Below are 60,948 nucleotides of genomic sequence, written 5' to 3' on the forward strand. Positions count from 1 at the left end.
TCCGGCGGCAGTTTCTCCCCGTCCCAACTTTTTTCCCTTCTTAAAAATGTTATCACAGAGGCGTTACCACTATCACTGATTGGCTCGGCCTTGGCCGGCGGCAGGTCCGTCTCAGAGCCGGCTAATATGGGCTCGCTCTCTCTCGAACACAGGGGAAGCTTCCAGCAACTTCTTACAGAAGCCACCCCTGTAACCCCCCCCCCCGCTACCAAAACCTTGCCAAACAAAACCAATACAGAAACCTAAAGCAGGATTGTTGAGTCTCAGTGAAAATCAAACAGAAAGTTTTTCCAGCAAATCTGGAAATAGGCCTACTAAGAGTTAAGTGGCGGTGGACAAAAGGAGCTGGGGTTTTCTCAGCTGGAAGATACTGCATATAAAAAGGAAGATAAAAGGAGTACTTTGTGGTGGGAAACCCCGATGTCAGTTGTAAGAAACAGTTCACTCCAAATAGGCCCTTCGGAGAAGACAGGACTTTTGATTTCAGTCTGTACACATGCTGGCAAGGAACAAATAATTATAGCTTTTTCTCCTCTGTTATGAGCAGTACTAGGGAAGGGAAGTCCACAGTTCACCAGTGTTTTATCTGACTTCTGTTTTTCAGAAAAAGGGTAAGTAATTTCCCCCCCAAGCTTTCTCAGAGATCTCTTTGGCTGCCAAGAAGCTGTGATGGCCATACACTTCCAGTTTATATTGAAAACAACTACAGTCAGAGAGACAGCATTTTTGAAAACGTCTCTTAAGCTATTTCAAACTTAGCATATAAAACCAGGCAAAATCAGTAACTACTTCTGAAATTACCTGCCTCCATTTAGGATGTGCATACATTCCAAAGAAAAAATGAAAGAAGAAACTATGCTCTTCATTTCTGCTAAGATAAAGATAAGCCAGCTGGGGTTTTAATAGAGGGAAGAGGATTGGGTTTATCCTCAAGTTTCCCTTTTAAGTATTCTTTTACCACTAACCCAGGTTAAAAACCTCAGTTGCCATGCTCATAGCAGTTTTAGCTCAAATTGTCCAGCCCAAGTTAAGAATACACTCCCCGCCCCGAACTGACATATTTTGAGTTCTCTTATTTGTGAAATGGTTGCTTCTTACCAGTTCTTTCATGGGTATGAGTTAATGCTTGCACAGAGCTTGAAAGAAGTCCTTGTTAATTACATTTGAAGATCAGGAGTTGCACAAAATAGAACAGAGGTAACCGCCTCCATAGATCTAGCTCAGCCTCTTACCTGTCCTGTTCAAAATGTTTGCTTTGAACAGATGGAGGAAGGTAAATAAGCTGGTTAAAAATAAATCCTGCAGAGCTATTGTACCTGCTTTTCCTGCACAGAAGGTGAAACAAAGAAGCAGACAGCTCAGATCCTCCAAGGCATGATGGCAGCTAAGACTGCCTGATAGAGAAGAAACCAGTGCACTGATTTTTCCCATGTGAACTTACAGAAGTGAGTCATGGTGAAGAGAGGTGTGGATGCAAGTATTTCATTTATAAACTAGAGGAACCAAATAACAGCATTACTATGCATCATATGGAAAATGCTGCCAGTACTATTCAACTCAAATGGGTTGGCAGGGAACGGAAATAAATCCAGCTTGTTATTTTTTGTTCATCTGAACTATAAACTTTGTACTAATCTTTCAGGCAGAGTCATTTGCTAGTCTTAATAACTTGGTAGCAGTCAAAAACAGGTGAAAAAACCCTATATAATCTAGCATCTTTTTAACCATTCCAATGAGAGTTTAAGCACTGAATTCACAGATGACATCAAGCGTGGGATTTTTTCCTCCTCAGTTGTAACTGGAAAGATGCAGATGTGCAAATGCTTCTTGAGAAATTTGCAACTTCCTATATTTATTTATTAGTTATTCTTGTGTCTCTGTACTCTTGTTAGAACAATTAAGCTGAGGTTTATCACATGGGTCTTTAGGTACTAACTGAAGTACCTAAGCTGAAATCCAGTCTAAGATGCTTCTGTTCTCAGTGGTGTCTTCATCCCACTCTCAGTTTGAATCCTGGTCTAAGTTGCTTGACAGTTGTTATGCACAAGAGGTACACTTTCAAAACCAACTGATTATCTTTATATACTGCTATGTATAAGCAGTATCTACAAGCCTGAGGCACGACAGGCTGGAGGAAAAGACTTGCTCTGGTCTGCTAACATATAAAATTAATGGCAGTGATGCTCAGAAATTCAAATGCTTGTGGAACATCCTTAACTGTCACCAGCTTTTGCATTGCTGGTTACTTGTGGGTAGTCTTGGGAGACAGGGAACTTCTGGTTACAGGGCTACAATTATTTTCTCATGTCATGTTTGCCAACACCACTACTAGTCAAAAGCAGACCTTTCCGCCTCTGTTTACAGTTTCATGGTCTGCATCCAGGATGTTTGCACACACTTACAAAGACAGGTTCCTTCCAGTAGGACCTTGCATGTCTATGGTGTGTCACAAACAGCTGTCATATCTTTCACATTAAATACATCAATAATGATATAGCAATTCCCCTCTCTTCCCCAGGAAAAGTAATTTTTCCATCCAAGTTTTTTTTACCACCTCACCTCCTGATTTTTCCTATTCTTTATGTGCAGCTAGCGCTGGTATATGTTGCAAGCAGTGGTGGCTAGATTTGATGTTGCAAATCTAATGTGACACACTTCATTTGGCATTGCTAATTCCTTAGCTGTCATCTGGGCCTGTAACTCTTCTGCAGCTGCTAAGTTTTTGGAGCTTTGCTTTTGTTTGATCTGCAAATGCCTAGTTTTGAAACATTCAAAGCAGGTTTTATCAACACATGCAGGATAAACGCTACACAGTACTCACTAGTAAATGTGTGCAGCCTTTTCCCAAGCTGGTACTTTCCTTATTCCTTCCACCCTCGGTGCTATCAGAAGTATTTTTTTTCCGCCTTCTGGAAAAAAGTAGACACTAGTGAGAGCAGAGGATTAAAACTTACAAAGAAAATAGCTGCAGTGGAGGAAGGGAGATAACAATGACTCCTCCTCACCTTTTTGTGTGAAGCCAATCAGTCCTTCAGTTTGAAGTAACTCTGGTTTGCCATCACTTAGTATTGCCTTACTACTGGGTCTTCTTGTTTTTCTTATCCCTGTTAAGAAATAGTCTGTGTTACATTTATGTATCATGCTTGTATTTCTTTACCCAAAAGATCAGCTGTGAAAGCAAAGAACTTAAATTGATAATTGAAAGTTTTATTGTTTCCTAATTAAATTAGGAAACTATTAAATGGTTGGAGTGATATTAAATGATTTAAGTAGCCTGTCTAACTGTAAATAGAAAAGCCTTGCTTCTTTCACTCATATTTTCCTCAACACTGTATACAAAAAATACTGACATTGAAATCTGTTAGCATCATTTCAATGGTTTCATAAAGAGGAATAGGTTTACAGTTGTAGCATATGACACGTGTATTTTTATGTGTCAGCATTTTATACTGTGAGTGGCAGAGTGCAACACTTTTTGAACTCTGCTGTGCACAGGCTCAAGGGATTTGGTAGTGTCATGACCTGGGCTGGATAGACCAGGGAGTCGTGTTTAATTCAGAATTCCCTCAGGCTAAATTAAGGTGAAACAACACCAAATGATCAGTTAAAGATTTTACTCACGACAGAAGTAAACTGAACTGGGGAGGCATGATAGTAGGTGGCGGGGGTTTCTCACAACAGGAATTGGCATGAGACTACTTCTGTAAACTGTGTAATCCAGGGTAACCATATACATCAATTCAGGGAATAAGGAGATGCCTCCTGTTGAGTCACGAGGTTCAAAGCAGACCCCCTTGCTTTCTGGACTCCTTCTCAGAGAAGGGCCTAGGAGTAGCTGGATCCACTCCTAGTCCCAGACTTGGTCAACAGTTTTATGTCTTAAAGGGATGAGGTGTAGGGATTGTGGAAAAGGAAAAGGAAAGAGAGAAGAAGACAGAGAGAGAAAAAGGAAGAGAGAAAGATTTCACCGGTCCTGGGTCCAGTGTTGGTCCAGTCAGCTGAGGGGTCCAGTTGGGGTGCGCTTGCGCCCCTGGGGCTTCAGTTTATGTCCTTTTATCATTCTTGCCCCTCCTTTGGGTGGGCATTCAAACTCATTAGGCTAATTAGGTGTCATGAGCGGTTTGTGAGCCTTTGGGAAACGGGTTGGTGGGCTTGGGGGTCGTTTGGGGAGCAACTTGTCTTTCCTTGCAGCCCTCGCCGTTGTTTGATCTTTGTATCAGAACAGGGAGCTGTGCACCTTCCAGCATGGCCTCCTGGCCCTGTTGCTGAAGTCTGAGCTGATGGGCTTTTCACCTCTGGTTCATTGCTGGGCAGGGTTTGTTGATATGCAGAGTTCGTCTTTAAACAGAACTTGCCCCACTGCAGTGTTCGAGACATTAACTCTTTCAGTCTCTCACAGGTAGTAGTGGAGATCTAGTACAATTGTTAAAGGGCATATCCTGATGCTTTTATGCACTTCAATAAATCCCACTATGAATTCTGTAGTGTTGTTCATGTGCTTAAAGTGATCGCTAACCAATTACCGTCATGGGCAAACCAGACTTGACTTGGGGAAAACTAATTTAGTTTATTGCCAGTTAAAAATAGAGCAGGATGATGAGAAACAGATAAAACTAAAAACACCTTTCTCCCACTCCCCCCTATTTCCCAGGCTCAACTTCACTCCTTCCTTCCCAACTCTTCTACCTCTCCCCTCGCTGTTCAGTGCAGGGGGATGGGGAATCGGGGTTGTGGTCAGTCCATAACACTTCATCTCTGCTGCTCCTGCCTCCTCATGCTCTTCCCCTGCTCTGGTGTGGAGTCCCTCCCACAAGATACAGTCCTTCATGAACTTCTCCAGGGTGGGTCCTTCCCGCAGGCTGTAGTTCTTCAAGAACTGCTCCTGCGTGGGTCCTTTTCACAGGGTATAGTCCTTCAGGAACAGACTGTTCCAACATGGGTCCCCCATGGGCCACATGTCCTGCCAGAAAATCTGCTCCTGAATGGGATCCTTTCTACAGGCCGCAGCTCCTGCCTGGAGCTTGCTCTGGTGTGGACTCTCCACGGGCCACAGCTTCCTTCAGGGCACATCCACCTGCTCTAGCGGCATCCTCCATGGGCTACAGGGGGACAACCTGCATCACCATGATCTTCTCCATGGGCTGCTGGGCAATCTCTGATCTGGCACCTGGACCACCTCCTCCCCCTCCTTCACTGTCTGTGGTGTCTACAGTGTTGCTGCTCACATTTTTCTCACTCCTCTCAGCTGCTGTGCAGCTTTTTTGTCCTTTCTTAACTATGTTTTCCCAGAGGTGCCACTGGTGTAGCTGATTGTCTCAGCTGTGTCCTGCGGTGGGTCCATTCTGGAGGTGGCTGGAGCTGGCTCTGTCTGATGCAGGGGCATCACCCGGCCTGTTCTCACAGAGACCACCCCTGCGGCCCCCCCGCTGTCAACACCTGTACATGGACACCCAATACACCTGCTTTTATAAAATGTAGAATCAAAGACAAATTCAAGTTGGAAGGGATCTCTGGTGGTCTATAACCTAATCCCCTGCTCAAAGCAGGGCTAACACAGAAATTAAATTAGGTTGCCCAGGAATGGGAATTTCACCACCTCTTTGTCAATTAAAAGGAAGAAAAACTGGATGAGTAGATGACTGCAAGAGTGGAGACTAGAGCCTAATTTGCAATTCAGACTTAGCCATTACTGAGGGCAGCTGAATGCCATGAAATTAGTACTGTGTTTGAAGAGAAATCAGTACTGGCATCCACACAGTTTGCAGTGGAAAGTGTTCACATAACAGCAGTCATTGTTAGAGCTACCTACCATTAACTGCTTCCATTCTGCCTTGGGGCAGAATATACAGTAAGGGTGAGGAAAGACAGAGAGTGAATGTTCCCTAGGGCAAAGACTACGAGTTTATACTGCATTTAGCAAAGTCTGGATCCTGATGGCTTTAGGTACCACTGGAGCACAAGTACTAACGACTTCTGTAGGAACCATTTTGAGCTCCATTGCCAAAGGTAAGGGTCATGCAGTCTGTAGAGAAAACTACATGTAACTGAAAAAACTGATGACCTTAGCCTCCTTCCTGACACTTTTCTTTCATAGAAACCTTGCATGGTCCCCTGCTGCAAGTCAGAAAATGTCCTGTAACATAGCAAAAGGAAAAAATGATTCACTGGGTATTTCCATGATGCTTTTGAGTGGCACTATAGCTGCAGGGTGAAAGCAACATTAACAAATGTTAAGCACTGAAACCAGAGGATACCTATAAACCCCTTGTTTTTCAGGTACAGATAGTTCAGGGTTACTGTCATTACAGGCAATCTGAATACTGTCATCCTAAGGAGTGAGGACAGATGCCTGTCTGAGACTAAGCGCTTCCTGCCACAGGAAACAGGATGAATAAGTGAAAGAGAAGATCTGGGCTAGAAAACTCATGGGAAAGCTCTGTAGAGCTGGGCTTGCACTTTCTGCCTTGAACAGAATAGGAAAGTAGAAGTCAGTAGCTGTTGTTTATGCGCTGGCAACCTCTGAATCCATCTCACACTCCTTTTCCCTTTTCCTTGCTGGCAGCTGGAGGGGTAAGCACAGCTTTTCAGAGCTCTGTCATAGACTACAGAGGTAGACGTGGATGTTTTGTTATCATAGAGTTGGCATGTGTCTGGAGCTGGCTTTGCTGTCTGAAATGAGACTGGTAGTGAAAGACAATAAGGGGAAAACATTGCCTGATGATGTAAGTGAGATGCGGTTAGAATTAATATGAAAGCAAGGCTGCAAAATCTGCATATTTATGCAATCACTTGTCTGGAGGATGTAGCTGTTATATTTAAGTTCTGATATTTATTTTAACTTAGCAGAGCTGAACACCATCTGTACTCAGAGAATAAAGACAAAACAAGCCCATGTTGCTTGGCTGTTGGTTCTGTAAGCTCTTTGGAGAAAAGCCTATGCCATGGTTCTGCAGGGCACCAAGCATCAATAGTGTTTCAAGCCCCCATGTGGTATCTAGGTGTTAGGAAAAATAAATCAGAGTACAAAAATATTGTATGGGGGATTCAATAGCTGGCTTAGTGCTGAATTACAGATTCTGCTTAGTGCTAAACCTTTTGTGCTGTTTACATTTAAGGTTTGCTTTTTGGCTGAGCTGAAAAACAGAAGGCTTGGCTCTTGTTATTTCACAAGATTTGGAAGGTCCAGATCACTCAGAAACTCAATTTGAGGGTTGCTTTCTCCCAAACAAAATTTGCTGCTTTTTACAGATGTTAATTTTGAAATAAATGCAGCCTTTATAAACCGTATATACTGTAAATATATACTGCAGCACAGTGCCACTTTTCTCGGCACTGCGTTATTAATAGCCTCTTTGATTCCTTTCTGGTTAACTCAGATCAATCTTGTTGCAGTAACTCTAAAGACATCCATATTGAGATTCAGGTTTTGCTCCACATCAAGAGACTGAAAGTTTCTGGACAGTACGTAAATAAATTACCTTCTTTCCTTTGAAATCTTTATCATAATTACATGATTTGCAGGGGTAATCATGCATGGCATTATGAGGAGGTGATCGTATCTTGTTTAAGTCAGTCAGGTCTCTACTGGTGCTGCAATATACTGGCAGCAAAGTGCTGTAAGAAAGCTTCCGTGAAAAATCTTGTTAAATCTGGTAGAAAACCCGGAGAAATATGATTTAAAGAATAGACTTGGTAGGTAAATCTGTTCATAGATTCATTTATAAACTCCACTAATGTGCTTTCTTAATTAAACAATGCTGCTTTCTTGTAAGTATAGCCAAGGGAAGAGAGGAAAGACACAACAAATTTTGTTGAACCAGCTTTAACTGGAAGCATGTAAGCTGGTCATTAAAGACACATGGATTCTATCAGTGTATGATCAACTTTTTGACCTATAAGCTACTTGCACTGCCTGAAGAAAGGCCTGAAAAGGAATGCCTCACATGGTTGTGGCAAACTACACATTCCTAGCATGCTTTAAAAATTACCTCTTTTTTGTTGCAATACCGGACAGTGCAGAATGATATATTTCGCAATTTATATTAATGTCACTTCCTGCCATGTTTGGTGAAGGGGCCAAAATGCAATCTGCTGAAGACGTAAACCAGTTTTCCTTTAAAACAATGGCAGAACTTTAACAAAGAAATACCAGAAATCAATTAGTTATTGTTGTCATGCTGTTATTCGCATGCCTTGGATCAGTGCCCTGCTCTGTAGGATAACGGTACTACACTGAGAGAAATGCCTCTTACCCCGAGGCATTTACAGTCTAAGGTTACAATGCAATAATGAGTTGTATGGGATTGATCCTGAAGAACAACTTGAGGGCTGAAGGCTTAATTTTAGAAAGATGCAGCAAGTGAACTTGCCAATACATAAAATGTGGATGAGAACAGAACTAGTAAGAAAACATTGTTGTTTAAGCCTTCGGTCTGCATAACATGAGAACGCAAAAGAAGTCTGTCTCTTTTAGCCAGGACTTAAAAATAAATACTGTCCTCTGTGGAAGTACTAATAAATTTGTTTCCAACTCTAGCTTGGACCATATTTATTTTTAGTTTTTCATACAAATGTACTTAATACAAGCTCTGAAAATTCTCTATAGTTTTATATTACATAATTTACCCTCAGTAGGTGAACAGCTTTGGTGACTATTACAGAAGCTATGAGCACTGTTTTCTGAGTCACTGCTTCTCTTAAGAGGAAGCTTTCACAAATCACTGTCAAACTCTTTTTCCACTCTAGAATTTAATAATTGCCTTTGCATTCACAACAACTCTTGATAAAATAAAAAGCTCTCTTTTTTCACAATCACCACAAGCACTCCTGTAACGTATTGTAATAGTACTTGGCAGCTGACCAAATTGGGTTCCTGGTGTTGTGTGTGCACAAACACAGAAAACTAATAGCCACTCTTCAGAAGGATCATCTTACGCTAGGAAGGCCACACTTGTCATAAATGGTTTGCTCCTTCTGACACTTGAAAATTGGACATAAGGTTAATGTTTGTGGAATATGAACCTACTTTTATAATTTTCAGTTATTTCCATTTATGTCAGGTTATGTTACTTCACCAAGTTGAAATGTTATATTTTGGTGGTTTTCTCCTACTAGAAGATTTGAAGATTTGAGGTAAATCAACTCTGAAAAATTCTCCAAACACCAAAGAAAGATACACTGAAATAAGGAAAGACAGCATTAGATTCAGCTGTGCCAGAAAAGAAAGCCTGAATTCCTCTAAAAATGATTTCTTAAAATACCTTTGATCAATAATTCACCTTTGTAGATGAGATATTCTCTCTGCTCTTCAACAAACCAGATCCCCAACAGAAAACTGAAACAGCTACTATGGAGGAATAAACAAGAACCATAGACAACAAGACAGTGGGGATACACTGTCAATTAAGTTTTCCAACTCCAAATTTGGCAATTCTTTTTTTTTAATATTAGAAGAAGTGCAACATGGAAAACAAGCACAGACTATTGGGTGGTGTTTGTACTACTGCAATTTTTCTTTATATAGTCAGCTATGCAGAATCCACTGTGGCCTTCCTTCTGTTGTGGTTTAACACCAACAGGCATCTAAGCACCACACAGCCACTCGCTCACTCCCTGCTGGTGGGATGGGGGAAAGAGAATTGGAAGGGTAAAAGTGAGAAAACTTGTGGGCTGAGATAAGAACAGTTTAATAATTGAAATAAAATATAAAAATAATAGTAATGAAAAGGAAAATAACAAAGAGAGAAATAAACCCCAAGAAAGACAAGTGATGCAAATGAAAACAATTGCTTACCACCACTCCCGAAGCAGTGGCCCCACTGCCAACCTTCCCCCTAGTTTTATTACTGAGTGCCATGTCATATGGTCTGGAATATCCCTTTGGTCAGCTGGAGTCAGCTGTCCCAACTGTGTTCCCTCCCAGCTCCTCATGCATCCCCAGCCTACTTGCTGGTGGGATGATGTGAGGAACAGAAAAGGCCTTGACTCTGTGTAAGCACTGCTCAGCAATAACTAAAGCATCCCTGTATTATCAACACTGTTTCCAGCACAAATCCAAAACATAGCTATATTAACTACTGTGAAGAAAATTAACTCTACCCTGGCCCAAACCAGCACTTTCTGGTAGCACAGCAAGCCTGCTCTCACAGTAGAAGTTGTCCCATGATGTCCTCATGCAAATCAGGGATTTTGAAGCAGTAAACAGGAGTTATTTACAAGAATTTACGTTCTGTCCAGTTTCAGTCATACGTGATACAGCAACGTGTCTAATTGCTATATTTGATGTGTCAGGCAATATTTAAATATACTCCTTCTATAGTGATACAGAAGTACACCTAAAAGTGTATGATATATTTAGCTATGCAAATGGTTGAACTTTGTCTGCTGCACTTTTAAATCTCTAAGGTCCCTTCGATGCAAATAAAACAATATGGGCTTAATTAATTATAGAATCAAAGACAAATGTTGTTTAGAAGGGACCTTTGGAGGTCTGTAGTCCAACTCTTTGCTCAAAGCAGTGATAACTTCAAAGTTAGATCCCGTTGCCCTGCTCCTCATCCAGCCATTTCAAAACCTCTAAAGAAGATTATACTGCCTCCCTGGGGAACCTGCTCAAGTGCTTAGTCACTCTCATGGTGAAAACCTTTTTCCTTATATTCAACTGCTGCAACTTTCAACTGTTGCCCCTTGTACTCCCACTGTGTGTCTCTGAGAAGAGTTTGTGTTGCTCTTCTTTATAACCCCTCTTCAGGTAGATGGCAATTAGATCTCTCCTTAGCCTTCTCTTATGGCAGCTCTGCCCTTCAGCCTTCCCCCATAGTGGCATTCACAGAACTTGCTGAGGATGCCTTTCACCCCATGGTCCACATTCATGATGAAGATGCTAAGTATTATTAGCCCCAGTATCAAACATTGAGGAATGCCAGCTGTTAGATTTCAAACTGTTCACCCCAAACCTTTGAAAAGGATGGTCCAGCCAGTTTTCACCCACCTTGTGCTCCACCTATGTGCTCCGTATCTTCCCAGTTTGGCTACAATGATGGGAGACTACGTCATGTCTTGTGAGAAGGTAAATGACATCCATTTCTCCCCTCTCCTCCAGAGTTAGTCATCAAGGAAAGGCACACAGGTAGGTAAGGCATGATTGCCTTTGGTAAACCCATGCTCACCACTTCTAGGCACCTTCTGTCCTTTCTGTGCTTAGAAATGGTGTTTTCATGAGGTCTTGCTCCACAATGTTGCTCTGCCTGCTAGAGAACGAGGAGCATCAGCACGAAATGCTGTCAAATTACAATGGTCTCATGTTATACATAACCATACTGGCTAATGTTCATGGATTCTCTTCTTTGTGTGTTTACATTAGACTGCTGTAAAGGATACTTGCTGTATGCTGCCTTATCACTGATCTTCCTGATGCATTTTATATCTGAGAATAAACTAAGGGTCACTTGGAATCTAGTTATTTTATATGGAAAATACAACTGTTTGGTATTCTGGTTGGATCCAAACCTGGATTAATCTTCTTCAACAACCTTGTAATGTGAATATTTAAAAATGAGCAACTTATCATATTTAAAGAGTTCCCAAGCTTAGAGAAAATTGGTTTTTACATAACAAAATTCATTTTACTTATGCTGTTTTTTCATAAAGAGTGATGTAGGGGCAGCTACAAAAAGTACAACAGGGAAAGTGTTTGGCTTTTAATATGTGTTTCACTAAGCTAACATTAATTACCAGTGAAGTTTACTATATTGTGCTTTTGTCAAGCTATGAACTGAGGATAAATCTTTTCTGAAAACAGTGAAGCATCCCAAGAGATTCTTCAGATTCCAGGGACAAACTCAAGTTTACTTTATTAAAAAAAAAAAAAAAGCAGTTCATAGTTATGAATTGTAATATCTGTGCTTATGTATATTAAGGTTTCTTACATCGATGTATACAAGAATCTATTACACAAAAGCTGTTCTACCTGAAATTTTATTTTCTGTATCTGCCTGTCTATCTTTGTGCACTAATTGTCCTCTCCTCTCTCTTGTTCCACTACTCCAGTAATTCTGAATCTGGACTTCTTTTACAGCACTGCAGTAAAAGGACAAATGTTATGAAGTCTTAATGCTACTATAAAAGCAACTGCAAAATCTCTTTGGCTGCCCGAGATTGTGCCAGATGGTAAAGAACTTGAAGTATGATAAATGTCATGTTAAGCAAGTCCGATTTGAGGGACACATACATAAATAAAACACTTCTAAACTGACCCTAGAGTGATTAGGTTCAGGAATAAGCTTTTCTGTAGTCTCAGGAATATGTCACAATATCTACAGTGCAAAGTGTTTCTAATAGTCAGAGCACTCACATCAGTCTGGTTCTTTGCCAAGACCTGATGGCTTAGTGTTGCTACACTTCTCAGCTCTCCCCACCACACCCCATGACGCTCAACAGATTATTTTTTTCTCAGAAAAATAAAACTACAGCCAGCCTCTTTATCAGAAATATAGAGACGATGAGGAATAAGCATTGTATTGACACCCAAAGCTATTTCCTTGGGCCTCAGTTATCCCATCACAAAAGAATTACTTGTGTTAATTTGAAAGGTCATTGATGGTGCAACTGGCTGAGGATCTTCCCTACTTGGTTGACTGGAATTCTAACATTTTGTTTCCTTCATATAAAACCTTTTAACCCTCTTGCTGTATTTGTACACAGAGTCCCTGAGAATGACAGAATCATCCAGGTCAGAAGGGACCTCAGGAGATCTCTAGTCCAACCTCCTGTCCAAAGCTGGGTCAGCTGTCAGGTCAGACCAGTTTGCTCATGGCTTTATTCAGTCTCTTCCTGAAACCTCTGAAGATAGAGACGGCACATTTCTAGGCCTTTGCTCCAGTGCTCAACTACTCTCAGAATAAAAACTATTTTCCTTAGATGCAGTCAGTCCTTCCCCTGTTTCATTTTATGACTGCTGTTTCTCCAGCTCTGGCAGTGCACCTTGGTAAAGAGCCTGGCTCTGTCTTCTTGATGATCTCCCTGTAGATACTGGGGCTGCTATTGGTTCCCCTGAAGCCATCTCTTTTCCAGCCCTGTTGCCTCAGACTCTTTTCACAGGGCAAGTGCTTCAGCCCTGACCAACTTGGCAGCTCTCCACTGAATTTGTTGCAGTTTATCAATGTCTTTATCCCAGTTTTGCATATGGTTATCCTACAGTACTTTGTAGAACCTTTTATTAGGTTATGGGATGACAGTGGGGCTAAGGAGACTTTTTTCTCCCCATTAGCACTCTCTCCCGCCCTGGTGGGGCACAAACACCACATCACACAACATAGCTGCACCTGTGTGGTTGGTTATGGCACCCTTCTCTCCCTCCCATATCCTACCCTCATTCACAGTGTGGCTTGATCTATCTTTATGTTGAAAAGATGGCAGACATTAAGGTAATTACTTACAGCCATAATATAAATCAAAGAGTATTCTGCATACAGTCTATCAATCTGATATTTTTGCAGGTTAAAAAGACTGCTATTGACAGTTCTAGGATATGACTATACTGCACACTGTAGTGCAGGGCAGAGGTACTTTAAGAGCATTCCCGGGGTGAAATGGCAGACTCCACTGCTACCTGGTTTTAGTACTTGCAACTCCCTTATTCAGAGGTGCCGGAGAAACACGACAAAGCCCTTCAGCATATGTGGACAAACCACAAGGATCTGAGCTTTAAGGGGTGTGTTTCCCTACAAAAATTTGAATTGGGGGTAACTTTCCATAGCTTGAGAACTGAGGAAATAGCAGACAGTGGCTGACTTCTCCAGCACACAGGCAGGTACAAGCTGTGGAAAATACAAATCCCATCTGGTGATATGTTGTAAAAACTGGTCTCGTGCTGGTGTTTTTCCACAATGTCAGTGAAACATATCTATGTATTATTAAAGAGATGCATGCTAAATGACAGTTAATGTTGCAGAAAATTTGTATTCTGTTATACCATAAATGGTGGCAGCACAAACCAGACAAGCCAAATAAAAAAGAAAGAAGATGCAAATGGAACTATTAATAGATGCAGAGATCCCTGAACGGTCCTCCTTTCCCTCTGATACATTACGCTGAACCTGGTGACCTTTTACAGAACAATATCGGGGTCAAAGTCACTGTACTCAGTTGGACGATACCTGGGACAATAAAGAATTCTCACAGTAAGTTTTTGTAGCATTATTAAGAATGGGAATAAATGTCCGAGAGAGAGGAATTTTAAGACTGTGCAGGGCTCTAGTTTGAAAATAATGATTAAATTTCCATAGTCAGTTACCAAGTGGTTGCTTGGTTGCTAATATCAGTGTAAATTTAGAAAGCGCATTGTCCTGCAATGAAAGAAATGTTGTATCTGCCAATATAGATCTTTTCCTGCAGATTCATGGGATTCTCCTGCTTCATTATTCTGGAGGACAGAATATAAAATGAGAAATGCTGAAGTTGGAGAGAATACGTCAAGCTGACCTCCCTGAGTTTTGTTCAAAATAAATCCTTCCCCTGTAAATGATCTTGTTAATAAGAACTGATTTTGGAGACAAAGGGTTTAAAATCCTGAGATGCAACGTTTTTCACGGACTTCTAGACTGCAAAGAGTTGACTGATACATATAAGAGCAGCATACTTCATGCTGTACTTCCTGTCTTTGGACTTTGGCTAAAGCACACAGTTCTTACCAGACAGAATAAAGACTTCTTATCTATGCAACCCTGCTTAACATAGACACAGATATGTATATTCCTGTGAGCCAGGTAGTGGAAGGAAGCTGTGGTCCAACTTTCAGTTTTCACCTAAGATACTGCTGTGCAACAACCTTAATCATAAGAGAAAGAGAGGATGTTGAACTGAATTCGTAGTCCTTATACACATCATGGTGAAACTCTGCCAGAGTTCATGTACAAAAAGTTCTGAATTAGCCTATGTATAGTTCTCAGCACTATTTGAAAAGATGCACAACCATTAATAAAAATCAGCACTAAAAGAACATGCATAATAATAATAATAATATTTTGAAACTCCTTAAGTCACTTAGGCACTTTACAGCTCACAGTCCTAGAGCTTCTGGAGAGCAAATTCCTTTCTCACCTTTACCGCAGAGCTGTTATTATCAGGTGGTTTTATCATATACATTGGGAGGGAACAAATAAGGATTGAGGACTCAGTCCTATATTATGGGTACCAAAGATAAAGGAAGACATGCATGTGAGAGAAGATGCTATGATGAAGATACATTAAATGGCTTTACTATGACACGGGCCAGGATTCATTTCACTAAATATGTGACATTCACTAAATATGTGACATTTCATGACATATGTGCCTTTAGCTTTCCTGATCCCATCCCTACACGTCTGGGCAGCATCCCTATATTCTTGCCAGGATCTGTGTCCCTCATTCCACTGCTTATGCATTTCCTTCTTACACTTTAGTTGGACCAGGAGGTCCTTACTGATGCATGCCAGTCTCCTGCCTTCCTTGCTTGATTTCTTACACATGGGAATTGAGAACTGTTGTGCTCTAAGAATAACGTCCTTAAAGAGCTGCCAGCTCTTTTCAGCTCCTTGAGAGCAGTTTCCCAGGGGGTCCCATTCACTAGTTCCTTAAACAACTGAAAGTTTGCTCTCCTAAAATTCAGGGTCCTGACTCTACTCTTCACCTGGCCCACATCCCTCAAGACTGAGTTGTTCACGTCTCAGTATAGGTGTCTACAACCCAAGTCACTCAGAGCTACCTTAAGGGTTGATGGAGGGCAACTCAACCATTTCCATACAGTCTACAGCATGATTCCCAGAGAAATCCCATTCACAGTTCCTAATCTGTAGCAGGAATTTGAAAGAGTGAGGGTGGCCTTGTTAAAGCTAGAGCCAGCTCAAGGCTTCTCATCTGATTGGGTAGGTTACATTTTGTAAGCAAGATCGCATCAAAAAGATACGACTTGTAAAAAATTATTTTCTCCTCTTAACAGAGGCAGTCTAGCTAAAACATAAACACTGTATTTGGAAGATGAATTAGATCTCTATGTCAAGGGAATCTTTAATTATTCAGATATGGCCCTCAGGTCTGATAAAGCCTTACCCATGCTGAGGATATATCAAGATCTGCAGTTTTTTCTGCATATCGCTCTAAGCAGCTGAGTACCACATCAGATACTAAACAAACAAACATTTACTGTATTCATGATCTCAGAAAAAGAAAACACACAATAAAAGCTGGCATTTCTTCCTCAGTTGACAATTTTTCTTAGGAAAAAACTGATTTAACTATATGAATCTTTTCATAGCACAGAGGGATTCTTCTCAATGTGAATTATTTTGTCTCTTACCAGTGACCCCATATAGGAGGCTTCCTACTTCCAGAGTTCTTGAGATTTTATCAGATTCACATCAGTACCTTTCATCTTGTAGTTCTGTTTTGATAACAACTTCACTGTATCCTTGCTTTGAGGGCTACATTAATTATGAACAAGAATCATCCAGTATTTATCATTGCAGATAGCAGAGAAATCAGAAACTAATCATGATACAGATTAACTAACTACAGAGTGACCTGGATTGCTTAATAGCCGCAGTTCGTTTGTAATTTTCTTTTAATGTGGTCAAATGCTAGGTCACAGTCATAGGTCAATGAATGTAAGATGTAGGACTGTCATGCTGGAAGTAATAACCCTAAGAAAACCATACAGGGTTACAGTGGATAACTCATTAAACATTACACCCTTTTTGAATGATTCATATATCAGTCTTTCTCTTTTTTAATTAGGTGGGAATATCAGTTAGAAATAGCAATGTGATTTACTACTGTATATTCAGCAATAGTAAAGCTTATTTTTGGTGTTCATAATTCAAAAAGTATATTGCAAAAATCTAAAAAGGCTTTGAAAAGATGCACACAAGTGATGAGGAAAGAAGTTTAAAAAGTGTGAGTTGTATAATCTCCTAAAAATAGACTGAGATTAATGATCTTGAACTCTACAAGGAGCAATCTTTTCGTAGTAAAGAATCTGTTCAAACAGCAGGCAAACTGTAACATGATACAGTGGCAAAAAGCTAAGCTGAACAGTGAAACTAAAAATGAGATGCCTAACTTTTAACAGTGACTGTTAGTAATCCCTACTGCAGTAACTCATGGTGTCAGCCAGAAGTTACAAATTTAATACAGGAATCACTCTGATTCTGTGGCCTGGGTTACACAAGCTAAACAAGATGATTTTAACAATCCCTTATGACCTTAAAGGTCATTAACATAAATCTTTGAGCCTATGATCTTCTTCTATCACTTCTTCAAAGTGATCCCTGAATTTCTAGGTTTTCAAGAATTTCCTTCTTTTAGTCAGTGCTATAAGAACCTAGTTTCCTATATTCTGCATTTGTGACTTCCTCTAAATTTGAGAACGCTGGAGGCCATATAATTCTGAGCTTTAACACCACAAAAATTCAGACAATAAAATCCCCATGAAGACTACACATTGTGTTTCTGACGTTCTTTGTACTTGTTGAAGAAGTTTGTTCTGAACCTTGGACTGATAACAAACTCGTGAAAGTCTGGAGCCATTTATACTGGTTTTTTTTTTTCATTTAAAATACATTAACACTAGTCCGCAAAAGAAGTTTGTGGCTGTGATGAAACTATCATACCTTCAGTTTCAGTGAGACTCCTCTCTACAGTTTTGGGTACTTTATGCACCGGTTCCAGAGGAAACACATTTCTCTCACTCAAGATCTACACAGAGCCAAGACATACAGAGTGACTCATTGTCTATTTAGATTAAACAGCTCAAAAAGAAATCCCGGAATCCCCTATGTCGTTTCTCTACTGTGCAGGCAGCTCCACCGAGAACCCTGCTGCTCCGCAGGTGAAAGCACCACGCAGTCTGCCACCAGCTCTGTGCTTACAGTTAGTTCATTGAAACTACTACCCATGATAAGTTTAAGACTCTTACTTAGTGGCTGTCACATACCCCTGCTGAGTCACCGGGAGCAAACAGGAGGGAATGGCACCACTTATCAAAGCACCAAGCCACGACTTCACCCACTTCTCTGACGCGCGGGCGACGGGCAGCCCTGAGGCACTTCAGCCCCTCTGGGCTAAGAGCCCCACCGGGAAATAAGCCCGTAGCTGGCCGGGAGAAAAATGAACTCCCCCTTGGGTCGGGAAGTGTCTTCCCCGGGGCGGAGGGGATATCCCGGCGAGGCAGAGAGACGCGGTGAGGAGAAAGGGACTAATGGAAACCCCTGTCCGCCTCGCAGCGCTGAGGCGCGCAGTACCTCAGCCCTCCGCTCACGCGCCCCACCTTCCAACGGGCGGCGGGGGCCGACGGCCCGCCGCGGCCACGCGCTGCCGTTCTTATTGGTCCTAGGTCTTCAGAGCGACGGGAGAGACAGCCAATCAGAGCGTGAGATGCAGTGAGGGGCGGGGAGGGTTGCTGTGTAACGCGCCTGCCTTACAGGCGTGAGGGAGCGGGCGCTTTGCTTTCCTCCCCCCGCCCCTGCGGAGCGCGGTCCGGCCCGCGGGAAGGGACCGAGCGGCCCTGCGGGAAAGAGTCGCCGCGTCCCGGCTGTCCCTGCCCCTGCCCCGCTGTGCCATGGAGGACGTGCTGCCCTCGGGCCTGCTGGAGATCTGCCTGCTGGTCGGTGTGCCCAGGGAGCGGGTGAGGGCGCTCCTCCAGGTGAGAGGGGGCTCGGGGCGGGGAAGGGAGAGCGGGGCGGGGGGGGGGGGGGGGGGGGCTCGGCTCTGACCCGGCGGGTCTGTGGGGCAGCTTCTGTCAGCGCGGTTCTCTCCTCGGAGGTCTAAACGGAGTCTGAGCGCGGTCAGCTCCTCCCTGGACGGACTTCTCTTCCCCCCCCGTACGGACTTGAGTAAAACTATTGGGTTGCGTTGCTGTTATCATTGCATAGAGCTGGCGTACTTTAAAGAAAACTTGTTTTGGCAGGCGATCATCAGCAAAGTAGGGATAGTTTGGTAGTGGGGTTAAGTAATTGCACTTTTTCAAAGGTCTGAGCTTAGATGAAGAATGCAATGTAACTTTACATAAGCAGGAACAACAAACACAATGCTTGAACAATGCATATCCTTTACTGGATGATGTCCCATTTCCCGTCTTCCGTTGGAGATAAAAGCTAAAGACAGGGGAATAAAGCCTGGTAATTTGTATCCTGAGGGTAACAAGAGGGCTAAATCCCTGTGAGCTTAGTGCTCTACTTTGGCACAACCTGAGTAATTCAGATACAGCAGAAGTTGATGGGTTGGTTTCTCTTTTGAATATGTGGTTTGTAATTTGCTTATGACTACAGCCGCTTCACATGTGAGTTAACAAAATCCTCTTCCTGATTTTGCTTTGTTAAAATGTGCTGATGGTTTTGTTAGATACCTGTGAGCTGCCCCGCTGTGGGAGTAGCTGTGGTGCCAGCACCTGCTGAAAAGCCAAGCTGCTCCCAGGGATCTCGGTTGTCTTGCTTGAACTTGAATTTGATTGCGCGCTCTAATAGCATTAGATAAAGAAGTCTTTGTTAAACTTGTTGCTGCTCACTCGCTCAGGAGATGGCTTTTGCTGATGTCAGCTTCTTAAGTAATATCAGCTAAGTGGAGGCTTAAATTCCATCATCTCATTCATGTATACATTCAACTTGGGAAAACAGTTGTGCCATAAATGTCACCACCAGACTTTTGAAATCAGTGTGTTTGTGTTGTTTCAGCATCTGCGTGAGAAGTAAATCCAAAAGAAGGTGAATTTCTTTTTCATTCCAGTCTGCTCAGTTGGATCTCATTGCTTCCAAAAAACCTGTAGGAGCCATTCCGATCACACTACAGGTTTTGAATTGTTTGTTTGCTCAAGGTATAAAATGGAGTGTCAGAAAGGAAAGTAGTCCCGACGCTTGTCAGTATTAACTGTAGTAACGTCCCTGCAAGCTGTTAAACCACAGGGATTTCAATCACTGTCTTAGGGCAATTGTATAGATTTACTCCACTTCCTTTTCCTTCTGCAGAACTATCTACATGATGAAATGGTGGAATATGTTTTGTGTCTAATTTCAGTGAATGTAGAAAGAAGAGACCTTGTTGACAGAAAATAAGAACATTTTGATGGAAAGTAGCAGACCTCTGATGATATTTACAGATGAAACAGCACGGTGACAATCTTGATAGTGATTCAAATCTTGGTCTTGAAAGTGTGTTTGTGCATTCTTAACTCTATTGCAGTATGGAGTAATAAAGTCGATTAAGTCAGTGGGAACATATAACCCACTCCCAAAGTAGGGTGGGGATTCCAGGGAAAAAGATACAGTTTTGCACTGAAGCTCATGAAACTGGAGTTCCTGTCATCCATCAATTGTCCTTATTGCTGAGATAATTGTCACTCCCAAGATTTCAGTTTGAAGAGATGACAGGCTGCTATTTTCAGCTAGAGATTACTTTTTCAGTGTTGAAAGTGCGTATTTTGTAAGAATGAGATGTATAATGGCGAGGATCATACAGCCATCTTTGCTAAGACTTCTTTCCCCTAAGTTATCTTCATTTATAAAGCTGGGGTTTGATATGGCAAGTATGATGTGCAAGTTGTCTGTGAGATGTCTCAGATCTTCCTGTTGGCTCCATCGCTGGGTTCTGTATCTACCTACCACAGTCAGTGGTACAGATCTTATCTCTTACAATGTCTGCATTATGCTTTCTGGACCTGCTAATGCAGACATAACCACCAAACCATTTTTTCCTTCTTCTGTAATGCCCCCCTGGGTGTCAGGTTGTGTGAAAGAAATGAGGTGTGATCAAGTTAAGCATTAGTTAGCAGCGTGTACTTGTGGCAGTGAAAAATAACTGTGTAATGGCCTGCATCATCAGGACCATAGCTCACAGGCGAAGGGAAGAGATTATTTCTATTATTGTAATTACTCAACACTCTCAAGGTCATATCTGGAATACTGTCCCACATTTGGGTACCTTGATACCAGAGAACTGCTGACAAATGGGAGCAAGACCAGAAGAAGCTAAGCTATATGAGCGCTGGAGCACAAGGGGGGAAGAATCTCCTACCTAAGGGATTTCTGAAACTTTGCTGGATGAGACCCAGAGCAACCTAATCTAACTGAAAAGTTGCCATTGCTTTGAGCAAAGGGTTGCACTAGAACCTCCAGAGGTTCCTCCCAACCTAATTTTTCTAAGGCTTCATACTTTTCCTTGCCCAATTATTCCTTAAGGAAGCCAGTTCTTTCATGACATTCAAAATGAAATTAATTTCTTCAGTGACGGGAAGAGGAGAATGAGATCAAGGAAACAACAAATAGCTGAGGTCACACTCCGATCTGTGGTTTCAACACACTACTTCTTGTTTGTGTCTAAAATAGCGCAGTTGTCGTAAAAAGTCTGTCTCTTATCTGTGTCCTATACAGCACCATTGTTACAGAAACATAATCAGTAAATAGGGATGTAATAAATCCCTGATTTGTGGAATCTTGAAGAATTACAGGAAAGAAAATGCATGAGTGTTTATAAGAAGCTATGTATGATGCAAGGACATTTGATAGTAAAAAGCATCAGAAGAGAAGCATTTCAAATTGAAGAAGTAACAGGAGGAGAAGCAGAGAATATACATGTTCAAAGAATATTAGAAACAAGTGAATATTGTTGTGTTGCTGCCTATTCATTATCCCTGAACTGAAAGGGTAAGAAAATACGGCTTTGGCCATAGACATTAATATGAGCTGACTTGAATGCTGATGACTGAGTCACTGGGTCAGTGACAGTGCTGACAGTGCTGTTTTGTGGAAAAAAAAAATGGTGTTTAATGCTTCTGTTGTAGTTCAAGACATCAAGGACCTGGCATTTTAGAGGCTGTTACACTGTCAGGCTATTAAATCACTGGCTGTCGTCCAGCACTTTGTAGCACAGAGATGCCTTCAGTTAAGTCAGGGATTGCCCTGTCAAAGCAACTTTGTATGAAGACCTCTGCAGGGTAAATCTGCCAAGTTAAGACTGCTACTGTTTGAGTAGGTCTGTGTTTTTCTTGCATGACAGCCTCAGGGCTGAGCCTTAATTCTTAATTTCCTTCTGAAATGTTTAGCTGCATGTTGTTTTGAGAGTAATTGTGTTTGATTTATCTGCATTTCCAGTTTCTTCACGTGAAATGGATGTCAGCTTCCAGCTAAGGAAAATGACACTTGAAATTTTTAGCATGGCAAGATGTGGCACTCAGTACCCCAAACTGTAACGTGCTTTTTGAAGTCATTGCTATCTTTTGAATATCCCAGTGGATACTTATCTGAACTTTTATCTTTTTCACTCTGAGTTCTTTCTACTTCATACACTGTGTTCATTAAAAGAGTGTTTTTTCACTTATTTTTATTGAAACACTTTCTTTCAAGTATGCTATTATAGAATATGGTGGAGCTTAAGGTACAGTAACTAATATGTCATGAAGGTAAGTATTCCTTCTCATTTTTCCTATGATGCTCAAATGTGAAGAAGACAACTGGTGGACTTATCTACTAGGACAAATCAGCTGAGACTTTCTGTTCCAAAATTTGGATGGTGGAAGATTGGCTCCAGTAAAGCAATAGAGCTTTGTGTGTTGTAGCCACTTTAAAAAGTAGGGAAATGATGAGAGATGCCAGCATTGGTTCTCAAGGAATATCTTAAATACAAGTAATACTGATACATCAGGTCTGAAGGTAGAAGCAGCATGTATGCTTCATCTGTCTTTGAATCAGTTAGCAAAAAGTTGAAACAGCTTTTTAGCCACAGTGAGGCTCGGCTTTCCTGTTTCCAAATATCCGTTGACTAAACAAAGCTTTTACTTGCTGTTTTGACCTTGCAGGAAGAATTAAAATTGCAGTGAAGTAATAGAAAATGCAGCTGCTTGTCTCTACTATATGGTCAAGAATACAAAAAGAGTTCCCAAGTACAAGCAAATCTCCTCTTTTGCTCACATCCTCCACAGGTTTTTCATAGCAAGGCAGCAAGGGCTTTTGGTTGCAGTAATACTTTACAAAGCTGCCTACTAAAAAAATGTGATTTTGTACATGCTCTTGGGATGCCTGTTCCACTTAGTCATCATTGTATGGAGAAATTTTCATGGCTTCATGTTGTACAGTCTCTTAAAATTGTGTTTATTGTAACGGTGATTGCTGGTTTTAGTTGTACTTTCCTAATTGCCTGATAAAGTTAAAAGTTGTCTTGTGAAAGCTTGTGTAGTGTTTGTTGGGTTTTTTTTCTTGTCGATGTTATTTTGAGTAAAAATGTAGCTTTTCCTAAAGTTGAACAATGACTTATCTAGGGAGTTCAGCTGTCTTTTCTTTGTTTTTATTTATTTGTTGCCTGGTTTCTCTTCCTACCAGTGTTTATTTTAAGTACAGCTTAAGTGTATCCTAACAGTTCAATGGAGGAAATATTGTATTTGATGTTTGTTAGTTTTCTTATGCAGAAGGCACAATATTGATACGGTGCATTTTGAATGATGAAGAATGATTCTTTGCCTACTGAAAATGCCCAGACTGTTCCCCTTGCATTAACATATGTAAAGCAAGAAATTAGAGGGGAAACCTCCCATTTTTTAGGAAGAGGAAAAAATGTATTCTAAACCCACAATTTTACGGGTAGAGAGAAAACAGGGCTAAAAATGGTTTAAAAAAAATATCAGGAGGAGGAGTGTCAACTTAGTGGTGGTTTGTTTGTTTGTTTTTTAGGGTACTCAAAGAAAACCCAAAAGTCTTCCTCCCCTTGATCCAGAAGTTCTTTCTGTATTTGTGCCTCCATTTATCAGCAGAGATGATATTCAGGTGATTAATGCTGGTAATAACTTGAATAAAAGTAAACGCCGGTCTTTCCGAAAGAAAAAAGAGAGGCCTAAGATTGAAAATGTCAAAAGTCTCAATGGGGAGCAGAAAGCAACTGACACTGAAGACATTACAGTTCCAGTGGACATTGATCTTATTGGTTTGCCACAGCTATGCTTCCCAGGTATGGTAGAGTTCACACTTCTTAATGAGAACTGTTTTATTATATATTTGTTGACCCATAGTACAGCCAAATGTGTTTTGTTTGGTTTTTTTTAAGATCATCTTCTCTATCTCTTTGTATTTCACAGTATAAAAATTGTGTCTGCTTGTGTGATGAAAGTAGCTGTTAACCTGAATGGGATGCCCTTACTCTGTATGGTTATGTTGTGTGAAACAGGTCTATTAGCAATAGTAGCTGCAACACCTGCAAGAGTGGGAAGCTGAAAGTTACTTTAGCCCTTATTGGTAAATCTTGGTTTGAGTGAAGTGCACACATGCACACACTTCTAAAATTCTTTTTTCCCCCCAGAATGACTAAGTACTCTTTCACTTTTCATTTGGTATTAAGATATACCTGAAGTAGTGACTGTCTCCTCCAGGTTTAGTTGCAGGAATTTTAACATGCCTGTCACTATTGCAGACCTTATACATATCTTGAAAGAAAAAAAAAAAGGGAACAAAACTGATCTGTTTTATTTTGCTACTTAAAATGCAGAATAATTATATAGTGTTTTTGCTGCTTCAGTAACGTGCAGCTTACAGCCTTTGTAACAACCCTTAGATCGAATGGACTGTATATGTGCATTTTAATCCCTTTAAAATGAGTAATTTCTCTTGAAATTAAGTGGAAATGTGCAGTATTTGTCATGAATTGCTTTTCAAGCAGCTGTAGTTAAATATGTAGTTAAAAAAGAGGTTTCTGCCTTCATTGCAGGAGGACTTTATATAACTTCTGAATCAAAAGAGGACCACATTCATTTCCTGGTCTTCACAGACGTTTGTGGTAACAGAACATACGGTGTTGTTGCACAGTACTACCAGCCTATGCAAGTATGTTGTTTAGCCTATGCTTTTATTAAAATGTATTAAAAGATATAAAATAAAACAAAACACTTTGAGAATAATGTCAGGTTTAATTTATGAAATTAGTTAACAGATGTGTTTATGTTAGTAGGAATACAGAACAAATCATACTTTATATTGCCATTGTAAGTTAAGTCCATTGGAACAGCGTTGCATAAGGAAAAACTGTTTCGGATTTCAGTTAGGAGTTTTGAATATTTAAGAGCAAACTTTGTCCCTTGGACATTTTTTTTGGTGAAGATTGTACCCTGTGTTCTTTCTAAATATCTTTTGCACTGAAATTCTTTTTAATACGTATGTCTAAGTCTTGTAGGCTGATATTTTTCTGAAGAGCTTAAGGGAGCTAGACATCCAAATACCCTTCAAATTCAGAGCGAATTGGGTGTCACATCTCTTGGGTTCTCAAGAAAATATCAGCCATAAATTCATGATTAACATAAACACATTAATCTGTAGTTTTCTTGCAGGATAGCTGTACTTCCTTGAATGGACAGGCCCATTGGGACTCTGCGCAGACTGGGAAGATGCCTGTCTGTTTTGTACCATTCGCTATTTGTGTTATATCCAGATATCCATATTTTAATGCCCTTAAGGATTGTCTCTCTTGGTAAGACTTGCTATCCTGTGTGTTTCTCCTGGAAATAACTGTGCAGGTTTTAATACATTAATTTTCATTATGTGGTCAGGATAGTTATGGTGGTGTGAGATGTGTGGGAGAGGAAAAGAAGAAATGTAATGTGAATGTTACCCAGACAGTAAGCACAAGTTCTAAATAGCAGTAAATTAGTTATGATGTGGTTTTCATTTTCTTTTAGGTTTTTGGTAAGTCTAGAAAATACTAATTTGCAGGGAACACATTTCTCAAAGATTTTGGGTTTTTTTTGGAAGAGGGTTAACTATAATTTTGCCATGCTGGTGAAAATCACTTTGAAAGCACAAAAACCTCTTTATAATGCACCAAATAGATATTCATGTCCTTATTTGCATTAATAAGCAGTTAATTGCACTTTATTCTTTAACTAAATAATCCAAGTCATTTGAGTGAGTATAATGGTTACTTGGCTGTCGTAGAACTAGGAGAGAAAATCTTAGGATACAGAGTACTTCACTGGTTAGAAACACTCAAATACTCTGCAGTGTGGATGAGTTAAAAGGTAAGGGAACATGGATCTGTCTTATTGTTTAGTAATTTAATTTATTTTGAGGTTGTGTGTTGCTTTATCGTTAAAGTGTATGTGACTGGCAGGAAAGGGGGAATGCAAGTGACAAAGCTGCATTTAGTGCTGGCATTTCTCACCATACTGGAAACTCAACTGATTAAGTTTTCATAATATCTTCTTCTGGATTGTTTGGGGTTTTTTTTTAGGTTTTTTTGGTTTTAAATCTCATAATCACCACATATTTTCCTTGATACCGTTTGATAGATAATTTCAGAATATCTGCCCTTTTGTTTTGTTTGGGGGTTTTTTTGTTGTTTTTGTTTTTAATTTTTTAGAAAAGGTATTTTACTGTGCCAGAGTATACTTAAATGGGAGGAAAGGAAGGGGTGGAGAGGTACCATTTTTTCTTATTTTGTTTGCGTTACTGAAATTTTTCTATGTGGCCTGAAACTGCTGCTGGGATGTGTGGCTGTTCTGAATGGAATATAAGCAATTACTGTAAAGACATCTATTATATACTTTGAGCACAGTACCCTGTACAGCTGGGGATGTTTCAGCTGTTTGTAACATTACAGAACATTGACATTGTTTTCCTGTAAGCCAGAAAGGGAATAATTTTCATTTTGGTTGCCTTAGCTGTAATCAGGTGGCCAATGGGTTAAAAATCTAATTAAATGTTTTTGTTGACTGAGTGTACTCAAGTAGTAGTGCCTCCTATACTTAACAAATAATAACACATTCAACAGCGCACTTGTATCCTTGGTATGCTTCAGTGGTGGTTTGCAGGATACTTCAACTGATTAATCATTCTGCAAGTCTGGATTTGAAAACACTTGCTGGTGGTCCTCGAACCACCTATTTCTAGTGTGTAGTCCTTTTCTCATGAGAACTAGTAGAAAAATGCTATTTGTTAGTGCTAACGAAGGCCTGATGTTGAAGTAGGATCTAAAGGGGTTCTGTTTCCATTCAGGACCTTTTTGCAGCAAAACGTTTCATTTTCCTCCAGAATACTGCTGTGTGTAGCTTATTTTCCCCAGGACCTGCAATGCACAGGACTGCTTATAGGTGAGGTGGTACTTGTTTTAATTCAGAACAGTCCTCAAAGGTATTTTATCATCAAAAGTATTCCCAGATAAAACTTAGGTTCCTAAACTTTTTCAAATGGCACATTATAGTAGAAATCATAACTGAAAACTGAGACCAAACTGAGGTATAAAGGCAACATCAAACTAGAAATCCACATAGGTGCTTTGAACTGCAAGGGAGACTTGCAAACTTTCATCATAGTAACGAAGGCCTTCATATTCTGTGCAAATAATTTCATAACTAATTCACATATTACTAATGTACAGTGCTTCCAAATCTGGAACAATTTGAATGGACCATGTCTGTCTCTCTCCAAAACAAGAAGATATGCATCTAGACTGTTTCACAATACTGCGGCTGTTGGATTGTTCTACATCATTATTTGGAAAGGTTCAGTTTTAAATTGAGAAGTTTTGGCACTTTGCACAGGTAGTTTTACCTCAATCTGTTACCCTACATGAAAAGTGAAATATTCCTGACAGTAATATCTTTCTGGATGAACTCCTGCCTTGGGTGGATGAATAGGCTCCATTCAAAGAGTAAATCTTCCAACCTGTTATTAGTCCTTTCAGATGTCTTGAGAAAAGGTGGAAGTGTGCAAATAGCTCACAGCATTGAGGCAGTACAAAGGATCTATTCTTAGATGTTCTTGCTTTCTGAAACATCTGTCTGTGGACAGTTAATAGCGGTAATGGAAGTTCATAAACTCCTTAGCTCTCCGCTTTAATGTTTCAGAGATTACTTCATTTATTTCAGCAGACATTTGCAGTGCAGAGCTGTCAGCTGCTATTAAGTTGCATTAATGGGCACAGTGTACTGATTAGGGAGCTCTTACTGTCCTTTCTGTACATCTGCTGCTTTTTCAGCATCCAAGTCAGGTTGTTTCTGTTGTTAACATTTACCAGATGTGTTGATATGTGCTTTTTGTTTCACCACCACCCCCCCCCCCCCCCCCCCCAAAAAAAAAAACCCAACAAAACAACAAAACCCAACAAACAAAACAACAAAAAACTCCAGGTCTACCTATGCTGCTTAGGCCACATCTAAGGCATTACCAAGGGTGACAGCATATGTGTTTAAATTGATGACTCTACTGTCTGGTTTTCTTTGGTAATTCTTAAACTCCCCTCACCCTGCCTTCACTGTGCCCCTGAATAGCTGATGGGCTTTTTGGGGATATGGGCAACAGCCTAGTACACAGCCCAGGGTAGTTTCCAAATGTGAATTTAGTGAACTTAAATGCCTCATTAATGCAGTTAAAAGTTCAGTAATATATGACAGAATATTTTTATTCTGGAATCTAAATGCAATACATGAATATGATGTCCTGGATTCTAGTATATCTCTTGACCTTTTCAGTTCCTTTCTAGACCACTTTCTTCCTGAAGAGCAGCTATTATTCTGCAGGAAACCAGTAAAACTGCAAACTGAAATAAAACCTCAAGGGAGAATATAACTACATTAAGTTCCTGGTTTCTATATATATAGTTTTGCAGACTTAAATTTCTGATTTTGTAAGGGTTTGGTTTTGTTTTTTTTTTTTTTGCTATAAATAAGCACATGAATCTTACATTGAACAAAATGCCCTTTTTGACTACAAGTATCTAACTTCTTAATTGTTAAATTTCAGAAATGCTGTTGGACTTAACAGTTTGCAGTCTTAATAGTGTGTATGTTTAAATGTTCATTAATTGATCTGGTGTACAATATAAGCTGCATGACCTTTGTGGCTTTGACACAGCTACGGTAATGCAGTTCTCAAACAGAAACATTTGGCAAGTTTGCACAACTGTATTTGTTCTTCGTATGGGTAGGAACAATAGCAAAGAGCAGTGTTCATGCAGGCCTTACGCTAAATATGGCTCTTGATTCACATTCCTCTGCAGTTAAGCCCATGTCTACAACCTCTCTTTTCCTCTGATACTCCATCCCAGAGCTGATGTTTGGTGCTGGGGATGGGAGAAACACCATGGCACCATGTTGCAGCTGTGGGTGTTTAGTTCCTCAAGCAATCTCTGTAAGACACTTCCTTTAGCTGCATTTCACCTCTAGGTTTTCTTTGCCATCATTAGACCCAGTGTGTTATCTGTATCCTCTGATATATATGATACAGCAGTATTTTATGCATGGAAGTAAAAGAACCCACCTGCTTCTGACACAGCAGTATCATTAAAATTAAATGGAGCTGCTAAAGTATCTAATAAACTAGAAATTAATTAGCTGGAATAATAGCTTCATTGCTCCTAATAATTTTTTTTAATTCTTGGTTATCAGCAAAAAGGCTTTTTTTTTCTGTCTGAATGTTACTATTTATAAGTTATTTTCTATAATTTAATTTCAGCTTGCTAGTGCAACTGCGACCTTTCAAGGATTTAGATGTTGAGGAGCACATAAAAGAATTTGCAGCAAAGTTATTTTTAATACCCAGCCCGCCACCAGGACCACTCCACTTGGTAATTACTGATGCTGAATTTCGTAATTACTTTAACATTATGTCTTAGAAAGCACTAAGATGTTGTTTTCTATAAATTGGGGGACGTTCACTGTCAAGTCAGAGGTTGTACTTGCTGATATAAAACTGATGTCAATACCTGTGCTTTCAAAATAAGGCTATGCATTATTAGTACATAAAATAACAGTGTGACCAAGGTGCAGGCTTGGGCACTGGCACGCCAGTTGGTTATGCTGTTTAATTTTTAATACTCTTCTGGGAAGGATTTGGCTCATGCCAACTATTTACTGTCTGAGATGATGCCTGGGTAGGTCTGGGGACAGCATAATCTAGCTTTTGGTTTCTTGAGGGGCAGCCCACATAATCTCTACTACAAGCAGGTGGAAGCTCCAGTCTATCACTACTCTATAAGAATGGAAGCTTACCTTTCACCTGAACAGTATGGCATTGCCATCTCACTAAATACACATGTATAAACTCCAGTAAATCATGTAACTATCACTCAACTAAAGTGTCGGAGTTCCCTTTCTTGTGTCTGATATCAAGACATGCTGCCTGATGTGGATGCTCATGGCTGTCATCCTGATTGTGTGATGGGTGGATGTGCAGCTGTGTGACTGAGAAGTAGTGCAGTCCCTGTGAGAGAAAAGCCAAGGAAATCAGTTGCTGGAACAACACGTACAGCTCTGGACTTGTTCTTTTCTTCTGTCTGAATGACTCTGGGGAAGCAGAACAGTGTGTAGTGGATTTAATGTTCTGGTGAGCAGATTAAATGTTCTGGATTGGCTGCTGCCTGCATAAGACCTAGCTGAGAGGAGAAACTCACATAAACATTTGTGTTTAGTGTAGAAGCTGAGGTGTGTGGACTGTATTTTCTTCTTCATAACCCTTCCCAAGTCAAGCTAGATGTTAGCTGAGTCAGTGATTTCACCACACTCTTTTGTCTACTGAAATGGCTTCTAGGGAGGCAGTGCTTCAGCTGTGGACTTCTCTTTAGCTGCTTTCCTTGACGTTGGTATGAGGGGTTAGGAGCAGAGGAAGAAATAGCATAGCTGGAAAATTGTCTGAATGACTGGCTAAACCAGCTGCTAAGTGCTGGAACATGCAGCATGTGCAGGATCTGGCCCCCAGAGATTTGAGCTGGAGTATTTGAAAGACTGAAAGAGCTCATTCATTTTGGCTTGTTCTATCTTCTTATCATGAGCACCTATGCTCAGTTATTTTGTTCATAGCTTTTCTACTTCCTATATGAGTTTTATCAATACTTTTGATTTCCCAGTTGTATCTACAGATATAAATTCCATTATTTGATTATGCTTATAACAAAGCAAGTTTAATTCTCTTAATATATATATATTTAAATTTTTATTGCCTAAACAACCTATGAGAATGAAAGGAGACAAAAGTCCATGCTAATCTTTCAAACTAGTTACTATGTCTTTTCCTATTTCCCTCTCTTTCTATGTCTTTTCCTATTTCCCTCTCTTTCTATTTCAGTTTTCTGCACTGTGCAAATACTTGTCTTCTTGTTCTTAATGTTAGTATTTTATAGTTGGAACTGAAATCCCAAATTAAATGTGTTGTGGGAATGTTTTCATTAAGAAATAAATGGAAAACATCTGTTATTACAGGTATTTAATATGAAACCACTTCAAATAATAATTCCTTCACGAGAGGATCCAGACAGTCCAATTATTGACTTGGATCTTCATCTTCCATTGCTGTGTTTCAAGCCAGAGCAGGTGCTGCAGGTAAAACTAACTGATGCTTTAAAATGTATTAGAGATTGACAGTACTGCTAATTTGTGGTTTAGAAAAAATCAAGATGTTTAGTTACCAAAAAAAACATTATAAACCCAGGAATTCAGAATAGTGTTAGTTCTGCATATTAGAGATATGACACAATAAAACATAGTTCTTATTAAGATATTTTGTTGTGTATAGACCAGACTCGATTAAGGCATATTGGATTTTTTCTCCTGCGGTTCAGCAATAAGTGCTAAATTTCTTAAGAGTATATTTTAAAATATAAAGACCCAAGCTGATTGACAGATTTTGTTTCGAATTCTCATTACATGCATTTCTACAAGATTCAGAAGAACCTTTTTCATGTGTAAGAAGGGGACCTGCCGGATGGATTGATAACAGTGGGCACTCTCATATAAATAAAGTATAAATGGTGTAGAAAGACAAGAAAATACAAAAAGCTATTTGCAAAGAATTTTTTCAGTGCTTCACAGCATCTTACAATAATTTTGGCTTGGAGTATCCTTTGTATGTTTCCTAATCCAATTCACTGCTCAAAGGCCACCTGTGAAGTTAAATTAGGTTGCTCAAGGTCATCAGTATTATTGGTGCCACTTCCTCTAAAAAGAGCACATTGGTGGCCTCTTTCCAGGGATAATTGTAAACCTCCTCAGTCCTAAGAGTAGGCAGTACTGGCTTATTTTTTGGATTCTGCCCACATGTGTACGTTATGAATGAAATTATCTCAAATCCTAAATGGTCCTCTGCACTTGGTGCATCTTGAGCGTGGAGATTTACATGTTAGTATCTCTGTGAGATGTCCCATGTATGCCGTTAGTTGTCTTGGCTCGAATTCATCCCACCTAACTTGAGGCATCTGAATTTGGTGCTTAGATACCATTGGGTCCCTTTCTATCAGTGGAAAACAGTGGACGTCTCCAGATAGCTTCCTGAATTGTTCTGTGAAAGTACTGCTCTCCAGCGGCACTATAAGGAACCTGACTAGCTATCATTTGGAACAGATGTTTGGCTGAGATGTCGAAAACCTAGATTGTCTTTGTGTTCACCATCAAAGACAGGTTTGCTTATATTCTTCGTCTGGGTGCTTTTTATAGGCATTTTATGGTCTAATACTGTGGAAGAAAAGTGACAGGTCTTCTCAGTAATTCCAGCTAAATCCTGACTTAGTTGACATTGGTGGCAAAACTCTGAATGACTTCCACTGTTACTTAAATTTTCTTTTCTTTTCTGTTTTCTTCTCTTAGTTTTGTAAGAATCCTTAAGTGGACATTATTTCCATTTACAAACATGTAAGGTAGCTATTAAAAAACAACTTGTGAGGCTGAGTTTCACAAGCTGATGAAATATTTGTGCATATCTAGTATGTTCTAGATATAACTCTTTGTAAACATTTAGCGCTTTTTTTTTCCAGATTATGACCTGTATTTTGACTGAGCAGAGAATAGTTTTCTTCTCTTCCGACTGGGCTTTGTTGACGCTCATTGCTGAATGCTTTATGTTGTACCTTCATCCTCTTCAGTGGCAACATACTTTTGTGCCTCTTCTGTCTCGTCAAATGCTGGATTTTGTAATGGCCCCAACATCTTTCCTTATGGGATGTCATATTGATCATTTTGAAGAAGTTAGCACGGTATGTTTTAGACTATTACTAGTCTTGCTGTTCACTTGCAGTGCATTTGACCCCTTACTTCTTTCAGATGCATCTAGAAACTTGCTTTTGTTATTTACGTGTGTGAGAAGTGAAGAAATTAGAGGTAATGGAACCATACTGATGTGACCACTGGCTTATTGGAAAAAGCTTATTGTTGTATTCCTTACCTTTTTTTTCTTTGCAGGATAATATCATGATTTTTGCAAGTTCAAGTTCCATTTGGGGAAAAATTCTACTTAACTGTCATTTGTATATTATAAAGTTTCCCTTCAGACTGGTGAGGTTATTTTTTGCCCAGAGTTCTGTGGGATGAATGTCTTTTCCAGGCATTTGGCTTAAGAATTGAGCATGCACTTGAAAATACTCTAATGATGCTGCTGTTCCCCATAGTGGAGTTAAGTATTTAATAAAATAAGAAAAAGCAATGTAAAGAATATAATGTCACAATTTTTCTGAGGGTTTTTTGGTCTTCTTTTTTAAGAATCTTATTTAGCTAAGCCTCTTTCAGTGGGTAACATTAATCTTGGTTACCCAAAAAGATTTAAGAAAAACAGCTTCATAGTGGAGCGCTAATGTGAATAAACTTTTGAGAGTGTCACATAGGGTTTCTGTGAGTATTCAAAATCAAACATAGAAAAATTGTGTAAATTTATATTGGATGAATCCATCTGTTTATAAGCCAAAGTGAAACCGGTCCATCTAGACAAGTCCAAAATGAAGCAGATAAATGTTTTATTTTAGTTAGTAAGATGATGTCGCTACGAGAAATAAGTACAGATTAGAGAATGCACTTTTTTCTTTGATAGAATTTGAAAGATTTTATGTTTGCTTATATATACACTGTGTTGCAGACTCATCTTTAAGGTTATTAAGATTGCAAACTGAGAGATCAGCATGGGCTTTACCTCTATGTGACTTTTTGTGAATTAGCATGTGTTTTGGTGTTTGAGACTAATATATAAACTCTCCCTCTCCCTGTCATCCCGTGGGCTAAGTAAGGAGTAAATGCTGAATGGAGAAAGCTTTCCAGGAGCTTCTTTGTGTACATATATATAGTTTTATACATATCCTCGTAATGTATAGCTTTTCAAGGATGGGCTTAGAGATCCAGTATTAATTTAATACCACATGAAGAGCATATTAGGTTCCTAAATGTTTATGTACTGAGATTAATATATATTAATGACATTTATTTTTCTTGAAAGTAATTGTTTAATTATCCATACAATCTTTTAGTTGTGGAAAAAAGTCAATCCTTTTCTGCTTTACCTCCTTGCTGAAATAATTCATTGTCTGAGGAGTACATAAAGGAGAAGTAAATGTTTTTGCAATGTAAGTGTATTTACAGTCATTCTATTTTATTTTGTTAAAAGGAAACTGAAGAGTTAATTCTAATTAATATAGATAATGGAGATATTACACATTCAAAAATAGCTGAAGAGGAACTTGAAATTCCAGATGTTCCAGCACAAGCAGCGGAAACTTTCATAAAAAGGTAAAAAGATGTTGAAGTTGTGTTTATCTTGGTGCATAAATCATGCTTGACACTATTTTGTATTATTTATTATTATATTATTTCATTCATATAAACCCCATTGTATTTGACAAGGGCAAACTGAAAGTTTCAATTAATTAATATACAGGTAACTCTAGTCATAATCATAACCATATTATTTTGCAACACCTGGAATGCTTGTTTCTTTTATATTACTGATTTGGATTATTCCCTGAACTTTACTGTTCTTTACAAAGAAAACTGAGTGCACTGTGATTTACATGTACTAGTAGGACTTCCAGGAATCTTGTTAGCTTGTCAACACTTGCAAATCAATCTTGCACTTGCTCTAACTGTAAGACGTGTGAGGCCTAAATGACTTGTTTCTTTAAAAGGTATGAAAAAAATTGTTGGTGTTAGCATTTAACTTGATAATTTTCTTTTCTGTGTAGAGTGGAGAGTCTTCAGCTTCATTATGATCTAGAGCTCTGCCATATCCGAGCCAGCACAGATCTTGGTGAACTCCAAATGCATAGAAGGGCTTGGCAACAGAAACTGAATACGGAAGTTCAGCAAATGACTTTGCAGTTAATTGTTAATATCTTCAGGTGAGGGATAAAGTATTTTTTATTATAAGAGCATATGGTACTGGTTAAGACACTTCCACTGTCACTGAAATATTCTTATTTTGTCTTTCTTTATAGATATTTAGTATATCCCTTAAGTTTTGTGAGGGAATATGACAAGGAGGTCCTGCTAGCATATCAATAATTAATGTATTCAGGTACATACACATTGCTAGGACATGTTAGATAAAACTGTTCTAATTTTGAACTTGTATGTCTTTTGTGTGAAGATTTCAGGAAGAGAATTGCAGTCCTCATATTTCATAATTAGGAAAAGCTTTTAAGGCTCAGTAAGGGATACCAGTTTCTAACTGGACATAGTCTTGGTCACTGTTGTTAGAGGAAAATTAATTCAAACCGGGACAGAGTAGAAGAGCTGAAAACAGGATCAGAGTTCAGAACGCCTGGGTGTGTTTTGGCTAACTGAACAAATGCTGAGAATGGATGAAATATTTGGAGAGTGCAACCACATGAGAATGAAGGGGAGAGGAGCTGTTTAAGCTCAAGGACAGAGTGTTGGCACAAGACATGCTGGGTATTGGGTGTGGTTGAGACTAACTTTTTAATAAGAATGTGGAGTAGGGTTTGTTGGTTTGATTTTTTTTTTTCTTTTCCTCTAGAAAAACATCCAACTGTGCTAATTCTCCTTGTTCTTAATCTAATGTAGTGTGTTGATACCCACAGTTGCTTCATCTTATCAGTCTGCGTACTAGTTGTAAATCCTGCTATTATTTGCTTGTATTTAGGGAGGGAATGGAAGTGTGGTAGGTGATATGTACAAAAAAGTGCAGCGAACAGATGGCTGGTTTGCATATGCTTCGTTTCTTTTTACATAGATACTAACATACTTGACCGTGAAAATGAAACTTCCTACCTGGCATTTCTAAAGAATCTGATTATATGGACAAAGTTCTGCAAATACTTGTGCTGATAACCATCCCCAGCTATTTCTTGCTGCCTCTTGCAGGAGATGGATCAGCTAACCGAATTGCTCACACGAATGCTCCCTAGCATTTTCAGTCTGAAGGTGCTGGGTTAATTTATATAGTCCAAATACCAGGTCTCCATTAACCTACTCGATTTTGTTGGATCAGCTTAGGGAGTGTTCGTACAAGTGACTGGACCCTCCAGGAGGACAATAGCTGCTGGCTGTGGAGGATAGAACAGACTTTATAGTTAGCTGGATGTGGAAACTGAAATGCGTTTACAACCTGATGTGCCACCACTGAGATTTGGTGGATTTCAGTGTGTGGCAGCAATATGTTCCAGATAAAGATGAGGAGAAATGCATTTTGCTGCTAACAGCTTGAACTTTTTAATGCACCAAATGCTTGGCTACAAAATATGAACAGATGTTTTGCTCTCTAAGCGGTAATATGTTTTGTGAAGGGGTTGATTCTTATCTTACTTTCTCCTTTCCTTCAAACTTTCTTTCTTTGTTCTTTTTTTCAGCCTTGTTTCTTCTATCTTCTAATGCTATATCTACCAGCGTCCAGGAGTGAAGGAAAGTAAATCTCTGATGCAATTGTGCTGCCACTTGTTACTGTCTTCAGTGAAGCACTGTAGTATTTTTGTGTGCATGGAGGTTCCATATTTAAAGCAAACAATGCTAAATTATGTAGAATTACATAGAACTATGTACTTCTACTAACCATCTTCTTTATGAACCCATATGGCTTGGTAAACTGTTAATGGACTTTTATCACTGATCTGTGAAAAGCAAGTGATGTAGAGACCTGTCAGTTCTCTGCATGGGTATAAGATTCCCCTTTTGTGCTTATATTCAAATTTTAGCTCACCAACTTATTTTCTTCTTTCATGTATTTTCATGGGAATTCCTTATTCCTCAATACCCAGCATGAGTAGATGAAATAAAATGTAATAATAAAAGGAGCTCTGATTTTAGCCACTTGCACGTATCTAGCTTAAATAACTTACCATTTCTTACTCACAGACTTCATTTCAGAGAACAGCTTGTTTCTGAAAAACTCCCACATTCTGCTCCTGAAACAATTTTTTTCTGGCTCACCTTTGGGGCACAGAAGTTACTATTGAGGTCTGGTTTTCCAAGGATAGTATAGGGCTTCTGCTGCCTGCTGTGACCATGCATATACTAAATATGCATCAGTTCCTTATCTCGCTTTCTTTTTTATTTCAATAGTTCTGTCTCTTTAGTTTAACACAACTTCCAGTTATTGCTGGCTTTATGAGCCAAGTTTGAGAGTGCAGGAAAAAATTACCTAATCTATAATATTTCACGTGCATGTTATGGATGCAATGTAATGGGACAGCGTGAGGTCAGATCACATCTTTCAAATTGCCTATGTGGATAGGTACACTTGTCTTTTTAGTACTCCAGATGGGTTGTATGTGGTTCAGGAGCTGTGTATGTAAATGTAATTCCGGGGTTAGAGCCTAAGTCATGACTTAAATATATAGGTTCTCCTCTGTGGGTTACTAAAATTGATCCCACAGACTCTAAGTGAATTGCTGATTTGAAATGGCAGTCGCAGCAGGTAGCCTGTCTTACTTCTTGTAAGAGTTTGCATTCTTTTTCTATGATTCAGTAACTCAGGCTTGTTCATTAAAACTGAGTTTTGCCTTCTGATACTGCAGCATATTTCTGTTTTGCCTTCTGATGCTGCAGCGTATTTCTAGTAGTAACAGTGGGCTGCTGCTACTGCAAAAGTGCGGCTTGCTTACAAATCTCCAAGCATATTTATCTATGTATTTATTTTTGTCTACAGGGAGGTAAAAGACCATCTAAATTATGAACATAGAGTGTTTAACAGTGAAGAATTTCTGAAAACAAGGGCAACTGGAGACCAGCCATTTTACAAAAAGGTAAATTCAGTGTTAAATATGTTGTGATTCCCTGTTATTAATCTGTATTTTAAGATTAATGCCAAATATTAATAGAATGGTCACAGTTCAGTCTGTATGGTGGTGTTGAACCACCAACTTTCACAGAATGCTTTACTGAATTTATTTGATTTACTATCAACAGGTAGAATAGTAGACAGCATTTTGGAGAGCAAGGTACTATGTAATTCCAGAGCAAATTAAATGTAATTCCTCAGGGGTGAGATTAACCTATGGCAGATGTTCAGTAAAGCTACATCTAAATTGTATTTTAAGCACAGGCACTTGTCCAAACTGTTTGGACCGAAGCCCATACGTAGACAGGAGTTTTCAGCAAGCCTGTGAGTGCAGCAGAAAGGAGCTCACATGACAGAAATTGAAGTACCTGCTATATCTACAGCCTGAGCAACAGGGCATAGAGTTGGCGGTGCCTGCTTGACGCCAGCCCGTGAACCCGTTTCTCACAATGTGTCACAGTGAACACATGCTGCTGACTCTGAGCACGTGAGTGGCACTGGTGTCCTTAGGGCCTGCAGTGTGACAGGGCATATGGGACATAGGTTGATTTAGCTTACATGTGCTTTACCAGGTAGTATAACTGTAGCTTACTTTTATGTGCTGGTAAAGCCCATGAAGTAATACTCAAATAGTGCATAGCCTCAGGCCAGGCCCAATAGTGCCAAAGGCTAAAGAACAACCTGAAATCTTCACATAGTTTTTCTTAGCCTTCCTGCTAACTCACCTTACTAGGTACTTATCTGAGTTTGAAACCCTGTAGGGGTGTGGAGTTTTTCCGTACAAGCCCTGAGTCCCTTTTACACCTGCCCTGATAAACTTTATCCTTATGTTAGTGTAAGCTTGATCTGCTGAAGCTCCAAAGTGACTCAATTTTCACCCAGTGAACCAGGCTTTTATGAAGGATGCAGGTCTGTTGTCCTCTGGAGCACAGACAGTACTGGAGCATGAGTCTGCATTTTATGTAATGGCTTTGTATATCCTAAGGAAATGGTGTGGGTTTAATTTCTCATTAAAAGGAGAGTGTCTTGGTCACCAGGCTGTAGGATTTAGAGTGATTCTCCATGCCTTTGGTGTAGGACTGTCACTGACCATCAAATGTTGGATATCCTTTGGGTGAGAAGGAAGGAGAAAGGAAGGGGGAACAGAAGGAAAGGAGCAGGGAGAGAGAGAGAGACTAAGAGTACACAGGTTCCTGTGAGAGTATCTTACAGTGTCAGGGTACTTTGCCCAGAAGTGGGAAGGTTGAGAGTTTCATCCTGGCAGTTGAGACTGTTATTTTACGTTAAATTGTTTGCACCTGATTAAATTAATATTTGCCTTCAAAGAATTAAACTAAACTGTTGTGTATGTGAGAATTTACATGTTTTAAGGGTTTGTGTCTAGCCACATACAGTGTTCTAGGAGAATTCGGTCTTGACACAGCAAGCCAAAGTCCAAAGTTATAAACTCCTGTGATGTTTTTCAGTGTCATGATTATTAACCAAATAAAAAGTTTAGCTTAGTTAAATGAAAAAATAATTGTTTGCAAGATTGTTACCCTGAACTGGGAGTGTCTATGGTCAATACCTAATTTCTGAAAGGATGCCAGACATCTTTCTCGGCTTCTTGCACCCTCTGATGCAATTTACAGAGTAGTTTTTAACACATGCTTTATGAAGTAGCTTCTTATTTTAACCAACTGTAAGACATGTTGTGCTGTTATTTAAGCTTCTCAAAAGTAAAATACTATCTTTGCTTTTTTGGTGGTACTATAGCTTGTTTAATAAACCTGTGGGTCAAAGCAAAGGTTTAACAAGGACTGTAAGAAAGTGCATCTGCCATTTTACATTTACTTTTAATTATGTTCTATGGGTGCATATGAAAGTTACAGAGGTTTCCTTTGCCTCTAGAATTTGGCAGTTGGCTCTCTGGAGTAACTGTTTTATATCTGGCAAAAAGATCTGTTAATTAGTATCAACAGGCTGTGGTTGATAACACCTTTTTTGTTTCCTGTTTTGTTTGCTACTTCAAACATATAATAAAAAAAGTTTCTGAACATCCATTTAAAGGAGATGTCAGTGTGTGAAGGAAATGATCAGAAAAGTGTCTCATTTTACTTAAGTGGTAGTTGCCAAACTTTGCAGAATATCTGGCAATTCAAAGATAACAAACTGATGAATCCTCAATAGGAAGCAGTGTTTGTTGGATAAAACTTCCAACACTAACAACCATTCTTAAAAACAAACAAAGAAAAAGGAAAAATTGAAAAGGACCTATTAATATGTCATCAGGAAAGCAATTAATCAGAAATGTTCTGACCAGGATTTCAAATTAATAGAAATAATTAAAATATTTTCAGTAGCACTTTCTAATGTTATAAATGAAATAGTGGCAATTTTATGAATTGAAATTTAAAATTCATTTAAAATTCAGATGTACACATTTAAGAAGAGCTTTGAGCAGCTGACTCACTTAAATACTGTAACACATTGTGGCAGCTTTGCTTTCAAGTAAATCTTAGAAGATATCACAATATGGAGTAGTTACTAGTTGTATCTAGAATTATATTAAGAGAACTCCAGAAGCTATTAGAAAGGACTCTTTCAGTTCCTGCAGCTTGTCATCTCCTGTACATAAAATTGCCAACAAAATATGCCATCTACTGGAGAAATACTTAAAAGCAGAAATCTTGATGCTTTTGCAGATGCCATTTTACAGGATGCGTTGCAAATGGATTGATAAGAGGCACCTTGAATAAGAATAACCTATTTGTGAAATATTTCCATTAATTTCAGAATACCTAGATTACTTACGAATCTTTCTCATTTGCTTTTTAAAAACATCATAGAACTACACTGATGTCTGATCAGTGGGTATTTTGGGTTGTTGGTGTGGTTTTCTTTTTTTCAGTCCTGTGATAAAATCCAAGACTAACAAGGGTACTTTAGGTAAGCGTCTGGGATATATCATTAATCAAAGTAATTTTTCATAGTTGCATTCAAAGATACAACTGTCTTTCTGTTAGTAAGTTTGTAGAGGCTGGAGGTTGTAAAAACATAAAGACAGGACTCCTGGTTATAACAATATTGTCTCCTGATGAAGTTTGCATTTGATTTGCTGAATGGATTAGTTTTCTGAATTGTTTATTGCAAGCAATACTAAAAGCCCTGTGCTAGAACTAACATTTGTCTAGTCCACATGTTGTATTGCCTCAAATCCTAGCTTTCATCTTGTTCTAATTTGTGGTGGTGGGAGATGGTAGCTTTCTACTCTTTTTAATTCACACTTGGCATTTTTTATGGTGTCCTCTATCCTAAAAGTAGCAATTTGACCTTTTAGAAATTATTTCTGGATGACATCACAATAATTATGTGAGCATGGGACAATTTTGGGGGTTACCAGGAGAAAAGATGACTCACTTGTCTTTTCAGTTTGATGGCATAATGTTAGAGTGCCACAAACTTCTTATTCCAAACCATAGACAATATTATCAGCACTTAGTTGTAGGCAGAAAATATACTGTTAAACTTGTAGCTAAACCTCTCTGTTTTGCTCAGTATTTCTCATTTTTGTTTGGTTTCATCTTTCGAAGGGCCATCTGAGATTACTGTTTGCCACTAAGCAAATATCTTGAAAGTACAGAAGGTGAATGGAAACTGAGTTAGTCTTCTGTTGTTGAAGCTTTCAAATATTTTTGGTTTTGTGATTGCTAAATTGGAAGTTCTCAGCTTTGCATATGTAAAGGTTATAAAAATGAGCAAAACACGATAATAAAAATGTAATTGTAAATGATCCACAGTTAACCAGTTTGTGTTTCACAGGTTTTAGAGACCTACATGTTTCACTCTTTTCTTAAAGCTCGTCTGAACAGAAAGATGGATGCTTTTGCTCGACTTGAGTTGAGTACCCAGTCTGAAGAGGATAGGTAAATTTTTCTCATTCCTTTTTTCTGGTTTTGAACCTTCTGTTGATGTCAGTGATAAAAGTCCTTTTGACTCTATTGGTATGAGATTAGGTCATCTATGAATAAGATTGACTAATTGATAGGCCATTTCATTAAGCTTACTGTAGAAGGGTGATATGAACATGGCCAGCCATGGCTGTTGAAATTGTAAATTTGTGCTATAATTGTAATTTAACGCTATTGTACAAAAAAAAATAAAAATCAGTAATTTAGTGTGTATGTATACTGAATTTTAAAACTAGTTATATATTATTTTTATTTTTCTCAGATTAAATTTGATGTTTCATACTCCAAGAAGACTGACTATGGAGAAAATGGCTTCTAAACGATTTAATCCACAGTACATGATTAGTAGGCGTATGGTAATCAGTATGCCTAATCTACAAGATATCAAGCTGCCAGAGGGCCCTGCTAGAAATTCCTCACTTCGAAGAATAGAAACAAGTGTTGGTAAGGGAAGAATGTGTTGGAACAAATACAGTGTCTTTTCTGTTGTCTTTATGGGTGACATCACTGAATAATTTTCACAGAAACAGTGTCAGATGCTGGAAAGAAATGGTGAGCTGAGTCATCTTGAGCTGGGGCTCATCTATGCTGCTTCTTGCATGTTAACTCAGTCTGTAGCCTGCTCTAAGTTTTGCTGTACCAGAAAAGACTGATTGGTCACAATAGGATTGATATTGGAGAATTGCTTCCTGAGTCAGTAACCATGTTCAGTCTTCACCCACCTTATGTCCAGTTCTCCACTACCTTTAAACATAGGTGTGGTGGGTTGACCCTGGCTGGACACCAGGTGCCCACCAAAGCTGCTCTGTCACTCCCTCCCTTGTGGGACAGGGGAGAGAAAATATAACGAAGGGCTCATGGGTCGAGATAACGACACGGAGAGATCACTCGCCAATTACTGTCATGGGCGCAAAACAGACTTGACTTGGGGAAAATTAATTTAATTTATTACCAATCAGATCAGAGTAGGGTAATGAGAAATAAAACCAAATCTTAAAACACTTTCCCTCCACCCCTCCCTTCTTCCCAGGCATAACTTCACTCCTGAATTCTCTACCTCTTCCCCCCGAGCAGCACAGGGGGACAGGGAATGGAGGTTGAGGTCAGTTCTCTGCCTCAGCTGTTTGTGCTGCTCCTTCCTCCTCAGGGGCAGGACTCCTCACGGGGGAAGACGCTGCTCCAGCATGGGGTCCCTCCCACACGAGACGGTTCTCCATGAAGTTCTCCAACATGAGTGCTTCCCACAGGCTGCAGTTCTTCACGAACTGCTCCAGCATGGGTCCCCTGTGGGGTCACAAGTCCTGCCAGCAAACTTGCTCTAGCGCGGGCTCCTCTCTCCATGGGTCTTGCCAGGACCCTGCTCCAGCACGGGCTCTCCCATGGGGTCACATCCTCCTTCGGGCATACACCTGCTCCGGCGTGGGGTCCTCCCCGGGCTGCAGGTGGAGATCTGCTCCACTGTGGACCTCCCTGGGCTGCAGGGGGACAGCCTGCCTCACCAGGGTCTTCCCCACAGGCTGCAGGGGAATCTCTGCTCTGGTGCCTGGAGCATCTCCTCCCCTCCTTCTGCACTGACCTGGGGGTCTGCAGGGTTGTTTCTCTCACATATTCTCACTCCTCTCTCCAGCTGCAGTTTCTGTTCTGCAACAACTTTTTCCCCTTCTTAAATCTGTTAGCCCAGAGGCACTACCACCGTCGCTGATGGGCTCTGCCTTGACCAGCGGTGGGTCCGTCGTGGAGCTGGCTGGCATCGGCTCTGTCGGACACTGGGGAAGCTTCTAGCAGCTTCTTACAGAAGCCACCCCTCTAGCCCTCCACCTTCCCCCCCCCCGCTACCAAAACCTTGCCATGCAAACCCAATCCAGTAGGCTTAGGCTTAACAAAGCAAGTCCTATAGAAACTGCACAGGGGCGGGGGGTTCCGTTCTGTTTTCTTTTCCTTTTTTAAAATTTATTTTATTTTTGTTTTGTTTTGTTTCCCAGGGTTGATATTATCAGATTAGGGAATATGCTGATAATGAGGATCATGAACATAGAAATATATTTGTGTCCCTAGCGTGCCTGTAGTCTTACTTGAATTTCATGCAATGTAATTACTTGTTGCTGTGATGGGGATTCTTTTTGTTTGTAGCATTGCTGGTTGTGAAGATACTCGCACTTTTACTACTGCTTATACTAATCAATACAGTTTTTGTTTGTTTGTTTTTAGCTGTGAAAATGCCATCCAAATCAGTCAGTACATTCAAAATCCCAGAAATTCACTTTCCTCTGATGTTCCAGTGTGTTCACTCCTACTATACAGACTTCTTCAACCATCTCAGCAAAGCTATAAATACCTTACCACCTGATAACTCAGCATTGCTGGCAAGGTACTTCTACCTCCGGGGACTTATTAGCTTGATGCAAGGGAAACTACTAAATGCGCTTTCTGACTTTCAGAACCTAGATAAAACAGACTTAAGAATTTTTCCTACTGATCTTGTGAGAAAAATAGTGGAAACTATGCCTCCTTCTGAGCGTTTGCAAGCAGACCGCAAACCTGAGCTGAAAAAACTGATAAGTCGAGTGATGGAAAAACAAAGAGAAGTTATGAAAATAGATGACCATGTAAAAAATTTTGAATTGCCAAAAACACATATGCAACTGGATGATTTTGTGAAGCGAATCCAGGAATCTGGGATTGTCAAAGATATAGACACTATACATCGGTTATTTGATGCCCTAACAGTAGGTGAGTATAAGATACATTTTTAGTGACCATCTACATTGGTGCAATGACAACTTCAAACTGTTTTTTTTATGAACCAAAATAAAATTTTTGTCTCCAGTTGTTTTTAATTATTATTCAATATTTTCTGGGCCTCTAAAAACTCACAACATGTGAGTTGTATGGACAATTTTATTTAATTAGGATAATTACAGAGAATAGATTTAATGTATACAAGAATGTCTATACTTACATCCACAGTAAAGACAAGGAATCTACTTAAATGTGGGCATGCAATTTACAATTTTTCATGTTGTGTAGGTGAGGTAGTTTTGTGATTTGATGGTGTGCGGTTCTGCTTTGGCTTAGATTATGAGTACAGTGAATACAAGTCTGTCCTAACTGCTAATGGAAAATAGCTCTGTGTTACAGAACCACGAGGTAACATGGCAAGATGGCCATCGGTTAAAAATAAACTAACAAAATCCAGAATTCAAGTAATTACAGATAAATTTCTCTTGGATGGTCATCATAGCAAAAGGAGAGGTTACATTTATATTTGAGAGAACTTTCTTCTCTCCTGAATGAGGTTTGAATCTTGCGATTGATTTCTAAAAACATAGTTTGAGAGTGCTTTTATAAAAAGCGATTCAGTTTTCTTTCTGTGCCTAGTTACTCTAGTAACTGTTACGTTTTGTGGCCATAAAGGATTAAACATTGGTCAAAATAGCAAAACTATAGCAAGACTTTCTGAAGCCAGAGGTAGCATACATCTCACAAGAATTTGTGTTTGTTTGAGGTTCTGCTGTCTAAACACTTGAATTCTTAGAATAATTAATTACTCAGAATACCTGTTGCTCAAGTCTTTAACTGTTACAACTTTAGCGTATATCCCAGGTTGGTAGGTATGTGATATAGTGGTATTCAACAGAATAAAGAACTGGAAAGTCATAATGAAAAGTATTCAGTTCAGTAGGGAAGTACAAACCCTTTCCCATTGGCTGACTGGATTTTTGGCATTAGTTTAAAAAAGCAAGACTGGCAGGCGCAGTGTTTGCTCCCTCCCTCCGCAGAGCAGGGTGGAAGGGAGGATGCCAGATGCATAGGCTAACTGCAGAGGAATCTTTCTATGTCAAGAGAAGAATTTTGTCTCTTTAACTGTTTTCCAGGCCTATTTTTTTGTAGTTTTTGCACCTTGCTTACCCATTATGCTGTTAGAGGCTCGATTAGAAAGTTAGTATCTTTTTAAAGCTATCTTTCTGTGTAAATCTGTATAGTAGTTTCTCACAGTAAACAGGTTTTAAAATTTGTTTAGGACATCAGAAACAAATTGATCCTGAAACATTCAGAGATTTCTACAACTACTGGAAAGAAACTGAAGCAGAAGCTCAAGAGGTGAATCTGCCACCAACAGTTATAGAGCATCTAGATAAAAATGAATGTGTCTACAAATTATCCTGCTCAGTTAAAACTAACTATGGTGTAGGAAAAATAGCTCTGACCCAAAAGCGCTTGTTCCTTTTGACTGAAGGAGGACGTCCTGGCTATGTCCAGATTGCTGCTTTCAGGGATATAGAGGTAAGCATCAAGTAACTTCTTGTTCTCATGCGTGCTTATGGATATAGGCCATGTTCCATTCTGCAAAAAGATCTGTCTCTCAACTTAAAGTTTCAGTAAGGAGTGTAGGAAACACCTCTGAAATCAGTAACTTATGAGTGATTAGATAAAATTCTGGGTCTTTGCACCAAAAATTTCAGACCGGATGTAGTACGGTTTGCTAGGTGCTAAGATGACATAGAATAAAAGTCTAGAGATCATAACTTCTAGATGTAGAGAAATGTGTGAAGTGCATGGGTTATAGAGCTAGAGAAGTTTAATAACATGAGCATTAAGTATGCTTATTTGACTGTGGTGCCAGCGAGCCAGCTTGTATCCACTGTGGAGCAAAGGCTGTATGATGTCGTTTGGAACTTAAATTTTCATAAAACCGTCTCTGCTTAACAGTGTGTATGGACAATTGAAATATTTAGCTGTAGTTAGAAATTGAGAAAGTTGCCCTGTAAGATGAGTGCTGCACCTTATCTGTGATTGCATGGTACACTCTCCTTGTTTTCTCTTTTTCATACCTTTCCAGGATGTTAAGAGCACAACTGTAGCTTTCCTTCTTTTGAGAATACCTACTCTGAGGATTAAAACATTATCTAAAAAAGAAGTCTTTGAAGCTAACCTTAAAACTGAGTGTGATCTCTGGTACCTGATAGTGAAAGAAATGTGGGCTGGAAAGAAAATGGCAGATGATCACAAGGTATAAATATGGGAATTTCTAACCAAATAAGTATGAAGTATGTGCTTTCTGTCTCTGTTCTAAATAATTCACGCACCAATCTTAGAATTTCTAGGTGTCAGTAAACAATAGCTAAGTAATACACTTTTATTTTTGCTGTCACTTCTAAATATACTACTTCTGGAATAATAATAATGAAAAAAATTACATTTAAAAATATAGGATATTTTTCTCATCCATTGGCATGGAACTTTTAGTTTAGTCAGTAGTTCTGTGAAATAGTTTCTGAAGTCCACAATGTATGAGAATAGTGATCCTGATGAACAGAAAATTTTCCCCACTTTGCTTCAAAACATAATGCATAGAAAGTGTTTTGCCATGCTGGAAGCCTGGTGACTATAGATCCTTCCAATGAATAGAGTAAAATATATTCTTCTGCCACAGAAACCTTGAGAAAAAGGATCATTTGAGCAGGTTTTCCATTTAAACCACATAATTCTTCATGACTGCTGAATTTAAGAGTGAAAATGTAGCTTGGTGGTTCTTCAGGAAGGATTTGAATTGTTTTAACCAAGATAAAGCATAATGCATACTTCCCTCCCATGAAGAAAGATCCATCCTGAAAATGGGTATCCATCCTATGTCCGCTGTATGTCACTGCCATTCATATGGGGTTTTTTGCATATCCTGTATCAAGATTGTGTGAGATCTGAAGCATTCTTTCAGTGTAATGAATTAACACTGGCTCCTGGCTGTCTGCTCTGTGACCTTGCTTGAGAGTGGAACATGTGATGTGGGAGCGGGGTTTGACTGCAAGTAGCATGTATTATGCTGCAGGGCAGCAACTGGCTAGTGCTTGTGCTAAGCATGACGTGTTGTGATTGTTGAACATGGAGACTTGTAAGAATAAAGAGCAATAGATGAACTACAGTAAGACTTTTGTCTTCAGGATCCTCAGTATATTCAGCAAGCACTGACAAATGTTCTCCTGATGGATGCTGTGGTTGGTGCCCTGCAGTCCTCCAAAACCATATATGCAGCCTCTAAGCTGTCTTATTTTGACAGGATGAAAAATGAAGGTCAGTCACATAGCAGTGCTACAAAGCCTGCTGTTGTTGCATCATCTGTCTCATCTCTTTCTGTTTGCATTCTGGTTTTCAAACTGATTATCTGTAGAAATATAAAACCACGTTAGTCTGATTGCACTTTCACAGATGCAGCTTGTTGAATAGTACTAGAAAGCTTAGGTTTTTGTTTTGTTGGGGTTTTGTTTGTTTGTTTGTTTTGGGTTTTTTTTTGCTTCTGTGCATCAGAACCTTAGTTGGTATGTCTGTCTTCGTGTTGGATACTGTGTTCTTGTTTCGGTTTTTAGACTGCTTGGGTGTTGTATGCATGCTTCTGCTACCAAAATTCATACAAATGGTGTTTGGGCTCTTCTAGTTAGGCTAGAGGGAAAGAAAAGTGAGAAATGTGAATAAATGGTGCAGAATTCTTATTTTGTAAGAATTATAGATCTATTTTCAGTTTAAGTGTGCACTTCATGACCTTTTAAAAATCTATTTTAGTGCCTATGATGGTCCCCAAAACAACTTCAGAGACATTAAAGCACAAGATCAACCCCTCAGCTGGTGAGACATTTCCGCAGGCAATAGATGTCTTGCTTTATACGCCAGGTAAGGTGATGTATTGCTTTCTTTATGTTAGCTCAGCTTTAATTAGCCTATAAAGCATGTTATCTCCTAACACCTGGTATTATGACTGCCTGATTTTGTTCGCATTCTGTCATGCTTTAGTAGTGTGTTGAATACGAAAACAGAAAATCATTAAAAAAGAACAGTAATATTGCATATTAAGATACTCCAAGGCATAGCTTTCACAGTCTTAATTTGTCTTCCTGTGTGTATATGCCTTATAAGAGGCTTCAATTATGTGTTAATGTGCCAATTTCCCATTAAGACTTCTGCCTCATTTATTGAGCAGGGTGGATGAATGATGCTCCACCATTGATCAATATTCATTGTTATTTTTTTATTTTTCAGTAGAGTCATATGGGGTGTTTGGTTGAACCACAGTCCAGGGAATAGTGTACCACCTCCTGAAATCCCAGCCAGACCTATAAGCCCATGACTCTCATTGTACAGTATATGACCTAATGATACTATTCATCGCATGTAATTTAAGTCTATCCCTGAAGAAAGTAACATCAATTTCCGTGTGAGCTTTTCGGTGATACTTGGCACATTTATATCTGACTAATTCAAAAAACATTGGGGGGAAACAAAAAGTTAAAGACTGTGTGCAATGGGCATGAATTTAGGTAGCAGATATGTTAGTTCTGGAAGTTCCTAACTCTTAACTTCATAACCTTACTAGTCTTCTGAGGTAAGTTCATATGTAATTCCTAGTATTTGGGCAATTTCAGACAAAAGGGGAAAGTTAGTGGAATTCCAAAGTTAAGGAAGTGGGCAGGAGCAACTCTATGTGGGTGGGTGGTGGTGCTTTTCTTTCTTTGTAATATGAGGTTTCTAAGTGGAACTCTAATGGAGCAGATAGAATCCATGGATTTATTACTTGTATTTCATAGGGCTTAAAAGCCTTCCTGCAATGCCGGTTAGCTAAATACTTAGTCATCAATGAAAAAGGTTATCTCTGCTCTGTAAGATTAAATCATCAGATGAGCTCAATAAATAGATGAGAAGGAGCACAAATTCATGGTGAAAATTGTGTCATTCATTAACTGGTGATGTAAGTTCCAGAACACAGATGTGTTTTGGTAGAAAGCTGCTCCACCTAATAATGGTTTTCCCATGTGTCTCCAAAAGTGGTTTATTTTCTTTTACCTCTCTCATCTTCTGCGCTTAATTTCTAGGGCATCTTGACCCTTCAGAAAGACCTGGCAATGCTCATCCAAAACTATGGTGTGCTTTAAATGAGGGGAAGGTGGTGGTCTTTGATGCATCTAGCTGGTCTATTCAACAACACTGTTTCAAAATGGGCCGCTCTAAGCTGGTAAGACTGACACACATACCACAATTGCTGCTTTAGCTTGATGTTTTTGTTGCTAAAGCCTGTATGACCCTGCACTGCCATTCCCTAAAAATTGTAGAAAGACACTTGAGTTGCGTGGGCTTCAATTAACTTGGAGAAATGGAGATTTTTGAGACAAAGGGAGAGGAGAGAGAATGAATTCATAATGAAACAAGTCAACTGGTGAGAAGTGATGGATTGGATGTTGGGAGGGACTGCTGGCCTAATAGTCTGGGTCCTTGGGCCAGGAAGTCAGGCTTGGAACAGTTGAGGAGAAAGGGTAAGAGAATCAATATAAAGAGAAGATGAGAAGGGGAGCCCTAAGAATAGATGAAAAGTCACCTGTGCTGAAGAATTGGAAACTGGGGAAAGGTGTAAGGAAACCAGATGGATGATATTAAAAGAGAGAGAACACTCTAAAAGAAGATGACTCAACCAGCAGGTTAAAAAGAGAGTTGTTGCCTGTTACACCTGGAAAGAGTAACTCATTTGATGAAAGGGGAAGCTGAAGCAGAGCTGCAGACTGAATGAAAAACACACAGTATGGAGAACATGCAGGAAAACAGATTGGGTAGGTCACTTGTGTGAAAGCTGAGAAACATTGTTGTGGATGAGTGTGGGAGAGAGTCCAAAAGGGAGAGGTAAAGCTGATGGTGAAGAGCTGGGTGGAGGGAAGATGGAAATCCAGAAGAGTCAGATACCAACTTACTCTAAAGAAGATAAAGAAAAGAGGAGGAAAGTTTGGAACTGATGGGACTCAGGAGGGAGAGAAATAAAGAGCTTCTGAATGAGGGAAGGATGTTCCAGAGACAGTAGAGAAGGCAATATTTTCTTAAACACTACTTCTAGTTGAAGTAGGAAGTATGTTTGTATGAGATGACTGGGATGGCTTCCAATCCGGAAAAGAGAACTACACTAACTTCTGTGGTTTCCCCTGATGCCCTTTGTAACTTTTACTTTGTTTCAGCCAGGAAACACAGCTTTGAGTTAGTTACCAAGATATATTATTAATGCTATTTAATGGAGGGTAAACTCGGCAAAGAGATCTGTACTCTCTCATTATTTATAGAGCAAAGGATAGGATATTGGAGTGAGCACCAAGTCTTGATCTTGTACTGTAATCACAGAAAACTGCAGCATCTTAATATAGCCTTTTTCCATGTTACATTAAAGAGTGATATTTTTTTTTTCTTTTTCTTTTTCTTTTTCTTTTTCTCCCCAGACTTGTATGATCATGGTAGAACAGAGTCATGTGTGGATCGGTTCTCAAGACTCCATTATTTACATAATCAACACCCACAGTATGTCTTGTAATAAGCAACTAAATGATCATCGTTCTGATGTTACAGACATCATTGTGGAGAAGAAGAATGGAATACCCAGGTATATTTAATTACAATGTTTTCTTCTTAAAAATACATATAGAAGCAAATATGAGGGATGTCTGTACCACCAGAAGAGTCATGGACATGTGGAGAATCTTCCTGTGGTTAAACAGAAAGCCATTTTATGTAGCTAGAACAGTATTCACCAGCCTTAGAGGATTTGGCCCGCAGTGAGCAGATCCAAATTACATAGTATTATGCTTTAATTATTTGACTGAATCAAAGGTGAAAAGTTAACTTGTGCTCAAGGAAAAGGAGCCCATCTAGGAAAACCACTCACTGATTTCCTCTATGTTGGAAAGAATTTATTGTTTTAAATGGTGGCAAGGGGGGTTTATCCTGCTAACATAAGCCTTCATTTAACTTGTTTTTGTAGCTCCCATATTGTGTGTGGTAAACTAAGAATTTCATTTTTAAAGAAAGAGCATTATGTACTTTAGAACAAAGAGGATAAAGGAATGCTTTTTTGGACAAGGATGAGAGCAGCCAGGAGTTGGCAGCATCCAGTGATGAATCAATACAGATACAGTCTAAAGACCACTTCATTTTTGCTTTGAGCACATCATCGACTAGATGTTTACAGCATGCTTCTGGATTTTCTTGCCTGTTTGTAAAAGAAATAACACATTTATTGTTTTGTTCAAACAAAATGCTTTTGATCTTTTGGTAGTACTAGGAAGAGTGTTGGCTGGAGGCCTTAACCTGCTGTCTTCTCATGGGAGTGGGAACTCCCAGGTCAGACCAGACATCAGCCATAGCTCTGCCAGTGGTGCAGCAGGCGTAACTGGGTTTCAGGGAGAATTTGCTTGGGTGTTGAGAAAACCTTTTTCAGAAGGTTCCAACATCTGAAGACAACAGATGTTAAAGGTTAAAAAAAAATTAAAATAGTACAGTTTGTTTTCTCAGGTGCAGTACCAAAGAAAAACAGTTTTGAGATATTTTTGTCATAACTTTAGAGGAAAACAGAGAAAATCCAACAGGCAACAATGTTCAGGAGAATTATAGGAAAAGTTTTTGTTCTTCTTAACTCCTCATGCATGATGTAACGCATGCTGTAGTTCACTTAGAGCTAGATCCTTCTTCAGGCGTCTTGGTGGGCACAGGATGGATATGCTCCTTTCCACTCAAGACTCTGGTCACCTTGTTTAAAAGAATTGAACCTGTCTAATTGTTTGCTATTAAAATAATGGTAGTGTCTGGCCTTGAAGCCTTTTGGACTTCACTCCATTTTCTGTTGGAAATCATTACTGTGCTTTACTCTTCCAGTCTCTGAGATGAAGGAATATTAATTTGGCTTACCATAAAATTGGTTATTTTGGAAGTCTCTTCTGTCTATGCACTCTGTTCTGAACATATACATATGCTATGCTATTGTTACTATTTTTTTTAATCTGTACCAACAGTGAAGCATACTCAAGCAGTTTAGATGGAACAGTGATTGCTTGGAATATCAGCACTCTGAAAGTTAACCGTGTCTTTCAGCTGCCCTGCCAAAATCTCACTTCTATCAAGCTTCATAATGACCAACTGTGGTGCTGTAAGTTCATTCTTCAAATAATATATATATAAAAAAAAAAATCTTCATGTAATATGCTGTTTTATTAGACGAAACAATACATTGATCTCAAACTCAGACTTATGTGTACATGATGTTCTTCCCCCATTCTCCACTTGGTCTGTTTAAGCAGCCTTCTGTAGGTGAGGCCTCTAAAACATTTATATAGATGGCTAGTTTGGATGACTCCTGGAGGTATTGCCTCTGCTGCAGGATGTGACTTCTAGCCACGCTGTATTTGTCTGATCTCCCCTGGCAATGCCTGTAAATTGGAATGGAAAACTTTGAGAAAGTCCTTTTAAAGTCTAGAGGGGCAATATTGGCTGCAAATTCTACTTGGTATTTCAGCTAGACTTTACAGTATTGGTCTGACCTGGTAATCCCCAGGCCTGCATTTTGGCCACTTTTAGAAATTTGTCGTCCCCTCTATAGGAGTTTAGATGAATAACATAAAGCTTTGTGTTAGGGTAAAGGGTCATCTTGAAGTTCTTCCATGAATGGTGACCGATTCAAGAATTTTGCATTGATTCTCAGTATTGCCATACATAAGAGCCTGGATCCAAACATATTTTAACAGAACAGCAGCTAAAGCCTTGGGAAATTCCCGGTCCTGCTGTGGGCAGTAGCAATGCTGCCATTGCTGTGGTGGGGTAAGGATTCAGCCCTGTTAACTTTGTAGCACAGACACTTGGTCTCAGTTCTGTAAATTAAAGTAATGGTGTACTTGAGAACCTAAGTTTGAGATGTCCTATTTTTAAGGAGTTCAGTTTTTCTCCTTTCATGATTTTTGGACTCTAAACTAACAGGTGTATGCACTGCAGAATAGCAACTAGCATCTGGAGAAAGAACAGATCTAAAAACTAGATACTGTGGGAAAACAGGAAGAAGTACCTCAAAGATTTCATTGTTGGTTAAGAAACAAGACAGTTGTTAGATGCATTCATTTATTTTGTCTCTTTTCTCCATGATTTATAGGGATGGAGGAAGTAGTAGGCACTTCTGTTACTAACCCTTTATCTTTAATATTGAAGGTACTGGAAGTTGCATACTTGTAGCGTCAACTCGTGAATTTCAACTACAGATGAAAATTGAGCATCACCTGAAGGATGTGTGTTCCTATTTTCTCTGCTTCCAGCTCTTTCCTGAGGTATTACATTTAAATTGTTAATAGAGTTTAAAGGAAGCATGACTATGTGGCATTATAAGCCATAGTTACTTTATGCAATAAACTTCCTGTCAGCAGTGCTCATGTTAAACATATCTTTCTGTGCTTTAGAGAGATGAAGTTTGGGCATCTTATTCGGGGAGTAGTGACTTGTATATCTGGAACACCAAAGACTTTTCAAGTACACCTCAAAAGATTCATCTTCAAGATTGCTCCGAGATTACTTGTATGATAAGAGTTAAAAATCAGGTGAGACACATTTGGACTGTTTTTACCTGTTGTGGAATTCTTTACTAAAGTTTTGTTTGTTTGCAGCTTTCATGTGGGCTGTCATTGGTTAGCTTCCTTACTGGGTGTTTGCATAGGTACTGGTTTGAAACACTGATTCTTCTTTGAAATCAGTGAAGCTAATGACTGCCCAGCACAACTCGCTGTTATGGGTATACCCCAAAATGCATGTTAAGGCAGCAGCCTCATCAGTAATTAAATGTGTGGTGACTTTTATTAGCCATTGACATTTTCAGGAAACTGTAGAAACTGAAAGTTTAGGACCCTTGATATTTAGTCTCAGGGCTCCTTAGACTAAGCCTTGGAAAAGGTTAATAGACAAACAATAAATGCCAATTAGCTGGCCTATTTTTGTAGATGACCTTTTTATTGTTTAGTTACCACATTCCTAACTCAACAGAGACCAAAGGAGCCAATGGCTTCCTACCTTAGCATCTTGTGTCCCTGTCATTATTGGCCTCAAGCTGTGTACCTGCTTTTTCTGCATGGTGTCGGTAGCTGTGCAAATGATTGTAGTTGTGATACCACATGGACAGGTCTAGTGTTAATTTGGAACTAAATAGCTAATATATACCTATTGGGAAAGCAACTTTCTGAATCTTTTTCTCAGGTTTCCCCTCCTCGTTTCCTTCCTCAGAAATGACTTTTTTTTTTCATGAGTGCCTCATGAAATAGGGAAGCTTTCTGTGTATTCAACTCTTGGTTAGATCTGTGAACTAAAATGGAAAAACTTTTTGAGATGTCCTTCCCCAGAGTAGAGATGGATATATTTAACCCCTGTTTTAAGGGAATGAAAGGATTGTTTGGAAACCCCAAGGCATTAAGCTCTCTCTTGTTCTACTTAAGAACTTTGTTCCTTTTCTTTTCCACTTACTACTTGCTCAGCTCCACCTTAACTAACGTCATAGTTCAACTCATTGATATAAAAGGAACAATTGGAAAATATTCCTGTGTGATCCATCTCCTGAACCTGAGTGTTCAATGCACAGTCTTCCAGCCTGCCAACAGCTCAGCAGCCTTGGTTGTCCAAGGGGACTGTGGAGCCTATTGTAGTAGCTGGAGCACCCATACTCCTCTTCCACACAGCATTACAGTTACTGAGAATGAACCTGCAGCCTGGTAAAGGCTACCAACAATGCTGGTAGAGTTGTCTGCCACAGGCTTGCTTTTAAGCGCTTTAATTAAAAACAAGCCATTGTTTGTCTTTAAGAAACCTGAGACAAAACCAATTGCATGTGTCTATCTGAAATAGGATGCTTTCTGGCTGGTTAACTGTTACTGATACACAACAGTGAGTGCTTACCCAGTACAGAACTATGCACCAGAAGACCACAGCTGTTTTCTGCTGCGCTGGACCAGGTGCATCTAACCCCATATTCTGACTCTTAATGGTGGCAATAGCAGTGCTATATAGGGAGAGCGTGTGAACCTGGCCTGTATCTGCTGTCCATTCCCATTAAGCTCCCTCACTGTCTATGGTTCTTGTTTAGGGGAACTAAAGTGTGCACCTCTGCCTCAGACTTTTATTATCTGTTTTTGGACCCAATCTGTGGATCGCATCTCATTTTGAACTTGCTGGTGCCACAGTTTCCTCTAGCAGCAGTTTCCAGAAGTTCACTGCCAGCCATGTACAGGGAAGTACTTTCTTCTAAGTGAAACTGAACTCTTACTGGTTTCCACATGTGTCCCTTACTTCTCTAATTGCAGGATGTGTTGAACAGTGGTTCTACATTCTGCTTATCTGCACTTTAGTGATTTTGTAAACCTTAATGTGATCCCTCCTTAGCTGCCTTCTCTCCAGCCTAAGGAGTCCTGACTTTTTTCATCTTTGCTCATATGACAGCTGTTCCTTTCTCTTGATAGTTTTAGTTACTCTTCCCTGGATTTTCTCTACTCTTGCAGTGAAGAGAGCAGAACTGCACACAGCACTTGATAGGGGCATGCTGTGGTTTATACAGTGGTAAACTGACACCTTCTGTCTTATTCTCTTCATTGGGTTTGTGGAACCAAAGGCAAGTTGAGTTGCCAAGGCAAACAGTTCCAGTGCTGGCATGATCATAGAATCATAGAATCGTTTACGTTGGAAAAGACCTTTAAGATCATTGAGTCCAACCGTCAACCATGCCCACTAAACCATGTCCTGAAGTGCCACATGGATGTGGTTTTTGAACACTTTCAGGGATGGTGACTCCACCACTTCCCTGGGCAGCCTGTTCCAATGCCTGACAACCATTTTGGTAAAGAAATTTTTTCTAATATCCAATCTAAACCTCCCTTGGTGCAACTTGAGGCCATTTCCTCTCGTCGTATCACTAGTTACTTGGAAGAAGAGACCAGCACCCACCTCACTACAACCTCCTTTCAGGGAGTTGTAGAGAGCAATAATGTCTCCCCTCAGCCTCCTTTGCTCCAGACTAAATAACCCCAGTACCCTCAGCCACTCCTCATAAGACTTGCGCTCCAGGCCCCTCACCATCTTGGTTGTCCTTCTCTAGACACGCTCCAGCACCCCAATGTCTTTCTTGTAGTGAGGGGCCCAAAACTGAACACAGTATTCAAGGTGCGGCCTCACCAATGCCGAGTACAGGGGAACAACCACCTCCCTGCTCCTGCTGGCCACACGATTTCTGATACAAGCCAGGATGCCGTTGGCCACCTGGGCACACTGCTGGCTCATATTCAGCCGGCTGTCGACCAGCACCCCCAGGTCCTTTCTTCCACCGGACAGCTCGCCAGCTACTCTTCCCCAAGCCTGTAGCGCTGCATGGGGTGGTTGTGACTGAATTGCAGGACCCGGCACTTGGCCTTGTTGATCGTCAGCGGAGTGCAGGGTTTCCTCAAGTGGGGAAACCTGAGGGGAGCGGAGAGACCCTCCAGGAGCTGGCAGCTCCTGCCACGGCAGCTGAGGAGAGCGGCGTGAGGCCAGGAGCAACGGCGGCCAAGCCCCCCATACCTATAAAAGAAGCCTGTGGGGAGCGCTAGCAGCCAGAGTGGGCAAATGGGTCTTGGTATGGCAGTTGGTGCGCAGGGACGATGCTCTGACTCTGCTGGTTTGACCAGGGAGCAATGGTATCTACCCAGCAGCAGGCCATGGCCTCTCTAAACTCTGCACCTGCCTTGACTGACGCAGCTTCCCAGACAGAGCTCCACTGGAAGATGCTGCCATCCGGGTGTCCGTCTGCAGGCCGTGCCCTGCTCTTACACCAGTACAGGACAGCAGCAGTCAGCACACTGTGCTCACTGAGTGTGCCCAGGGAGAGGAACTCCTCCGCTGAGTGACAGAGCTCAGGGAGGCGGGGAGTAGGGTGAGGAGTGTCAGGGAGTCTGGGAGGGAGGTAGATGTAAACTCCAACAGGCAGATAACATATGTATAGGAAATTTTCAGTGTTCCACTTTTCCAGCTTAGCAAGAGAGAACCCTCAGTGTATCAATGTGGCACATAGAACTTCTCGATTGTCCTAGACTGAAATGTAAAGTAGTGAAAATGATTGTGGTTTTGTTTTGGTTTGTTTGTATTCCAGATGTGGGTTGGCAGCAGTGGAAGATCGCAAGGCAAAAGCAAAGGGAAGATCTATGTGATCAGTACTGAGAAGAAGACTGTGGAGAAAGAGTTGGTTGGTCATGCCGATACAGTAAAGGCACTGTGCTCAGCAGAGGACAGGTATGTCCTTAGCGGCTCTGGAAAGGAAGAAGGGAAGATTGCCATTTGGAAAGCTGAATAGTTAAGCTATTCAACACATGTCTGCCTGTGCCAGAAAAAAGTGAAGACCTCAGGCTGTGTTTATTTCAGCATTTTGCATGTATTTCAACCACCTGTTAGTGTTACTGTTTTGTATTTATTGAGTTATTTTAGTCCCTACGTTGTTGTAGAAATCCAAAATAGAAGTGAATCTCTCCTTGCACCTTGTGCTGCTCCTGCACTTTTGATAAAGAAACAGAAATGTGAATAGAGGGGTCGCTGACTGTAAACCTGATGTGTGTTGTTGTGAAGGGTCAGGGTTATGGGCTGGACTGTGTGGTGCAGATTGCATTGAGAGAACTGAAGTCAGCTCAGTAATTCCACTGGAGTGCTTTTTGGGTAGTGCATGGGTTGCCTGAAAAGCAGGATTCGATACTGTCTTTACAGCCTATAACAGCTGGAAATGGTCACTGAAAAGAAAACGCTAAGTGCATTTGTTGGATTTATGGAGTTACTGTTAATGCTGAGAATCTTTCTGAACTAGCAGCTAGATTTAGCTGGGAAGACTGTCCATTACCCCTGTATGTATATCTATGGTGCTGTATTATTTAAAATGTAGACACAGACAGGCTCTCCCTGATAGCACTGAAAGCTCCCTGCTGGTGAAACAAGATACTTGGATATTCTTGATGACTGTTTTACTTTTTAAACTTGTCTTTTCCTTTAAAAACAATGCACAGCACTTGACATTTGTAACAGTTTGTGAAACTGATTTTTTTTTTTTTCCATCTGAAGCACTTAATTTATTTAATTTCCGTATATATTATACTTGCTTTTGGAAGCAACCTTTCAGTTACTGTACAAGCAAACCTCTGCCACTCTTCCCTTCAGTCGCAGTTTCTGTAATCGGAGGAACTGCTGTTATTTTGTGTAGAACCTACTTTATTTTTAAGTACTGCAGAGTCATCAAACTACTCCATAATTACTAAAGTGAGCATCATCAGACTGTGGTCTAGAGGATTGTCTTGAGCAGCATTTCCTAATCATTTCCTCATGTACATTGTTTTTTCCATTGATGACAATTATCTACAACGAAAACAATGAATCTATGCAGAGTAGTTTTATCTGTATCAGTGCTGAGTAAAGTGGAATACCATATTTAAAATATTGTAAATAGAAAGAAAAAATGGGCTGCTGCTTTTGTTAATAAATATAAAACAGTGTACGCCTAACAAAAGTGTAAATTACTGGAAATATACTCCATGTAATATTTCTAACTCTTTCAATGTGCTGATGAAAGGTTTTATCATATGATAGTAACAGAAATTTTAACTTAGTTTGGTTTTGGTTTTATTTTCAATTTAAAATATTAAACACTATATTGATACTCTGGCCTCTTTGTACTTTGTTCTTTTTCCTGTGTAACTCAATACACAATACAAGAATGATGATTTTTAGCATTGACTTGCATCCTGTCTGTGTACTATGCAGAATAATTGCCTGGGATTTTCTCTTTACGTATTCTTTCTAAAACCAGCTTCTGTGGATAATGTGTCCTCCTTTGAGCCCCTCATCTGTAACTTTCAGGTTCCTTATTTCCTCCCCTGACAGCTGTCTGGCTGGTGGTGGTAAGTGAAATGAATCATTTACTGAATTAAAAGATTTCTCTGTACAGAGACACACAAGTGCTGCTAATGAAATTTCACTTGCTGCAGAGATGAACCCAGCTATACCATCCTGCCACCTGCCTGTTGTTGCCTTCATTGATTTTTCATTCCTGCCAGACTTTTTAAACCTGTTTTGCCTTCTCAACTGCTTTGTACTCAGCTTGTGAAAATGTCAGATGACAAAACTAGCGAATGTCTATTTTCATGCTTGCAAATTCTTTTATTGATAAGGCACCAAAGTAATTTATTGAATAGGAACATAATGTATTGAGTAGATGCCACCTTTTAAGAAACTGCTTTAATACCAGCTGTTGAGCACCAGTATATAGGAGAAAAGTTTAACCACATCAGAACAAACCATGAGATACAAAGATCCTTCAAGAAAATTAACCCATCCTCAAGAGCAGGAGGACCAGCGATACCAATTCAGCTGACTTGAGGAGCACAATGGCATGCTGGTTTGTCTCTCCTGGTGTGACGAGAAAGCTCAGGTACGCGTTCACTTACCATTTCAGCTTTGCTCCAGCATTACAGCTCTGGAAATGAGCCTGCAGGGACAGCGCTGCGGGATTTTGTTCAGTTTTCAGTGGATTTTCAGTTACTTCTCGTGGGCCCCCTTGGTGGTGGGAAGGCACAGGGGGAGGGATCCTCAGATCCCTAGTGGTCTTCAGAGCTCCTCTTTGCCACGATGCCTACTAACAGCTTGCCAGGTCTAGTTGCCAGTGTGCAGCCCGCACTGATCCTGCTGACTGATACTGGCTCATGACATCTGTGTACTTGTCTCTCTGTCCGGCTGCTGTTTCACACTGGTGTAAGCTGTTTGAGGCCGAGACCATGCTTCTGGCTGTCCTCATGTAATGCTTAGCATGACGCTGTGTTGGCCCATAGCAAGGACTACTGCAGATCGCGACACTATAAATACTAGTGCTTGATGGCTTGGATTTTGTAAACCTTTTGTTGAGCCTTTCAGTTAAAAAGCAGATTGTCAGGGCTCAAAACAGGCTGCCAAACAGTGGGAAAGTTTTATGCCCTACCTGAAATGGTCTCACTCTCAAAACAGTGTTTAGAGGTTGTTACCTGAATAGAAAACAGAAGTTTTATAAATATTTATAAATCTATTGATCAACCAGACAGAGCTCCTGCATCCTGCCAGCTTGTTCTCTTTTTCTTTTGCTCAGAGATTTTGGTTCCTCTCTGCCTGTCTCCAAGTAATTGCCTTCCAGAGAAGGGATAAAGTCCTTCCAAGCAGTAGGATGCCCC

At 39.8% G+C, this 60,948-nt stretch overlaps 1 protein-coding gene across 1 annotated transcript; it reads left to right on the forward strand.

Moving 5' to 3' along the window:
- The first annotated feature begins 18,508 nt into the window (after nt 1–18,508).
- DENND3 (DENN domain containing 3) lies at nt 18,509–59,383 on the forward strand. Its single transcript, XM_049819529.1, has 23 exons — nt 18,509–18,679; nt 23,691–23,964; nt 24,718–24,833; nt 25,334–25,473; nt 29,454–29,565; nt 31,196–31,315; nt 32,743–32,961; nt 34,356–34,477; nt 34,930–35,085; nt 37,851–37,947; nt 41,784–41,887; nt 42,195–42,376; nt 44,141–44,662; nt 45,954–46,216; nt 46,773–46,943; nt 47,872–48,001; nt 48,488–48,595; nt 49,792–49,931; nt 51,172–51,332; nt 52,738–52,871; nt 53,921–54,036; nt 54,166–54,303; nt 57,864–59,383. Exons 1-23 carry the CDS (start codon nt 18,596–18,598, stop codon nt 58,062–58,064), a joined length of 3,810 nt encoding a protein of 1,269 aa, XP_049675486.1. The 5' UTR covers nt 18,509–18,595; the 3' UTR covers nt 58,065–59,383.
- Nucleotides 59,384–60,948: the final 1,565 nt, after the last annotated feature.

This window comes from Accipiter gentilis, chromosome 2 (genome assembly GCF_929443795.1).
Source record: "Accipiter gentilis chromosome 2, bAccGen1.1, whole genome shotgun sequence".
Classification (NCBI taxonomy): Eukaryota; Metazoa; Chordata; class Aves; order Accipitriformes; family Accipitridae; genus Astur; species Astur gentilis.

Coding starts and splice junctions, on each gene's coding strand:
- DENND3 (XM_049819529.1), top strand. CDS start 18,596: ATGGAGGACGTGCTGCCCTCGGGCCTGCTGGAGATCTGCCTGCTGGTC. Junction 42,377..44,140: donor AAGAATAGAAACAAGTGTTG/GTAAGGGAAGAA, acceptor GTTTGTTTTTAG/CTGTGAAAATGCCATCCAAA. Junction 44,663..45,953: donor ATTTGATGCCCTAACAGTAG/GTGAGTATAAGA, acceptor AAATTTGTTTAG/GACATCAGAAACAAATTGAT.